The sequence below is a fragment of the Camellia sinensis genome, chromosome 9 (assembly GCF_055761805.1).
Source record: "Camellia sinensis isolate YWXY chromosome 9, ASM5576180v1, whole genome shotgun sequence".
Lineage (NCBI taxonomy): Eukaryota > Viridiplantae > Streptophyta > Magnoliopsida > Ericales > Theaceae > Camellia > Camellia sinensis.
Genome location: NC_138969.1, coordinates 184,403,041 through 184,475,129, shown reverse-complemented (window position 1 = coordinate 184,475,129; position 72,089 = coordinate 184,403,041). Strand labels below are relative to the sequence as shown.

Here is a 72,089-nt window from a genome sequence, read left to right as displayed (position 1 = left end):
TCACAATTTGTTTATTATTTTTTAATTTGTCACAAATTTAATCATGTAACTTTTAACCTGCATTTCTAGAATTACAAACTTAGGTGAGCTCAACTTAAACAACTTGAGTCAAGTTTAAAACTTTTAAAGATTGAACAACATAATTTTTAATTTAGTGAAGATCTATGCAAAAATTCAAAAATTTAAATTAAATTTGAGTGGACTTGGGCAGAAATACCAAGTAATTTGAGAAACTAAAACAAAATTATATATATATATATATATATATATATATATATATTATTTGCTAATTTATTTTTTAAAATAATAAATAAAATTAATTAAAAATTTAATATTAATGAACAAAAGAAAAAGCAATATACTTAAGATTTTCAATAAATAAATTTCTTGAAAATATTTAAAAAATACACCTTTTCGAAAAGTTGATATTAAAATAATTTACTTTTTATAATGACATAAATAATTTAAATATGATTTTTTAGAAATTCTTTTTAATTTAAAAATTACAATAAAATATTAAATAGAATAAAAACAAATTTCTTACAAAATAAAAGTATTTGAATAAAAAAAAGGTAAGGAGAAAATTTAATATGTCATTTTCATTTATTCTAAAAATAATTCTAGATGAACAATAAATTAATCACCTATAACCCTCTTTCTTTTAAATAAAAAAAGTTTAACGAACTATCGCTCTTAATAAAAATCTTAGAAGGATATAATTTTAAAAAAAAATTAAAAGAAAAAAAAAAGAAAAAATTAATAATGATTAATAATTTGAACACATGTATTTAAAACAAATTATATTTACTCCAATAATATTATGGTACATGTGAATATTGATCTCATTCTAATTGTAGTAATATAATTTGAAGAAGAATTTAAATTTGAAATTTTATTTTATAATTTAATAAAGGATGAAAAATTTAAGGAATAAATATTGATCTCATTCCAATTATAGTAACATAATTTAAGTAAGAATCCAAATTTGAAATTTTGTTTTAAGAATATAAAATTAATTTATAGACCAATCATATTGTAACACGTATTAACAAAAAATTAAACAAAGTAAAAAGAATGAGAAAAAAAATTTACAACTTTCAACCTTAATGAAATGACAATATTTTGCAATTATAATAGTATATAGATATATAGGTATATAGATAAATAATAGAATAGATCATTATTTAAAACTTATATATTATGAGATAAATCATTATAATTTTAAATTTAAATTAATGGTATGCTTTCCATATTTAGGCTTCGTTTGGGAAATGGGTTGGCTTTTTGACTTTTTGACTTTTTTATTTTAGCCTCGGCTAAAAAACTTGGTTTGGGAAGGGCTTTTTAATTTTTTGGCTTTTTTGGCTTTTTGTGAGAGAGAAGAGTGTAATGATTATGGATTGGATGTGATATTTTATTTTTTGTGACTAAAATAGCCTATTTTGTATTTTGTGACTAAAATAGTCAAAAAAGCCTCAAATCCATCTTCCCAAACGGAGTTAGTGCTCCTCAAATTTGAATTTTGAAATAGATTAATATACTTTGTATTTTTCATTTTATATATTTGATATGCTTTCCATTTGAAAGTCATAAATTTAGAAATATTATATATATATATATTTGCTTGAATGAAAGTTATAGAGGATTTTTTTAATTATTTAAAATCAAAAAATTAGAAATTTTAGTTTGAGATATTGAAATTTTCACAAGACTTGTAATTAGAAACTCTTTTTACTTATATAATATATAGATAGATAGATAGATAGATTTAATAAAAATTTATATTTGTTTTAGATTTTTTTTAATATACAAATTATTTTTTTTAGGTTTTCTATAAAATAATTTAACAATCACATTATTAACCATAGTGTATGGAAAAAGTTGAAAAAAGTGTAGCAGTAGGTATGAGAGAAGTCAAAAAGGTTTGTGAGTTGGAAGAAATCAGTAATGCTAAGCCTCCGTTTGGGAAGTGGGTTGGCTTTTTGGCTTTTTGGCTATTTTAGCCTGGTTTGGGAAGGGCTTTTTGGCTTTTTTGGCTTTTTTTGTGAGAGAGGATTGTAATGATTATGGGTTAGATTTGATGTTTTGTTTTTTGTGGCTAAAATAGCTTATTTTGTTTTTTGTGGCTATTTTAGCCCCAAACCAAGTTCCCAAACAAAGGCTAAGTTTTTTTTTTTAAATCAAAAAATTAAAAAATTAATATTGAGATATTTGAGCTCCTATAAAACTTGTAAGTTAGAAACTCTCTTTTCTTTATATAATATATAGATAATTTGTCATTTGTTGCGAGCTTTTTTGCGTTTGTCACTTAACAAATTTCATTCCTCACTCTTATGAATAAACTAGCTATATTTCAAATTCTAAAAGACGAAAAAAGATAATTATTCATTGTTAACTATAGAAATGAAATCATAATACTGCAAATTAACTGGACTATGGGCTTCTATTTAATGTCTCTGAATTTGGATGATACTCCTATTTTATTTGGATGATACTCCTATTGTAATGATCATAATTTGAAAAAAAATTTAATCTTTTGAGTATTAACCCATTAATCTGGTCCCATTTGAACTCTTTTTTTTGTATCACATCCCCATATGGGACGTAATAATCTCAAACGCGGAGGATATGTCCGAATGACTTAATCCAACAATTCACGATTATGGTGTTGTTTGGTATACCTGTTAAAATAGATTATAAATTATACCTTAACAGATTATAGATTATGACTTTAATCAGAAGCTGTTAATCTGTTTAGTATAGCTGTTGGATTATAGATTTAAGTTGTTGAGTAGTGTTTGTTAAATAAACTGTGAAGTAGCTTTTTCAATTAATTTTTATTTTTTATTATTCACTATTTGTCTACATTTTTCATAAATAATAATAATAATATTTAATAGTCCATTTGGGTCTTTTTCTATTTTTAAAAAAATAAAAAATAAAAAAATCTAAGAGTATAACCGTGAATTAACATGTCCACAGCGGAAGCTGATAATCAGAAGTACGGGGTGAGCAGCTTCTCAGAATCAGCTTTTTTGACATAAAATAAGTTGTTAGAATCAAAAGCTGTTTGAAATAAGTTTAACAAAACCGTCCAAAATAACTTTTTAAAAGTCAAAAGCTATAAGTTGACTTAAAAAAACTCCACCAAACACCCCGATATCTAAACTTAAAAATTTAAACTTTATCAAAATATATACCACAGCCACACAACCTAATCCTTAAACAAACACAACCTAAATATACACACTAAGGCCTCGTTTGAAAAGCAATCATTTTATGGTGCGTTTGTTTTGAAGGATTAGGGGTGGGATCGGACTATTAGTCCCACCAGACTAATAGTCCATTATTTGTTTCATTTTTTTTTGCTCCGGACTAATAGTCAAATATGGGACTATCCTAGCCCATGGGGGGATGGGATAGAAGCCATGTGATTGGTATTTCATTGGATTATTTTGTGAAATGTTCATTTTACCTCCATGCTATTACTTAACAAACAATTAGAAAATGATAAAATAGTATTTTGAACATTTATAAATTATTTTTTTAGTGTTGTCAATTTAAAATTATGTATTAAATAAAAAATTTAAATTATAAATTAAATTTAATTAAAAATAATAAATTATAAATTATGGCATTATAAATTAAATTTTTTTAGTGTTGTTAAAAAATTAAATTTACATATTAAATTAAATTTTTTTTTAGTGTTGTTAATTTAAAATTATATATTAAATAAAAAATATAAATTATAAATTAAATTTATTTAAAAATAATAAATAATAAATTATGGCCTTATAAATTAAATTTTTTTAGTGTTGCTGAAAATTTAATTTATATATTAAATAAAATTATTTTTTATTGTCGTTAATTTAAAATTATATATTAAATAAAAAATATAAATTATAAATTATAAATTTAATTTAATTGAAAATAATAAATTAAAATAATTAAAATATTGTGCAAAAAATAAAATAAAATAAATTTTTATTTAATCTAGCTAAAAATAATTAAAATATTAAAGCTATGTTTAATATTACTGTTACTTAGTAAATAATTGAAAATGATAAAATAGTTATTTGAGCATTTATCCTTTTCCATAATATCCCAAACAAACATTGGACAACTAAAAATAGTTCAATCCCGACATCTAATCACATGACTAAACAAACATAGGATACAAATTTATTCCAACCAAATAGTCCCGGGACAATGTATCTCAGGACTAATAATCCGATGGATTACAATCCCTCCTTATCCAGTCTTTCCAAACAAACGCACCCTTAGTGTAAAAGTTAAAAAGTTACTATAAGTTACCATATCACTCTCTTTATTTTTTTATACATCTTTTTATAAAAAATAAAAAAGTTACTAAAATAGTTTGTTCTTAAATGATAGTAAACATTTTGGGGCTAAAAAAATAAACAAGATAAAATAGTCTATATAAGTTAATAAGATAAAATGTCACATTTAAATTATAATCATTATATTTTTTTCTCATAAAAATTAAAAAAACCTAAAAATAAAAATCAAACGAGACTAAAAAAATCAAATTACAAAGGTCTCAATACAAAAATAAATAAATAAATAAATAAATAACTGTCATAACCAATGTCAAACCAAGCTTAATTATTAAGAGTTAGTTTGGGAAGTGGGTTGGCTTTTTACCTTTTTTTAACTATTTTAACCTAGGTTAAAAAGCTTGGTTTGATAAAGACTTTTTGACTTTTTAATTTTGTTAACTTTTTTTTGTGAGAGAAGAATGTAATAATTATAGATTAAATGTAATTTTTATTTTTTGTAATTAAAATAATTTATTTTATTTTTTGTGATTAAAATAGTCAAAAAAAATCCTAACCCAACTTGACAAACGGAGGCTAATATATGTATGTATTGGGTCTTGTAAACTACTCTGTCATTTTATCAAGCTTAATTATTAATATATGTATGTATGTATTGGGTCTTGTAAACTACTCTGACATTTCATCAATAAAATCTTTCTTTTTATTGATAAAAAAATAAATAAAATAAAAATGTTTTTGGTATATGTGATCTAGCAATGTCTTTTTTTTTATTAAGGATCTAGCAATGTCATGTAGGGCTCTATAAAATGTGGGGTGGAAGGTTCTATTAGGTAGGTCGGCCAACTCAACCAATCGGCCGATAACAAATAAAAAGGGCTGCACCTGTGCAGATATCTCACATGCATGCTTTCCATATTTAATACAGGACCCATATTCCAGCTAATATATTTATTAATGGGAATCGCTTCCCACCCGTCCAATTACGGATTGAAAAATATTATTAGATTTGTGTAGGTTTATTATGAATCTCATTTTGATAATGTGAATTATTAATGTATAAAATTTGACAATTAGTATATGTTTATAAATAATTACATTGATCAAATATCAATAAGTATATGATCAAATCAGTTTTATATAAAAAAATGATAACAAAAAAGAAATGGCTTACAAAAATTTAGTTTAATCACATAACTATCGATATCCGATCAAAATAATTTTTTACACGCATATAGTACTCGACAAGTTCTACACATTCACCAATTCAAATTATCGAAACAAAACCCGTGATGACTCTCACGGATTTAACAACACCCTCTAATCCATTCCCTTTATTAATCTTCACTCTCCCACCTACCAGAGTTCTTTTGTGTTTTTTTTTTTTTGAGTGTTCACGAGCATTCTAGGGCTTATTATTATTATTATTATTATAGATTTCTTACCCATAAATCCCATAACTAGAATTTACAATTCCATTTAGTCTTATAACTTTTTAAATGACCAAAAATCCCATTTTTAATGTATCTTCAAATTTGGCAATATAATCTCAATTCAATCATTAGCTTGATTGTATGAGAAAATTTTGTTAGAATATCTAATCTAATAACTTCTAGAATGTGATTTATTTTGTTATTATAGTGTGAATTTTGGAAGATTCTATATTTTCGGAAAAAAACACCATAGTTACATAATAATGTGAATTTCTTTAGTGTGATTTTTTTTAAAAAAAACGTGATAATTATAAATGTAATTATTCATACTTTCATTAAAAAAAATTATGAATTTTTAAAAAGTGTAAAAATTGGTGTCAATATTCACTTTAGAAAAAAAATATTCACATTTTTCTTTCATTCATATTATTTTTGTTCATAACAAGTGCGAATATTCACATAATTTATTCTATAAAATTACAAAAATCATTCAACAAAAAATATGGTATTATGAATTTTTTTTTTTTTTTTTTTTTTTACATTTCAAATACGTGAAATTTCACACTATATTAGAAATTGAAATTTAAAAAAAAATTAAATTCAAAAACTAAGTGAACTAGAAACATTTCAAAAAAAAAAAAAGTGTAAAATTTCAAAAGTGGGTTTTCCGATTTTCAAATCCAAAATAAAATTTGAAGTTTTATATATTTTTTCATTTTACATAATTTGATATTCAATTAAGATCATGTCTGAACATCTCACTAAATACTTTTAAAAATATAAATTTTATTAAAAATAAACGCATACAAATTATAGAATTTTAAAGTTTAATATATATATATATAATAATTCACTACTAAAAAAATCACTTTTTGTGACCGCTATAAACCGTCGCAAATAATAAAAAAACAGTCGCAAAAGACCTTTTGCGACGGCCTTTTGCGACGGCCCATGCGACGGCAAATGGGGGTCGCGAATGTGGGGGTGGCAAATACTTTTTGCGACGGCAAAGCAACGGTCGCAAATTATTCGCGACCGCCTAAACTACTTATGGCGACCACTATTTTTCCGTCGCAAAAAACAAAGAAAAACACTAACATGATTTTTGGCGACCATCTTGTTACCGTCGCAAAAAAAAAAAAAAAAAAAAAAAAAAGTTAAGCAGTCTAAGAGTAGTAATGACAAGAATTTAGACGGTATATCATTGTAGTTTAATCAAGCATTCCATTTGAATCTCAAAATTGGAGTCATATGTGAGTTATTACAACTAAAAACTTGGGAAAAGTTCTTTTATGAAAAAAATACAATCCATTGAAAAACAACTCTTTGTTGATGTTAGGGTGCGTCTTGAAGAGGACACCTGGATTGCCACCAGTCTCAACCTGAAAGTAAGGCAAGATGTTAAAGCATGCCATTAGATAAAAGCATCAGAATTTAAATCTACAAACTCAACTCATGGAGAAAAAAGTATGCACTTCTAAAGATACCACAAAAATTAGCTTTAAAAGGTCATTAGTCTTTTAACAGCAGAAATAAACTTAAGGCAACATTACAGTCTCTAAATATGGTGAAGAACTAAGCTCCTGTTTGAATTTCCAACTGAAATTGAATGGGGCCATTCCTTTCTCACAAAAGAATTTAACTTAAAACTCATCAACCTTGAACTGTTTATTTCCATAAAGCCTATAAATGACCATATATGAAAAAAATTATAAAATAGAACTCTACTTGAGATTACTCTGTAACACAGTTGACATATAAAAATACAGCAAGATTTAGATAAAATGGGCACGGAACAAGGTGGCGATGAAAGTGGAGAACCCCCATGCAAAAACCATCAGAAATTGCCATTATCTAAATCCTCATCAAGTGACCACATGTTGACAATTGCAGTTCCAAGTTCAAGCAAAGGGAACACAGTTCAGGAGGAAGAAGACATCACTACAAAAACTGAACAAGAAATGGCTAAAGAACAGTCCTTATTTTCCATTCCTGATGCTAAAGACGGGGGTCAAACAGAGGTAAATAATACAGGTAGTCCAAATGAAGTAGAGAAGCACACCAGGGAAGGCGATTTGATGGGAGGGTTTAAATCAGACCAGGCATTTAGACAGATACAAAAGATCTACATGTCTCACATCAACCAAATCAGCATAACTTTCACATATCAAGGCTACTCTTTAGACAGATACAAAAGGTGTTTGAATTTAACAGGACTGTTCACAATTTCATAACCATAACATCTAAGAGATCTCAATCCTAGAAAACTTCATGCAAGTCATTCAAAAATTTCCTCTAAGTGCACAGTATCATGTGAATAAAAGAAAATGACAGAAGAGAACCTGGCATTCCTCTGACAGAGTTGAGAATCCTTCTTTAAAACAAAGCTGAAAGTCAAAATTTTAACATAAAAGACATGTACGGGCAGAATTATAAGGTTCAGCTGAAAAACATAGTAAAATGAATTTGGAACCTGTACTCGTCACTAACACCATATGAAAAGACTATATCCTGAAACTCTTCAAGCACTGCCACTGCACATGAATTCATAAGGTTTAAAGCTTGGCCATCGTTTGGTTTCTCAAATTCATGACCTTCAGAAAATCACTGACACACACTCATCTGCAACGTTTTTCATTATGTAAGATGTTTCCAATGAAACTGAGGAAAGACAGATTTATAGATCCAGCATGCCTTCTTAGTTTTAGAATCAAACATCCTTTCCAACATCACCACATCATGTTAGGCCATGAAAATTAGATTGGGACTTTAAACAGTAATTCTATGGTCCCAGAACTTCTTTCCCAGAAATCTCCTAGAATCCAATTACCATGTGCAATATCAACTACAGCATAAAATTGGGTATGATCACTTGGTTGCAAGAAAAAGAAAACCAATAAATGAGCAGAATATATATATATATATATATATATGGGTATTACATGAGCAGAATTGTACAATCATGAACTAAAAATTATACACGCGAGGTCACATGTATCGGTAATAAGACTGGCCAATACTGCCCATAGGGTAGGTATGATCTTTATCTTTAGGAAAAGTCATAAAACTGAACTGTTGAGTTCTAACATAAGGCATGGCTAGAATGAGGACAAAGGAGAATATATGGTATATACTCCCATATAAATACACTCAAAACATGATTACAGTACTTATGTTTCTGCGCGTGCGCGTGTGTGTGTGTGTGTGTGTGAGAGAGAGAGAGAGAGAGAGACTTATGCAGGTTAATTCACTGAGCCAATCGCTGTTTCTCTACGGATACTTGTGTGCAAGAAAAGAAATATATGGTCTTAGAAAGCAACATACCTAACTCATCCTACTTTACAGCATCAAGAGAGAACAACAGACAATTTCCACAATTTGCAGCAAAATGAGAAAATACAACTTACTGTATGGTTCTACCATGATAATTGACATGTGCTCATCCAAGTATTCAATGACAGCAGCATGGCCACCCCCCATGTACATCAAGCACACTAAACTTTCCGGCCTCTTCAGTGCACTTTCCATCATCATCTACAGGGGAATGTATGAGCAGACCATACTTCAAGCCAATCACATAATCTTTCTGAACGTGACCAGAAGCTGTATGGACAAGCCCAGTTGCTGACTCTGTTGTAACTAGTCTCCCCCAATGACAAATGGACAGTGTCTGCTATCTATTGGATGAATATACCTGAAGCCACATTTAAAATCCACATGTTAGATAGCATCATGCCGACAATTCACAACACTGGAACTCTAAAGACCTGTAGCTTCTGATGTAAATTTGGACATGAAAAATCACATAAACAAAGGACAATGATGGATTCATACTAGAATGGCATAACTCTTAGAGGACATAAAACAGTTCGAAAGTTCTATTTCCAAACATAACCTGCAGTTTTCAAGATCTGAACCCATTAGTATTTTCTTCACAACAAGCTTTGTGCCCTATTTTGCTTCTAATGTTGACAAAAGGTCTAACGTTATGATAAGGAAGGGCTTGTTCTGCTCCTTCAGAACATTGCCAAGCCTCTTCCTTCCTTCTCCAGGAGATGTAGAAGCATCTCCCGAGAGTGCATGCACCTCAACAACGGCATATTGAAGCTTCAGATTCACCACAACAGCTGAGCATGAAAAAAGGAATATTTTATTACATATTATAATGTATACAAGGAAAAGAGTGTCATATAGTTGTGTATGCATGTCACATTGCAAGCAAAATGTGCAACATTACTGTATGAAGTAAATAGACACAGTTTAGAGGACTAACAGTCGATGTAGTTTCTGCTATAAGCAATATTTCTCCTACAATAGTAGTGCATGCTATAAAGAAAGAGAACTGCAAGTGATCACAGAAGAGTCTACACTCTACTACACTCTAGACCATACCTTATATGACATCTTCATTTCCCACTAAGGCAGGACTCAATTTTCTCAAAACCATGGCTTAATGACAATAGTTATATGGATAAAATATACATATAAGAGGCCATGGAAATTTTGGTTAGTTTTCTTGAGTTTCAACAACATTGATGTGAATACATAGCCCTCATATACAGAATGCACACTAGTACAATTTACTTGTTTAATCAAAACTAGTTAGAGGAGCTCAACCACTTTTCCATCTCAAATACTCTTCAAATGGTAAATGCTACTACTAAAGTGGGTAGGTATAAAAGATAATATCAACCTCTGCAATTCAACAAATTTTCAGGAAGATTGCATCAATGAGTAAATGAGCATTTTAAGACTGTTCCTAGCCCAAAAGAAGATGTAAATGCTCATGTTTTAAACAATGCCCATATACCATATACACAAGCGCTGAATATCAACAATATATAACCTCTTATTGTCATTGCATTACCTATTATCATTAACTAATAAAAAGTGAGGAATACCAACAGAGGATTTTCTAAGGTGGGGTAGGATTTAAAAAACAAGACAAAAACAAAAAAGAAAGAAAGAAAAAAGAGAAAATAACAGCATGGGTAATCCTCAAAGTTCAAGAAGAATTATGGGGCCCTACTCATCTATATCGAACATTTAATATCAATTGAAGCATACAAAAATTGGCAATAAAGGGAAATCACAAAGATATGATGAGTCATTTCAACAGTAAAAGAACAAGACCTTAAGTTACATATTTTTCTAGGCGTTCCATGGAAAAAATATTATAAGCTAAAACTATGAGACCCTCAGTATTATTGCGTAATCAGAAGTCCTCCACAGATCTTATAGACTATAGGAGCATACTGTAAAATATATTAAGAACAGAGCATGTTATACAAGTGAGACAGATAGATATGTAAGGAGAAAAATGTTCAAACAAGGTTGCAACAATTTTACTTGGAATAACGAACTTTGCTTGAAAAATACTGTAAAATATAGTTGAGAAAAGCGAGATATTCTTTGATGCAAGTGCTACACGCTAACCTGTTGATGAATTCGCTTCTTCAGCTGAATAATTTCTGGATTAATAGCATCATCCTCTCTGAGATATAACAAACCAAAGATAATGTGAATGCTCTCTGATATTCATTTGTTGATTCATTTCTCTCAAATTAATAGCAGATGAGGAAGGATTTATTCAAACCAAAGCTTGTTTCCAGAATAAGCCTACCTGGTGAAAAAATCAATACGAATGAATGATTCGAATTACAGTGAGTTCAGATGAAGAAGTTGAATACGAATTACAGTGAGTTCAGTGAGTTCAAGTGATCGAAGTAGAGAGATGAATAAGTTGAAATACGAATGAATGATTCGAAGAGACTCACTGAGACGAGAGAGAGAGATACTGTTGGAGATCTCTTCTTTAGACGACCATGGTGATCTACAGTGCGAAATCGAGAGAGGAATCTTGATCTAACAATGAACCTGGTTACTCAGACACGGTCGAGTGATTTGGGGAAAATGAGAGTCTAGGGCAGGATATAAATCAAAGATCTAGCGATTTGGGGAAAATGAGATCCTAGGGCAAGATAGAAATCAAAGATCGAGCAATTTGGAAAATATAAATTGGGCTGAGTCCCAATGGTGGGCTCGCAAGTTTTTGTTTGAAAATATAAGTCCCAATAGTTGCTTCGCCTGGTTTGCGGTTGTAAATAATATTTTTTGCGACGGTCAAATAATCAGTCGCAAAAAACAGACGCAAAAAGTTATTTTTCTAGTAGTGATTGTCATATAACTATGTTGACTACATTCTTAGATTTGTGGTTGCTCATAAATAAAGGTAAAAATGTCTAAAATTTTATTAGAATTTTTTTTTAAAAAAAAGATTTAGATTTGCAAACTTATATAATGGGACTTTATTGATCAATAAAAAAGCCATAGCACCTAGCATAATTATCAGTAAAAGACGCCTTAATTTGTGTTTGCCGAATTATAATTATTATCATTATTATTAAAGAAAATTTATCCTTAAATTTTATAAGAGAAAATGTTGATTCATTTAGTTTTAAGAATTTTTTTATGAACCAATTAGTTCCTTTTGTTTTGAAAAGTTGTATCTATTTGATTTGGCGTCATTTGAGTTTAAGTTAATGCTATTTTGTGATTTATTTTTCTAATTTTCTAATTTATTTTTGGGATGGGAATGAAAATGTGAGATGTGGAAGATTCTTTTTGAAGAGATTGATGACTAAAGTGTTGGTTGTCGAGCATAGAAATCTACACTTCTGTTAGGATAGTTTTCTGGTATTACATTGGAGTGTTATATTAAAGTATTACATTTGAAAAAAGTACGCTAAAGAGTTTTTGTATACTACATTGATTAGAGTGTTGTGTTTGAAAAAAAAATACACTAAGAAATTTTTTAGTGTGTTACATTAGAGTATTACGTTTGGAAAATATATATATACTATAGAGTTTTTGTGTGTTACATTGATTGGAGTGTTACGTTCGGAAAAAGTATGTTAATCATTTTTTTAGTGTATTACATTGGAGTGTTACGTTTGAGAAAAGTGAGTGTTACATTTGGAAAAAATACACTAAAGAGTTTTTTTTAATGTTGTTACGTTTGAGAAAAGTATAATAAGGAGTATTTTAGTGTGTTACATTAGAGTATTACGTTTTTACAATGTTATAGTGGAGGTTTACGTTTAGAAAAACTACATGAAGGAATTTTTTTGAAATATTATATTTAATAATTTCAATATTATAAAAAAACTCACATTTATTCCACAACATATATGTAATAACCCTCACCACTGTTTACCGATAAACTACTGATTACTACTAAACTGAGACTGATTATGATAAGTAATTGAACTGATTGAAATACTGAACTGACTGACTAAAATCTGGAACTGAGTTAACTGAGTATGTCCGTTTAATTGTACATTTATCTGTTCGACTATTTGATTATCTGTTTGTGTATTTATGTTTAAACTGCAAATTGAAGGCCTTATCGGCGGCCGAATCTGAAATCGATATACGTTTTACGATCATTGGAATTTATATGATTTTATGGCGTATTTATCTAAAATGTGATTTGGTATGATTAAATTAGATTAAAATAAGCTTAATGTCAAGAGTTAGCGTAATTACCATTTTGCCACATGAGTGGCCCACTACCTAGACTATATTTGAGCCTCACAACACTTTAACAAAACATTTCATCAGTCCATTTCTTGTTCTTGCCGACTTGAGAGAGTGAGAGGTAGAGAAAGCTTGAGTTCTTCACATTTTGGCTTAGAGCCTTGTAGAGATTGAAGGATTCTTGCATATTGAGCCTCTAGACTTGTAATTGAAGAACCTAGGTATGAATTTCATCCTCCTTATTGTGTATTTAAGTTCCTTCTAGCATGGATCATGGTAGTTTAAAGAGTTAAGTCAAGAATTGGTTCAATAGTGTTAAATTGGAGCTCATTCCATGCATGCATGTTTGAATTGTTGAGTTGTGAGTTGATTTCATAGTAAAATGTTACATGCATGTTCATATTGTGTTTAAGTCCATGATTTCATCTTGTCCTTGGAAGAATTGGCTCATTAGAGCATGAAATTGAAGCTTTGAAATGGTTTAAATTCATGCATGTTATGTTTGATTTATGTTCATAAAAATTGGTTTCAAATTGAGTTGAATTGATCTTCCTTTGGGGTTTTGATTTTACAATTGAGCTTTGAATCATGTTAAACTATGAGTTTTGATGCGTTTTCCAGCAAACTAGCCCAACAGGATCGAAATTTATGTTTTAAAAGTTAAATTTGAGCTTGAGGTTCAAATCTGGAAATTCCAGATTTTGAACTCACACTCGAGCGGGGTGACTGACGCTCGAGCGTGAAATTCGTGCTCCCAGTAATTTGCACTGTTTTGATGTCCACTCGAGCGGAATAATTGACGCTCGAGCGGGACATTGTGTCTCATGCTCGAGCGGGTGTCGAGCGCCCAATCGAGCGTGATTTCTACCTATCCAGCACTTTTGACTGTTTTGCATAACGCTCGAGCGGATACCTTTGTCTGCATTCATGCTCGAGCGGGGAAAACCTACACTCGAGCGGGACCTTTGTTCTCTGAAAATTTTGAAAAATGTTTTCTAAGTGCATCATTGCATCCTCATCCCACCCTAGGCATTCTTAGGCCTAGTTTATAGCATCTTAATGAGGATATAGATGTAGAACACACCGAGGAAAATTAGAGATTAAGTTATTATCTTTCCCAACTGTGTAGCTCAGTGTGTGTTCAATCTGTAATTGTGTAGGGTTGGCATCGGGAGACGCGCTCTAGCTTAACTGTAGCCCGGAACTCTGTGAGTAACAACTGTGTAAAGATATGTTTAAATATGATTATTTTCTGAACAATTGAACTGTTTCCGAACTGTTACTGTTAATTGAATGAATATATGTCCTATATTCTGAACTGTATTGTGGCATCTTTAGCAACTACTATTTACTGTTACTGTTACAGAGATCTCTGTCGGTTTCCTTGTTGGAACCACTGCTATTTACTGATTGATGGCCATAATTTACTGTTCGGTCTTTTAAGACCTACTGTTTACTGTACTGCTATGCTAATGGATGTACCACATATGACTGTTATGACTGAATAACTGATATACTGAATCAACTGACTATTTTCAATACTGAAAGGACATTCATTCTTAACCTCTTTACGCATTATGTTATTCACTGGATTTTAGCTCACTGTTTATATATATACGTAGGTGTTCAGGCACCAGACCGGAGCTAAGAGCGTGGGTTAGACTCCTCTTTTTGTCAAGCCAACCACTGTGCCTCACTGCGAGGTTCCGAGCCTGCCAAACTCTGGCTTAGGGGTGTTTTAATTTCCCCCGTCTGTCTCTGTATTCTGTTTTGTAATAACTGTATAGACTAACAGCCCTGTACTGTACTGTTTAATAGTGATTAGGTCCCTGAACTGAATGATTGTATATATGTACATACTGTTCTATACTGTTAATGTATATGTGTATGAAAAATCTTTTTGCATACAGACTCACAGCTCATTGGACATTATTTATTTACTGTATTGGCTTCTGCTAAGCCCCTGTACTCTGTTTTACTGTCCTACTGTTAAGCAGGCCTTCGGTAATTCTCGGATTACTGGCTGGTTACGGTGCGAAACCCATAGGGGCGGGTTTGGGTCGTGACAATATAATACAAACATGTATTTTTTTACTATGTTTTAAGCATCAAGTGTTTTTTTTTTAAATCTCGGTTAGCCTAATGATTGAACAAAGACTTGATATCTAAAATATGGAGAAATCTACCACATGTACCTTTTGCATGTCACACTTGAAGAAAATGTTTATATGTCTCAACCTCCTGGCTTTGAGAGTTCTGCATTTCCTACTTATGCTTGCAAATTAAACAAAGCTCTCTATGGGTTGAAACAAGCTCCCCGAGCTTGGTTTTCTACCTTCTCTAATTTCTTACTCAAGCTTGGTTTTGTCAATAGTCATTGTGATAACTCTTTGTTTGTTCAAGCCACTTCTTCCTCGCTTACTTATCTTTTGGTCTATGTCGATGATATTCTTGTGACTAGAAATTCTTCTTCTCATATTCGAAGTCTGATTTCTCATATGCATTCATTTTTTTCTCTTAAAGAGCTTGACAATCTTTCTTATTTTTTGGGTATCTCCGTTTCTTCCACCGCCTCTGGTTATTTCTTGTCTCAATCTCGCTATGCTTCCTCTTTGTTTCACAAAGCTGGAATGAGTGATTGCAAGCCTGCTTCTTCTCCTATGTCAGTTAAACACTTTTTCCCTTCTTATTCCTTTCAGGCTTTTGCTAATCCTTCTCTTTATCGCAGTTTGGTTAGAGGTCTTCAGTATTTGACCATTACTAGGCTAGATCTAGTCTTTGTTGTCAATCATGCATGTCAGCATATGCAGTGCCTTTCTCAAAATGATTTTGCTTTGGTTAAACGTTTGTTTCAGTTTGTCAAAGGCACCTTGAATCATGGTCTGTGTTTTTCATCCAGTACTTTTGGTGTTCATGCTTTTTCATATGCTAATTCGGCTAGTGATCCTTGTGATAAGAAGTTTACTTCTGATTTTTGCCTTTTTCTAGGTTTTAATTTGGTTTCTTGGATAGCCAAGAAGTAACCCACTGTGGCTTGATCCTCCACTGAAGTTGAGTACAAGTCCATGGCTCAGGCCAGTGCTGAGGTTGCTTGGCTTTAGATGCTTCTTTCTGACTTGCACATTTCCTCTTCCTCTATTCCCGTCTTATGGACTGATTACTTGTCTACTTTATCTCTGGCCTTAAGTCCTGTCTTTCATGCCAGAAGTAAGCATATTGAAATCGATTATCACTTTGTTCAGGAGAAAGTTTCGGCCAAACAATTGCTTCTTCCTTATGTTGTTTCTTTTAACCAACTGGTTAATATCTTCACCAAGTCTTTACCAGTTTCTCGGTTTCTTTTTCTTCAATCCAAGCTTATCGTTGGTCTCCCTTCTTTCAGCTTGCGGGGGGCTGATACAGGACATGCTGCTGCACCTACTGATAAAGGAACTGCTGTTACACCTACTGATAAGGCTACTGCTACACCTGCTATAGTTGATGCAAGTCAAGAAAGCAAAGATAGAACAGCTACACTTACAGCTATCAACAGAGTAGTTGGAGCCAAGTCTGCAAAGCTTGTAAGTATAAGAAATTGAAAGTAGAGCATTAGAGCTGAGGGTTCATCACAAGGTCGTATGACCACTGTATGCAATTAAGTCTCTTTGTAAGAAATTAACAAATTCAGTTTTGGTTAGTTAGTGTCACAGCCCAAACCCGGCCCTATGGGTTTAGCACCGTAACCGGCCAGTAATCCGAGATTACCGAAGGCCTGCTTAACAGTAATACAGTAAAACAGAGTACAGGGCCTGGCGGAAGCCAATACAGTAATTAAACAATGTCCAATGAGCTGTGACAGTCTGTATGCCAAAAAGATTTTTCATGCATTCATACATACACAAACAGTACAGTCTATACAGAATTTACAGTCACACAGTACAGGGACCTAATCCCTTGATAACAGTTAGACAGTAAGAAGACAGGCGGGGGAAAACAAACAAAACACCCCCAAGCCATAGCATGGCAACTCGGAACCTCGCAGTGAGGCACAAAGGCTGGCTTGACAAACTGGAGTCTAACCCACGCCCCTAGCTCCGATCTGGTGGCTGAGCACCTACATATATATATAAATAGTGAGCTAAAGCCCAGTGAATAACATAATGCGTAAAGAGGTTTAGAATGAATGTCCTTACGGTAATGAAAACAGTTCAATTCAATCAGTATTTCAGTTGTTCAGTACAGTAAACAGTCATATGTGGTACATCCATTAGCATAACAGTAACAGTAGGTCTTAAAAGACCGAACAGTAATGATGGCCATCAGTCAGTAAACAGTGGTGGCTCCACGAGGGAACCGACAGAGATCTCTGTAACAGTAACAGTAAACAGTAGGTACTAAGGATGCCACAGTACAGTTCAGAAATAAAGGACATACATTCATTCAGTAATACCAGTTCAGTAAACAGTTCAGTTCAGTATTCAAAAGATATCAGTTGAACATATCTTTACACAATTGTTACTCACAGAGTTCGGGCTACAGTATGCTAGAGCGTGTCTCCCCAGTTGCCAACCCTACACAGTTCACAGGTTGAACACACACTAAGCTACACAGTTGGGAAATATCATAACTTAATCCCTAATTTGCCTTGGTGTGTTCTACAACGATATCCTCATCTAAATGTCTTAAACTAGGCCTAAGAATGCCTAGGATGGGATGAGGATGCAAAAATACACTTAGAAAACATTTCGCAAAGTTTGCTGAAACTAGGAGCCTCGCTCGAGCGGGACTTTCTACGCTCGAGCGTAAGTCCAAAATCAAAGGCTTCGCTCGAGCGAGGAATCCTTCGCTCGAGCGGTCTGCAAAACAGTAAAAATACTGGATGCTGCGATTTTGCGCGCGATGGTCGCTCGATGGTCGCTCGAGCGGAGCCCTGGACAAAGGTGCTCGCTCGAGCGGGGAATCCTTCGCTCGAGCGAGGAAGCCAAATCTGGAATTTCCAGATCTGCCTCCCAAGCTCAAACCAAGCATTCAACCACTCCAAACTCGACCTCTTGGGCCCAAATTCTGGAAAACATAACTAAATTCAATGTATAACAAGTTTCAAAGCTCAATTTATGAATTCAAGCCCCAAAGGTGAGTCAATTAAAACCATATTCAAACCCATTTTCAAGAATATGAAGAACATGCAAACATGCATGGATTCAAACCAAATTCAACCTTCAAAGCTTGTTTAGCTGGACTCATTTTTTCAAGAACATGATGAATTCATGGACTCAAGCCTAATTATGAACATGCATGTACAATTTTACCATGAATTCAACTCAAAACTCATCAATTCAAACATGCATGCATGAATTATGTTCTATCCTTCATGTATGAACTAAAACAAGACTTAACTCTATAATTGAAACATGAATCATGCAAGAATTAATTCTAAGACAACAACAAGAAGATGGATGTCCTACCTTAGTCTTGTAGAATTAGGAGTGAGGGAGCTCAAATATGCAAATACACTTCAATTTCCAAGCAATTTACAAGGTAGAACTCAATTTCTCTCCCTCTCCCTCTCTTGGTCGGTTAAGCACAAGAAATGAGCTGATGCAATGTTTGATCTAGGTGTATATTGAGGCTCAAGTATATTGTATTGAGTGGACCACTCATGTGGCAAAATGGTAAATAAATCAAACTATGCAATTGATCAATATTAATCTAATTTAATCATACCTAATCAATTTTCAGATAATTATACCATAAAATCACATTAATTCTGAGGATCATGGAACATCAATCGGTTTCTAATTCGGCCGCCGATATGGCCTTCAATTAGCAGTTTAAACATATAAGCATGAACAGATAATCATACAGTCAAACAGATAGAATGCAATTTAACTAACATATACTCAATCAATTCGGTTTCCAATTTCAGTCAGTCAGTTCAGTACTTTAATCAGTTCGATTATCAGTCGTAATCAATTCAGTTTAACGGTAATCGATGGTTATCGGTAATCAATCAGTCATAAGTCGGTAAACAGTATGAGGGTTGTTACAGTTAGATTGTTAGACACTTCACTCTGCATATATTTGAACACATGTAAATGAATAGATAGATTTAAAGATTTAGTTTTTGCTTGCCAAACGGAGGCTAAGAACAATACATGATTGAAGTTAACATATAGGTCAATTTATGTTTAAAGCAAATTATAAACAAATAAACATTAAATTTGAGATGGGATTGAAGAAAAAGCAATATGCAAGAGGAGGTTGATTTCTTTTCATTGCACTACAAGAAAAAGAGGATATCACCACGTTTTTTTTTCTGACGTTTTTGAAAAACGTCGTGAAATCTCCTATACTTTTTCCATTTTGAACAAATTACTCATCTCGTTTTGTACGCCAATATTAAAAAAATTGTGAAATAACATTTACTTGTGATTGAAGAGGCAGGACTTCTCTGATCAAAAGAGAGGCGTGACTTTAGAGAACACAGCGTTACTTTTGAGAAAGAGAGAGAGAGGCAAAGAGAGAAATCAAGGCCTTGGATCTTCGATCTCCATTGATTCTTCGGTTGTATAATCTGGAAATGCTTGTTCTGCACTTGATTTGAGCATTTGTCTGTGATATCGTTTGAATCCCTCTTATGTAAGTCGATCTAGGGCTCAAGGTTAGAGTTTTTTGATATGGATTTGCTATATTCACATAAGGTCTGTAGACTTTCATGGCTTAAACTAACGATTTATAGATGATTTCTAATTTCTTTTCTTCTGTTTTTCATTTTCTCTTTTCAAATCGATTTTTCTAGGGTTTTGAGTGCCGTGTTAATGTCTCTGATCACGTACAGAATAGCAAGTAGCGTTGGATCTGGATCGTTACCAACAGTAAGTCGAAGCAAGCTCAACGACGTAGAGATGTAGATCTTATTCTCAGATCTGCTCTCTTTGTCTCTCTGATCTGCTATTATGGTAATATCAAATCTACTTTCTCAATCTCTCCGATCGAATTTCACATATTCTCTTCATTGCTCTATGAGATTTGGACCTCTGTCTCTCTGTTTTTGATTGAAGCTCATTATCTTTGTCACTCTATTACATTTTCCTTATAGAAAATGTCAAAACAATATAGAAATAGAACGATTGGTGAGTGAGTTTGAAACTTCTTTATCTATTTGAACACTATACTAGTTCATCACTTTTCAATTTTTACTTTAACTTGTTATGTTTTAATAATTTTCAATTAATTTTTAAAACGTAAGGAAATAGAACGATTACATTGAATTTATATTAAAATTTAAAATTTTAATTAGAAATTTGTAATTTACTCTGGAAAAAAAGAAATTGGACCAAAGTATAAAAAAAGAAGAAGAAGAGGTTTGCATTACATGTTTTTTTTTTTTTTTTTTATATTTTTTATGATTGTGTGATTCTGATTCATCACACTTAAAAGGACTTGCAATTTCATTGGTTTTTATGTAAAATACTTGGTCATGACCATGGGTTGTACATTCTTATTCATTTCGCTTTGCATGTGTTTGGGTTTTGGTCTAACTGAAGCAGTTCCTGCAAATATTAGAAGACAAAGTACTATTGAATAGTGATTACTATTGTGATTTGTATTTTAATACCTTGTACCTTGTTTTATTTCATTATTTTAACACATTTTCTATTTTTGGTACCACTTAACCTTGCAAGTGAGGTCTTCAAACTATGAAAATTCAGTTTGTGGCAGCTCACTCAACAAGGACACGTGACCTTGTAATTGCATGACATTTTTTAGAATTGTTTCTCTCTCTCTGTTTTTGACTTAGTGTTTATTTTCAAAAAGCAATGTTTTAACTTTTAGACCAATCCATACAAAGGAATTGTGGCAAGGGTTTGAGAAGTGTGCTTTTATATTGTTCAAGAAAAAAAAAAGGAAGAATAAGAAAGGAAAAAAAAAAAAGGTGTATTTTTGCCCATTCAATTGAACGATTTAGTCCCTGTTTGTTTGTATTGTTCTTAAGAAGGAAGGGGAAAGTGTATGGAGTGGCTGTAAATTGGAGAGAAGATTTCACAATTTTAGAAATTTTTTGCTTCTCCAACATTGGGAGGATAGGCATTGTTTGGTTGTGTTTTCATTTTTTGTATTCTATTTACCACTTGAGCATTTTTTGCTTCACCTCCCATTTTTGGCCACCACCTCTGACCACCCTCATCAGCAATCCCCCTTTGAACACTTCTGGCCGCCTGCCAGAAATCACGTCCAACGAGTCCTGAGAACCTCTAATGTTCCAAAGGGTTGGTAAACAAAAAATTCCCATCAGGCTGGACCTCTAGGTAGACTGCCTAATCAACCATCCATTGGTTTGATTAACTACTGTGGCTCACCTATTATTCAGGTGGACAGAGGAGGTACCCAATTCACTATTGTGGCTCACCTATTATTCAGATTTATAAAACTTGTAAAATTTACTTTTAAAAAATCTAATCCATCTATATATTTTGGAATTCTCAACTTATCTGTTGTTACAATAGCTGTACGTATTGTATTTGTACACAAATATTAGATTGTAAAATTGTTTTTCAAATGTGTGAGAAATTAAATTCTATTTAGAATACAAGGCTGATTGAGTTACCATTTTGTCCGCAATATGTTGTCATGATATACATGAAATGGGTTGTTTGGACATTTTTGAGTTCTTGTACTACTAACACATTTGATTTACATATTACATCAGCCAAGTAAAATTTGTTATGTGTATAAAATGTTTATTGTGCAACCTTACAGAACCATTCAACTCCGAGGCAGGAAAACGACACGGAGAACTGCCCATATTACATCTCAATCCTTATAGCTGGTCCAAGGTTGATAATTCTAAAATGTATGTTTATATTCTGAATGAATGTAAGAAACTTACTTTTAAAAACCGCTAATTAATTATGTTTATATTTAAAAATGTTTTGGTTTGGCACTTCCTGTCATGGTGATTATCTAGGTTATAAAAGATGATACTACTGATCTTCCTAGTGGATGAATTATCTTTTGAATGGAATTAATTGATAACAATGATGCCCCCTTGTGAACACATGGCGGAATGCTATGCCTATTACACAAGTTATCACTTGAAACTTTATGATTTGATGTCCTTTAATTGATTCTGCTGTTTGTCTTCTAAATTGATTTAATGCTTGACTAATGGGATGTGGTGTGGCACTTGTAGAAGTATCCCCACCAAGAATGCCATTGGTTGAAATACAGCTCCATAGGAAACTTCTGGAGGAGTTGTTGGGTAATATGAGTCATTCATCAGCCCAGGTAAGAAATACTTCTTTACATATTTTTGGTCAATTCTCAGATCATGTCACTATAGTTAATATACATTAATGGATCAAATTGATGGTTCTCATCACACACATACTCATTTAGTGTATGCTAATGCTTGAAATGCTGTGTGGCCTTGCTACATTCAAGGAGGTTTCTTCTGTAACAAATATATGATGCACATCGGCAAACATTGCATTATCAACATGAATGATCGAAACTGAATTTTTTTTCTTTCTTTATTTATTTAGACTAGAATTTCCTTGTTTTTATTATCAATTGACTTGAAGCTTCTTTGTTGACTCATTTATTTGGTATATTTTAATTTTTATTAGCAATGTCAAACATTATTTAGTTTTGTTATTTGAGTTAAAACCTTCTTAATCCTTTTCTTTTTTCCTTATATTTTTTTCCCTTCAGCTCATTTGATGCATGCTTATGGTTCTTTGAGTAACACAATTTTCTGCAAATTTCCAATCTTATGACATATTTCTAGATATTCTGTTACTAGTTCTCATTATGTACCTTTATTCTTGCAAAACTATCACTTTTTCTGATCTACTTTTTCTGATCTAACCTCGTAAGAAAACCAACAGAGCTAATTTTGAAAATAGAGAAACCTTTTAATGTTGCATACTTAATCACTACATCATATGAAGCTTGATTGTGGGGAATAACTTGCCAAAATATATTTAGTTTATGCTTTTGGTGTACGAACATGTTTCCCTTTAAGACCCACGCGTTATTCATTTTTCTATTCTAAGCAAAATAAAATCCAATTCAACCAATTAGTATATTGTCATTACTGTACAATATCCTAAGCAATGCAAAGCTAAAAACTGAATGCTTCGTCATTGCTGCTTCTATTTTGCAGGTTCTTATACAGAAGACCAGCTGACTTCAATGGAACCACAATGGTCGACAAGTTATCCATGCTGCCTTCTTCAAAGGCAGTCTTTACTATGCATTCGGCTGATGGATAATCGCAAGAAGGGAATAGCTTCAACATTTCATAACCTTTGGAATGCCTCACGGTTAGCTTTTCGTATATTCCCTCAGATGAAACCACTAAGTAGCTGTCGTTTCTGGTTAACTTTTAAGATGAGAGCTTATTGTAATGTGTTTCTGCTTGTTCAGACTTAAATTACGAATCTCTTCAAATTGTGTAATGTATAAAGCATCATAATAGATTATATAAGTTAGTACTTTCTTTAATACTACATAAGCAAGAGTTAAACAAACCTCTCTTCTGCAGCAGAAATGAGACCAGCTGTCAAAGCAACACCACCAAACTAAAACAAATAACAGTATCATTAATTCTATGCCAAAACTAGTATATGTAAAGTAGTACTCTGCGCAATTTACACAAACTTCGAAACTAACCAGTTGTATGCTACAAAATAATTTTCTTTGGAGGCCTATACGCCCTGTCAATAGAGAACCAAACAGATAACTCTTGATGTAAATCTTCCCCTATGAGAGCATATCACTTTTGAAAGCAATCTACCTGTTGAAAGAATGCTCTTTGTGATAGCTTCTGCAAGGCCAATGCAATCTTTTTTCTTTGGTTTAGATTGAAAAAATGAGTAGCTGTCCCACATTGGGAACCCACCATTAATGCTGGAATACAAACCATCTGACATATCACTTCTTCTTGGAAATTCCATATGCCATGTATCTTCCAGCATATCTTCATAGTCATTAAACCTAGTGAAGTAAAATCAGTATGTTAGAAGGTAGGAGAAAGAAAAAGGAAAAAAAGTAATTCAGCACAAGTAACTTAACAATGTAAAGCCATAAATCTTGAAAGTTACACACCAAAAACGGGGTGGAGGAGGATGCACATCTGGAACCAAAAGCATAGGGTAGAACAGACCCATAGGGGGAACCTATTTTAACAAACTATCAGAAAATAATTGCATTCTCAAAAAAACTGCATTATATTCTTCCTACTACAGAAAGACAGCCAAGCTGAACATTTATCAAGGAGACAAATGCAACAATATTAAGGTCCAAACAGACATACATTCAGAGCTGTTAATCTGGTCTTATGAGATCCAGCAGGCATGCCATCTTCATATGAATGAACTACAGCAACAGCTTTGATTGAATTGGGTTTTATATGTTTCTGGGTTTTATATGAATGAACTACAGCACTGCCTTCTTGCTCAAACTATATCTGTTGATTCTTGTGGAATTCTTTGTTTAATATATACTGCAGGAATTTAAGTTCGAAGAGTACAAACAGGTTAAGAAATGCTATCCTCATGGATTTCATGGAGTTGATAAGTATGGAAGACCACTATACATAGAAAGGGTTGGAATGGTAGATCTTAATGCCTTTTTGCAAATAACTACTATCGATAGATTTATGAAGTATCACGTGTCTGAACAAGAGAAAACATTGAATTGGAGATACCCTGCATGCTCGGTATCAGCAAAGAAGCATATAGCTTCCAACACAAGCATCTTAGATGTGAAGGGTGTGGTGAGCAACTCAACTTGTTTCTATTTTTCAGTCTTATTTATGCAAACACATTAATTTGATAGTGTCTTTAGTTCTGTTTGGATGCTGAATATAGTTCTGATTGTCTTCAATAATTGGTTTGTCAAACAATTGTAGGTTTCATTATGTAAAAACATATGTTTAATCTTGAAAAACATCCTTGGAAACTAGGAATTATAATTATTTTCCATTGGCAGCGGTTACAGGTTAGATTATTATCATCATATTGTAGTTATGTACTATTCGCTTAAATAGAATTTTTAGAAAGAATGAATATAGAAGTTAAGACTTCGCGTTCAGATTTGATATGGAATGTTAGGAAAATGATCTACACTGCGAATTATAAGCTGAACAAGAGTCACATGTTCAGCAGTCACTGGTTTGTGTGATGTGGGGCCGACACCTTTACAAACGACTGCCAAACACGTGAGTCCTGCTCGGATTGTAAAACACTACCTGTCTGTATGTGTATTTATCAGGGTATTATTGCTACACATGGATTGGTGTCATTGAAAGTTGTTATAATTCCCAAACACAGATTATAAACATATACACTTGCAAACTTGTGAAGAATTGATTTCATTTTATTTTAAGAGCTGTTCTCGTGACAGATTCTCAAAAGCTCTCAAAAAATAATTTATTGTCATCATCCATAATCTTGATGCGCTTTTAGCTACCTTTAAATAAAACCAGTTTATCTTCTTTGCATAGGGTCTCTCTAATTTCTCAAAGCTTGCAAGGAATATCTTCACAAAAGTTCAAAAGATTGACAGCAATTATTATCCTGAGGTATGTAGAAAATGCCTTGAAAACTGCTATTCAACAGCAGTGGATAGGGTTCTATCATATGTAAACTAGAACAGCAGCGGATAGGGGGCATGACGATTACATGTATTGGTATGTGCCTCAGTTCACCCCTTTAGAAAATATTCAAGTATTTAGTCAAATTTTGATCTTTAATGCTATAAAAACAGGTTGTTAATGTAATTTGGATTTTCATTTTTCAGGTGGCTAAGGAAAATGGAACGACTTTGCCTCCAACTGCATTGTTCATCATCCGATACCACTCTTTTTATCGTAAGCATTTATGCCAAAATATTTTTTTCAAATTCCAAAAATTAGTTTTATTTTAATGAATAACATGAATATCTGGGTCATTCATCTTGCAGCATTACACAAGTCAGGAGCATACACACATTTGATGAATGCGGATGATGTTGAGAATTTGAAGTGGCTGAAAATTTTCAAGTAACCCCTTTTTTTTAGCATTTTGTTTTTAATTTCATGTGTTATGCTAATATAACTAACAAAGTTTACTGTTTTGCATAAACTTTCTCGAATTTATGCAGCAAATATGAACTCTATAGTAAGAGCAAAGTGCGCATTGATGTCGAGAAGGTCAAGCCATACTATCTTTCTCTTATTGAGAAGGTGAGCACTACATTAGTCAGGAAACTAGGTGTGTAGAAACCATTTACAGAACAGTTCACTCACAAGGAGCATCTTATGAGTTCCGTGACTGGTTTCTATGCACATCTATTTTTCGAATTTTTTCTTTTTTTATCTTGATTTTTCGCATTCTTAATTAGTGAACTTTTTTTTGCAGTATTTCCCAGCCAAGCTGAGATGGTGAACATTCCAAATTGAAGACATTGATTTGAGAAATCACAGATTTTATTTTATTTTTCTTTTTGTGATTGATTCATGCACTTGTATAAAACACAACAGAGATTTGTGGGTTCTTTGTAAATCCTCTGATGTGTTCTAAAAATGTTCTATCAATAAACAATTTAAATGCATTTGGTGGGATATAATTTCATTCCTTTGGCATTTGTTTCTTTTAATTTCTATTGATTTCTATTGGACTGTTGATGATGAGCTTTTCTGTAGATATTATACTCTCTCTATTTAATGTTTTTGCCCAAGATAAAACATACACAGGTAGAATGATGTTGGGATTGAACTTATTAGATTTTTTTCTTGAAGGATGTTGTATTGGGTACAAAGTTTTATTCATTATTGCTATTTTACAGGTATATTTTTAAAGTTAAATCTTACGAAATTAGTAGTTTTACAAAAAAAAAAAAAAAAATCTATTGCGGCGTTTCTCAAAACGCCACTATAGTTATATTTTTAAAATAACAAAAAAGCTATTACGACGTTTTTGAAGTGTCGCTGAATGCCTGTGACGTCATGTTACCGTTGGCTGCCATATTTTAGCGGCGTTTTATACTAATTTTACGACGTTTTTAAAACGTCATAAACTTATAGCGACGGCCGCGTCCTCGACGTTTGGTGGTAAGCGTCACTAAAGGAATTAACGGCGTTTTTCATATATATAGCGGCATTTTTGAAACGCCGCTAAAAGTCATTTTTCCAGCAGTATATATGATTGTATATATGTACATACTGTTCTATACTGTTCCTGTATATGTGTATGAAAAATCTTTTTGCATACAGACTCACAGCTCGTTGGACATTGTTTATTTACTGTATTGGCTTCTGCCAAGCCCCTGTACTCTGTTTTACTGTCCTACTGTTAAGCAGGCCTTCGGTAATTCTCGGATTACTGGCTGGTTACGGTGCGAAACCCATAGGGGCGGGTTTGGGTCGTGACAATATAATACAAGCATGTATTTTTTTACTATGTTTTAAGCATCAAGTGTTTTTTTTTTAAATCTCGGTTAGCCTAATGATTGAACAAAGACTTGATATCTAAAATATGGAGAAATCTACCACATGAACCTTTTGCATGTCACACTTGAAGAAAATGTTTATATGTCTCAACCTCCTGGCTTTGAGAGTTCTGCATTTCCTACTTATGCTTGCAAATTAAACAAAGCTCTCTATGGGTTGAAACAAGCTCCCCGAGCTTGGTTTTCTACCTTCTCTAATTTCTTACTCAAGCTTGGTTTTGTCAATAGTCATTGTGATAACTCTTTGTTTGTTCAAGCCACTTCTTCCTCGCTTACTTATCTTTTGGTCTATGTCGATGATATTCTTGTGACTAGAAATTCTTCTTCTCATATTCGAAGTCTGATTTCTCATATGCATTCATTTTTTTCTCTTAAAGAGCTTGACAATCTTTCTTATTTTTTGGGTATCTCCGTTTCTTCCACCGCCTCTGGTTATTTCTTGTCTCAATCTCGCTATGCTTCCTCTTTGTTTCACAAAGCTGGAATGAGTGATTGCAAGCCTGCTTCTTCTCCTATGTCAGTTAAACACTTTTTCCCTTCTTATTCCTTTCAGGCTTTTGCTAATCCTTCTCTTTATCGCAGTTTGGTTAGAGGTCTTCAGTATTTGACCATTACTAGGCTAGATCTAGTCTTTGTTGTCAATCATGCATGTCAGCATATGCAGTGCCTTTCTCAAAATGATTTTGCTTTGGTTAAATGTTTGTTTCAGTTTGTCAAAGGCACCTTGAATCATGGTCTGTGTTTTTCATCCAGTACTTTTGGTGTTCATGCTTTTTCATATGCTAATTCGGCTAGTGATCCTTGTGATAAGAAGTTTACTTCTGATTTTTGCCTTTTTCTAGGTTTTAATTTGGTTTCTTGGATAGCCAAGAAGTAACCCACTGTGGCTTGATCCTCCACTGAAGTTGAGTACAAGTCCATGGCTCAGGCCAGTGCTGAGGTTGCTTGGCTTTAGATGCTTCTTTCTGACTTGCACATTTCCTCTTCCTCTATTCCCGTCTTATGGACTGATTACTTGTCTACTTTATCTCTGGCCTTAAGTCCTGTCTTTCATGCCAGAAGTAAGCATATTGAAATCGATTATCACTTTGTTCAGGAGAAAGTTTCGGCCAAACAATTGCTTCTTCCTTATGTTGTTTCTTTTAACCAACTGGCTAATATCTTCACCAAGTCTTTACCAGTTTCTCGGTTTCTTTTTCTTCAATCCAAGCTTATCGTTGGTCTCCCTTCTTTCAGCTTGCGGGGGGCTGATACAGGACATGCTGCTGCACCTACTGATAAAGGAACTGCTGTTACACCTACTGATAAGGCTACTGCTACACCTGCTATAGTTGATGCAAGTCAAGAAAGCAAAGATAGAACAGCTACACTTACAGCTATCAACAGAGTAGTTGGAGCCAAGTCTGCAAAGCTTACAAGTATAAGAAATTGAAAGTAGAGCATTAGAGCTGAGGGTTCATCACAAGGTCGTATGACCACTGTATGCAATTAAGTCTCTTTGTAAGAAATTAACAAATTCAGTTTTGGTTAGTTAGTGTCACAGCCCAAACCCGGCCCTATGGGTTTAGCACCGTAACCGGCCAGTAATCCGAGATTACCGAAGGCCTGCTTAACAGTAATACAGTAAAACAGAGTACAGGGCCTGGCGGAAGCCAATACAGTAATTAAACAATGTCCAATGAGCTGTGACAGTCTGTATGCCAAAAAGATTTTTCATGCATTCATACATACACAAACAGTACAGTCTATACAGAATTTACAGTCACACAGTACAGGGACCTAATCCCTTGATAACAGTACGGTAAACATTCAGTCTATACAGAACAGTTAGACAGTAAGAAGACAGGCGGGGGAAAACAAACAAAACACCCCCAAGCCATAGCATGGCAACTCGGAACCTCGCAGTGAGGCACAAAGGCTGGCTTGACAAACTGGAGTCTAACCCACGCCCCTAGCTCCGATCTGGTGGCTGAGCACCTACATATATATATAAACAGTGAGCTAAAGCCCAGTGAATAACATAATGCGTAAAGAGGTTTAGAATGAATGTCCTTACGGTAATGAAAACAGTTCAATTCAATCAGTATTTCAGTTGTTCAGTACAGTAAACAGTCATATGTGGTACATCCATTAGCATAACAGTAACAGTAGGTCTTAAAAGACCGAACAGTAATGATGGCCATCAGTCAGTAAACAGTGGTGGCTCCACGAGGGAACCGACAGAGATCTCTGTAACAGTAACAGTAAACAGTAGGTACTAAGGATGCCACAGTACAGTTCAGAAATAAAGGACATACATTCATTCAGTAATACCAGTTCAGTAAACAGTTCAGTTCAGTATTCAAAAGATATCAGTTGAACATATCTTTACACAATTGTTACTCACAGAGTTCGGGCTACAGTATGCTAGAGTGTGTCTCCCCAGTTGCCAACCCTACACAGTTCACAGGTTGAACACACACTAAGCTACACAGTTGGGAAATATCATAACTTAATCCCTAATTTGCCTTGGTGTGTTCTACAACGATATCCTTATCTAAATGTCTTAAACTAGGCCTAAGAATGCCTAGGATGGGATGAGGATGCAAAAATACACTTAGAAAACATTTCGCAAAGTTTGCTGAAACTAGGAGCCTCGCTCGAGCGGGACTTTCTACGCTCGAGCGTAAGTCCAAAATCAAAGGCTTCGCTCGAGCGAGGAATCCTTCGCTCGAGCGGTCTGCAAAACAGTAAAAATACTAGATGCTGCGATTTTGCGCGCGATGGTCGCTCGATGGTCGCTCGAGCGGAGCCCTGGACAAAGGTGCTCGCTCGAGCGGGGAATCCTTCGCTCGAGCGAGGAAGCCAAATCTGGAATTTCCAGATCTGCCTCCCAAGCTCAAACCAAGCATTCAACCACTCCAAACTCGACCCCTTGGGCCCAAATTCTGGAAAACATAACTAAATTCAATGTATAACAAGTTTCAAAGCTCAATTTATGAATTCAAGCCCCAAAGGTGAGTCAATTAAAACCATATTCAAACCCATTTTCAAGAATATGAAGAACATGCAAACATGCATGGATTCAAACCAAATTCAACCTTCAAAGCTTGTTTAGCTGGACTCATTTTTTCAAGAACATGATGAATTCGTGAACTCAAGCCTAATTATGAACATGCATGTACAATTTTACCATGAATTCAACTCAAAACTCATCAATTCAAACATGCATGCATGAATTATGTTCTATCCTTCATGTATGAACTAAAACAAGACTTAACTCTATAATTGAAACATGAATCATGCAAGAATTAATTCTAAGACAACAACAAGAAGATGGATGTCCTACCTTAGTCTTGTAGAATTAGGAGTGAGGGAGCTCAAATATGCAAATACACTTCAATTTCCAAGCAATTTACAAGGTAGAACTCAATTTCTCTCCCTCTCCCTCTCTTGGTCGGTTAAGCACAAGAAATGAGCTGATGCAATGTTTGATCTAGGTGTATATTGAGGCTCAAGTATATTGTATTGAGTGGACCACTCATGTGGCAAAATGGTAAATAAATCAAACTATGCAATTGATCAATATTAATCTAATTTAATCATACCTAATCAATTTTCAGATAATTATACCATAAAATCACATTAATTCTGAGGATCATGGAACATCAATCGGTTTCTAATTCGGCCGCCGATATGGCCTTCAATTAGCAGTTTAAACATATAAGCATGAACAGATAATCATACAGTCAAACAGATAGAATGCAATTTAACTAACATATACTCAATCAATTCGGTTTCCAATTTCAGTCAGTCAGTTCAGTACTTTAATCAGTTCGATTATCAGTCGTAATCAATTCAGTTTAACGGTAATCGATGGTTATCGGTAATCAATCAGTCATAAGTCGGTAAACAGTATGAGGGTTGTTACAGTTAGATTGTTAGACACTTCACTCTGCATATATTTGAACACATGTAAATGAATAGATAGATTTAAAGATTTAGTTTTTACTTTTGAATAATATCAATAGATATTTTCTCTCTAAAGTTCATGAAAATATATATATATATATATATATATATATATATATAGGGCAAATTATACTTTGCCTCTCTAAAGTTTCACTCATTTCCCACTTTGACCCTTTAAGTTTAATTCTTCTCACTTTGGTCCTTCATGTTTGCAATATTTCTCACTTTGACCTATTTTCTCACTTTGGTTCTTCATTTTTTTTTACTGAAAAATTTACTATCGTTTTTTTTTGGACCTATTTTCTTTTTTTAATTAAATTTATTTTTATTTTTTTTAGCTGAATCTAATCTAAATGCATCTATAATGTAATAACGTCTACGAATAAATTTGAAAAAAAAAAAATTCAACAAAGACTAAAACAAAATTTTAATTTTTTTGTTTTTTATTTTTTATTTTTGCATCTTTAATGAATTTTTTTACATCGCATATGGAGTTGATGTGTTAGTGATGTGACAAATTCTATTATTTTTTTGGATGGAAGTTAGTCTAGGAGTAAAGTGGGAAAGATTACAAACATGAAGGGATAAAGTGGGAAGAATTACAAAGATGCCAAAGTGAAAAAAATCAAACTTAAAGGCCAAAGTGGGAAGGATTGTAAACATAAAGTGCCAAAGTGAGAAAAATTAAACTTAAAGGGTCAAAATTAAAAATGGGCGAAACTTTAGGAGGACAAAGTGTAATTTACTCACATATATGTATGTATATAATTAATAAAATAATAGTAATAATAATTTACTTTGGGTAAATTATGCAAATGATCCCTGTAATTTATTCATTTTATCATTTTGGTCTCTGTTATTTCAATTTGATCAATTTCGCTCATGAATTTTACGGATTGTATCATATTAGTTCAATAAATAATGACGTTTAAGTTTGATGAATGAAAAATCAAATGATGTGTCAATTTAATCTTTGTAGTTTATAGGAAAATCAAATTAACAATGACCAAATTGATACATCATTTAATTTTTTGTCCAACAAACTCAACTACCGTTATTTATTAAACTAATATAATACAATCCGTAAAATTTAAGAATAAAATTAATCAACTTAAAAAAATAAGAACCAAAATGATAAAACGGCCCAATTACAAATTTATCTTTATAATTTGTCCATTTACTTTTCTCTCACCCCTCTTTTTCCTTTTCTATTCTCTTCTCAATTTTTTTATTTTTTTAATGAAAATCGGCTGGGTAGCAGCCAATGCTCCCGACCCCATTTCACTCTCTCCTCCTTTCCTGTCATGTCATGGCTGGCCAAAAGTATGGTTCAATGGTTTCGAAACATCTGAGAAGGTTAACAAAGTAGTTAAAGGGGAATTACAGTTTAGTGGTTCAGAATTTTTTATTTTTTATTTTTTACAAAAAAAAAAAAAATATGAAATTTATTATATTCTATTACAGAATCATTTATATCTTTACATGTTTGTATGCAAAAATTCTATGTCCCACTGTAATGTGTAATTAATTCCCTCAAGAAATTAACACTTTTATTGCATGTCAATTTTGACTCTCTCCACTAACTTAGCATCTGACATTAACAGGTCATTTTGTGTGTCCGTTGCTGATGCTCAAGCCCATGTTGACGTGGAATTCAGACTAGGCATGTGGCCCCCTGGATTCTCTGAGGCACTGCCACGTATGTACCTCATACGTGCCGACACGGACTCAATTTACTGCGACTGATTATTCCATCATTTCATGTCACTATACAATTAGTCAAAAAGTAGTTGTCAAATGTCATTTTTTTTTATTGTTATTTTATAAATAACTAAAAAAATTATTAAAAAATTAAATTTTAAAGCCAGTCATTACTAATTTAATTAGTTATTTAATTTTTTTAATTATTTTAATCTAATTAAAAAAATTATGTTTAAGATGATAATTGATTTATTTTTTAATTAATTTGATGATTATAAAAAAAATTATAAATTAAATATGATATTTTTTTTATTAATTATTTTAATTTATTTTATTTTTATAAACAATTTTAACCAAATAACTTCTAACGAAGTCGGACCAATATTAAGGTGGAGAAATTAAACTGGTCAGGCAGACGGTAGGGTCATTGCAAAGACCCCCTCGATATTAGAATAGAAAATGCACAAAAGATACAAAATTTTAAGATTAAATTACATTAATCTTCATTAAAGTTTGGAGTAAAGAATAAATCTTACAATTTTGAATAAGTATATTAATATCATTTTTAGCATTATTAGAGCATCTCAAACCGTTCACTAAATCCATTATCAAATTTAAATTTGGTAAAAAATAAGTACTTTTTATGCTCCAACGATTTCATCAAAACGGTATCAAATTAAGAACGCCCTCAAAAATTTCACTAAACTGAAGATGTCTTGTATCTTTCAGCAATTTACTATGTATAGCTGTTGAGTGTAGACCCACCGGACGATCGGCCAGATGTTCGGCCGAATATCCTCCCAGATGACCACCTTAAGCAAAATTTTATGAAAATTTTATACTGAGAGGTCGACCTCCCCCCCCCCAATCAACCCCCGATCAACCACCCCAAGCAAAAAAGTATGATAGCTTTAGTCTCTTTCTTTTTGATCCATTAAGTTTCTTTCTCTCTCTCTCTGATCATCACTCAATTTCATAGCTATACAATTCAGTCCATGTTCTTCCTCTTCATCTACTTTCTCCACCTCTTCATTCAAGCACAAGACACATCTCCGCACAAAATTCATCATTGTCCCATGAAAAACTTATTCCTCCAAATGGGTATTCCAGATTCGCTCAAGAATCCTTTGAAGAAAGCATTTTGAGCTCAAATCCTCAAATGGGTATCCTCTGAATGTTGTTTCTTTGCATGACGGTTAGTTTTCAATTTCTCAATCTTTCCATTTTTTGTTCTTGTTAACGGCATATGTATATACACGTATTCTTGATTAACAGTTGTTCAATCTTTTTCAAAAGAGTTCATTTTCTGGCTTTTGGTTCTCAATTACTCTGATTTGTTTTTATGTTTGCTTAATTGTATTCATATTTGTTATTGCACAAATTTTAAATTGTCTATTACGTATTTATGCTTTGTCACCAGTGAGAATTCTCATAGTGAATATCCTAGAGAATTCTTGTTTGAATTGAGGAAACAGAAATGAAGGCAAAAAGAAAATAAAAAATTAATTTTGCTCTTGCCGGTTGACCGGTCGATCGACCCCCTGGACGTTCTATGGTTTAATGAAAGTTACAGTAGTCACCGTTAGAGTGTTTGATATCAAACAGAGGAATTTGTCATATTTTTACTCAGATTTGATGAAATATTTGGTGAACCATTGAAAATGCTCTTAAATTGACCAAAACTAATATAGATGATTTGAAAATACAAAAATAAACATAAAATATATATTTTCATATAAAAAATATGACAACATAATTTTTTTTATCTATATAACTAATAAATTATTGACGAAAATGGAGCTAAATATTATATAAATTAAACTTCAAGAGAGCCCAATGTAAATATATAAAAAATTGTGAGGTGTTGTATACTTTTTTCAAATCTCACAAAAGATGGTATAATTTACCCAAAGCTATTCTCCTATTTTCTCTGTTTAATTTTATTCTATTAACTTAAGTATAAAATGATTTTTGGCTGGTGCCACATTACTAACTACTTAAGGTTTTGTTTGGCATATAGGGTTTGTGTTAAAATAGTCATAAAAAGATAAAATAGACTTTTTAACTTAATAAGACAAAACATCACATTTAAATCATAATGTTTTTATTTTTTTCCTCACAGAAGTTAAAAAAGCCAAAAAGTCTATCTTAAACAAAACTTTTTAACCCAGACTATCTCGTTTGGGAACAAGTTTTTTTAGTAACTTTTTAGCTTTTTAGCTAAAATGTGATGTAAAAAAAACTAGTATGTTTGGGATGACTTTTTAAATTTTTACGAAAAGATGTGTAAAAAATAAAGAGAAAATGAAATCTTTGACTTTTTGGTATGGATTGTTGGCTTTTTGGTTTTTTTTAGTAACTTTTTGACTAAAATAATCACTTGTCAAACGAGGCCTAATATCCAAAAAGTTGAAAAGTCAATCTACATTCCAAACGAAGGCTAAGACTCATATTTTCTTACAGGTAATCTGATCGGACCATACAAAACCGACATCATCGTAACCAATAATACTTTTTAGTTTTTTCACATGTATATACATATATATTTGGATGAATTACAATTAATTACACCTCTTGATATTTGCTTAAAATACAAATTACTTATTGTGATTTAAAAAATTACAGATACTTTTTATTAAAAAAAATTATTTAACAGAATTAATTAAAAAATAAAATTTATAACTGTTCTCCTATATAAAAATTACCAAAATTATTAGTTGAAATAAATTTTTAATATCGTTAAAATCTGTTAATTGACTTAATAATTTATTAATAAAATGGACCATTTATTATAAAATTAGAAACTTCAATTGATGAAATGTAATTTTTAAAATTATAAAAAACAAATCATATTTTAAGTAAAACTCAAAAATATATTTATAATTTACCTTATATTTCTTAGGGCATGTAAATATATAACCTCTTATTATTGACGTTTCAAGAAGACTAGATAATCCTGATAAAAAAATAAAAAGAAGACTAGATAATCACTATGCGCGAAGATGTTAGAAATATTGTGTATACCTTGACAATTGTCAGAAAAAAGTATAATAAATAAAAAAATAAATAAATAAATCTCTTTTGAAAATGATAATTATTTACATAAATTTTATGATAAAATTAGTAAAAAAATAACCAATAAATCTATATCAGTAATTTTTTAAATACTTATCTCAATTATTTATACAACTTTTAGGATATTCTATTAGAATTATATTGTATAATTTATCAAATTATAATGTAGAGATATTTTATTAGTTAATATCATTTATACAAATTAAAAAAATTGTTTATGACTTTTATAATAAAAAAGTGACAAACAATATTTACATATAATCAATAAAATGAAGAGCACTCTACGTTTGGCAAGAGCTTTTTTAGCTATTTTAGTCACAAGAAACAAAGCCTCCGTTTGGGAAGTGGGTTGGCTTTTTGGCTTTTTGGTTTTTTTGGCTATTTTAGCCTGGGCTTAAAAGCTTGGTTTGGGAAGGGCTTTTTGGCTTTTTGGCTTTTTTGAGTTTTTTTGTGAGAGAAGAATGTAATGATTATGGGTTGGATGTGATGTTTTGTTTGTTATGGCTAAAATAGCCTATTTTGTCTTTTGTGGCTAAAATAGCCAAAAAAGCCCAAGAACCAACTTGCCAAAAAAGCCCAAAACATCACATCCAATCTATAATCATTACACTCTTATCTCACAAAAAAAGTCAAAAAAGTAAAAAAATCCTTCTCAAACCAAGTGTTTTAGCCCATGCTAAAATAATTAAAAAAGTCAAAAAGTCAACCCACTTCCCAAACGGAGCTTTATGAATTTTTTAGCCAATAAGTCTAAGCAAAAGGATATCATGTGCCCAAAAAGATATCTATTTATACAAAATTTATCTATTTATTTATTTGTTTAAATGTCATTTATTTGTATAAAATATGACCTATCTATATACGTGTACCTTAATTGTCTAACTATATGTTCAAATGTCTATACACGTGCAACCTATCTGTTCAACTGTTTAGTCAATATCACCTATATGTTCACTTTACCGTCAATGAACACCGACCGTCGACAACTTTTTTAGTGGAGACAATTTTTTTCATGACTTTTTAATGTGTGCCTTATCACCAAAAAAAAAAAAAAAGAAAGAAAAAAAAAAGAAAGAAAATTAAATCTTGAATCAAATAAAATATGACTCCATAAAAATAAAATCTTCACCAATTAACTTTAAAATTAATACTATTACGTATTATGTAAAATAATTAGAGGTCATATATAATATAGAAATATTGTCAATTAAAAGAGTAATAATAGGATGTGCCCTAATTTCGTCTCAGACTACAAATGTCCTATGTGCCGACATGGACTCAGATGCCAGGAGTAAGAACTCAAATTATAGAATCTGCTATCCAAATTCTTCAAATTATATAATTTGTTGATTAGATTATTAATACAAAAAATATTCTGCTTATAATATAATTATTTTAAGAAAAAATTATATGCCAATAAAATAAAATAAAAATTACAGAGACTAGGGATGAGCAATGGATATACCGATCCGCCTAAACTGACAGAACTAAATGGATATGCTGCATTTTGGATGGATGTATGATGATGAGTAAATGGTTGCAGATTGATTTTTTTCAATCCGCTTAGTTTTGGATGGATGGCAAATTTGAAATTCATTTGGCTGCAACCGAACCGCCAAACCGCAAGCACCCCTAGTAATTTATAAAACATTATGTTTTCAATTTGTTTAGATATTTTATTGTGTTTTCAATTTAAAAAGAGTTTAAATATTATGTTAAAAAAAAGTTTTCAACTTGAATATATTTTTTGAATTGAAAAAAATAAATGTGTTATTTATCTATATTTTTTATTTTTAAATCTAACTCTAAAAATAATAAATAAAAAAGATGATATATGGCGGTTGATTTTTGTTTTAAAAAACAGATATAGATGTAACAATATAGAGACATACAATCTCTACTATTACTCTATTCATAATTTTAGTAGTTTGAATTGTTTTTATATTTTAAGAACTACATATTGTAGGCATGATGTGATTGTAATATATGAATGAGGCATGCAATAATTGTAATATTTTTTTAAGTCACTCACTGTAATACTTTTTTATTTTTTGAGGAAGTGCATAAGTTGAATTATGTTGAAAATTTATAAAATTTTAAACTGCCAAACTGATTCGCATCCATCCGCCAATCCGCTCAATCCACATCCACCTGATTGGCGAACGGATACGGATTTATTTTCTCCAATCCGCCAATCTAACGAATGGATGGCAGATTGAAAGTTCTGTGGCCGCAATAAACCTGTGCCCACCCCTAACAGAGACATGAAATTGCATCCCACCTTACAAGAAATTACACTCCTATATTTTACAAAAAAAAAAAAAAAATTGGGGTTATTTAGGATGATCTATATAAATATATTTTTTAATTTTTTACAGAAAGATATACAGAAAAGTAAAGGGATGATATGACCCAAATAAATATACATATCTGCATAAGTATATTTATATCCATCATATCAAACAACCAATGTACCTTGCATTGTTATTTCCCTTTATTTTAAAACCGTTCCATATATATATATATATATATATATATATATATATATATATATTATTCAATAATGATAGTGACCTCCAATTTTGAAGACTAGTACTTTCAAAATAATTCATACTATTTATAAGGTAGGTTCCATACATACGTAAGGGTGTGATCACTTTAAAAGTGGAGGAGGACCCAAAATTGGGGGTCCAAGCATTTTTCTATATTGTTTTCCACAATGTTTTGTCATGTGATGCGCCATGTTTTGAAATTTGAGAGAGGGAGAGATGGGAGTTGTTGTAGAGCTCTAATTAGAGTTTCTGCCGTACAGTTCTAATGAGCTGCTGTTCAGGAATAATAAAAAAAAAACAGTGAAGTAAAAGACAAAAAAAAAGAGAGAAAAAGATAAATTAAAACTCCATTAGAGATGTTTTTTTAAAAGTCTAAATCATTTGTCAGGGAGAGATATTTGAGAGAGACACTTGGAAGAATCAGAACCAAAAGAAATAGGTGTGAAAGATATTATGGTATACCTACCTGGATGAATACACACCAGGTGAATGAATGAAACCCTAAAATGTATATTCTCCCTCTTTCTTCGTTTGGTACAAATATGGAAAAATAAATAAATAAATAAAATCAAACACCTCACTCCAAATTATATGTATATTTATCAATATCAAACAACAGTGTAGCTCGTCGTTCAAAAAAACAACAGTGTGTGTAGCTTTATAGATTTTCAATAATGATTTAGGCTCCGTTTGGTAGAGCTTTGTAACTATGATTTGAGAATATGAGTTGTATTTTGAGTTTGTGTGTTTTAGAATTATGATTTGAGTGTAGAAAATTTGTTTGGTTATGGTTTTTGAATAAAGTGTTGAATTGAGTGTGGAATTGAGTGTAGAATTGAGTTTTGAAAGTTTGATTTGACATGTGAAGTAAGAAAATTTGTTTGGTTATGAGTTTTGAAAAGAGTTTTCAAAACTTAATTCAAATTGTTATAACTCATAACAAAACACATTACTTTCACATTATTGAAAATTTTGATCAACACTCATAACCAAACTCTTTTTAAAATTCAATTAAAAAAATTTTATTATTAACAAAAGATAACATTAATCAATTTTTTAATTGAAAATACTACAAAGGAAATAATTTTTTTTCAAAATAAATATTCAAAAAATTTAAATCATAAATATTTAAATAATTTAAATAATCTAAAAAATTTAATAAGTAAAAAATTAAAATAAATATTCAAAAATTTTAAATCGTAAAAATTTAAATAATTTAAATATTTAAAAAATTAAAATAATTTAAAATTTTAATATTTTAAATTTAAAAACAACTCTACACTCAAATCGTAACCAAACACATAAAACAAAACTCAATTAAAAAATTATTTTTAAAACTCATAACCAAACACATAACTCGAAACTCCATACTACTTTCACAACTCTACACTCAAATCGTAACCAAATACATAACAAAAAAATTAAAATATTTAAAAATATTTTTATAAAATAGAGTTTGAATTTATTTTTATAAAATATTTTAAAATTTAAAAAATTAAAATCGTAATATTTAAAAATATTCAAAAAATTAAAAAATTAAAAAAATCGTAACATATTTAAATATTAAAATATTTAAAATCTTAACAAAATTAAAATATTTTTAAAATATTAATTTGAATGGAGTTTTGAAAAGAGTTTTGAATTATGTGTTTGGTTATGAGTTTTGAAAAGTAATGATTATGTTTTGAATTGAGTTTTGAGAAATGAGTGTAAAATTATGATTTGAAAATCCTAAACAAACACCACACTCAAAAGTGAGTGTGGAACTAGATTTTGAAAACTCCACCAAACGGAGCCTTAAAGTTTTAAATAATGAGTTCTAAATCCACTACTAGTGAAGTAGAAATAAATTAAAAAAAAATAAGGCAGAGCATACACTGTGGCAGTGGGTAGGACCCATATCATTAGTGGCAACACTAGTTAATGGTCTCAAACATTATTGATAGATTTTTGCCTTCATTGGAAAGTTAATTATTTTAATTAGATATTTAATTTTTTTTGATTATTTTAGTCTGAAAATTATATTTAAAAAATTTATTGATTTTTTTATAATTAATTTGATGGTTATAAGAGAAAAAATAAAATAATTATAAATTAAACATAATATTTTATTTTATTTTATTAATTATTTTAATTTATTTTATTTTTAATGAACTATTTTAACACAGTATTCTTCCCAAACAAGACCTGTTTGGTTTGCTTTTGAGAGAGTGATTTTTTTAAAAAAAAAATTGTGAGAGTTTAGAAATTTTTTTAGTTTGCTTGGTTGTATATTTTGAAAGTAGTTTTGGAATTTGAGAGTTTGAGATAATTTAATATTTTGTTATAATTGAATAGATGTGTATGAGAGAAAAAATGATTGGGAAAGAGAGAAAAGAGAAAAAAGGTGATTAATAATGTGTAAGGAAAAAAAAAATTTGAAATCTTTTTCAAAAAAAACCACAAATCAAACAAAATTTAAAAAAAAATTTTCAAAAACAACTCTTAAAAACAAACCAAACAAGCCCGACATTTTTCTCTGATAGCATAATGAGACGCGTGTTCTTCTCTTTAAACATATACTCCATCAATCCTCACTGTCTTCTCATTAACCCCCAATAACGAGAATGATTATTGACTCTCTCACTACCCCTATAAAAATATCTCTCCTCCAATCTTTATGGACTACTTTCTCTCTCTCACACACTCGTACAAAAGGAAAAAAAAAAGCTAGCCAAGTTCTTCTCTTTCTATGTAAGTTCTAAATAGGGCATTGCCTCTTTAATTGTGTGGATGTGTATACCTTGTATTTTCCATATGATTTTTTTTTTTAAATATTAGTTATACATATTTGATTTTTATTTTTTCAATACAGATAGGTCTATTGTCAATTTGCAAGACAAATCACAATCAATACATTTGACATATATAAATTTTTGAAACTGAATTCTTGATATATGTATAATTTAATAGTCTCAAGATCGATATGTGGGGTTTGATGATATTAATATAATTTTTTATAGCGTTATTTAAAACTTTTTTTTGTGTGTGTGTGTAAATAAGCTTATATTTTTGAAACCATTTGTTTATTTTCTACCATTGCTTTCAAAAATGATTGTAATGTGCTTCAACGAAAATACTTTCTGAAAATATGGTATGGTTATTTTCTTTCCAACCGGATTCGGAAATACAAGTAGACGTCTATGTAGACATCTAGGGCATGAATGAGTATATGCATATAAAAATCGATCACATAATTAAATAAGTAATATATATAAATGCATAAAAAAAAAAGTTTAAATAGACCTCACTAACAAATTTTATAATTTTTTTTTTATTTATATGTATTCTGTATTTAATTATGTGATTAATTTTTACATTGGTTGTAGAACTACTCATTGCTTTGCCATGCAAGTAATTTATTTTAATTCCTTGGATAAATTACACTCACCTCCTCTAAGGTTTAAAAATATATATATAGTTAGCTTCACATTTTTACATAATTACACTAATTTCGCTTGAGATTTTAATTCACGTAACAAGTAGGTCATTTCTCATCCTTATGCCGTTAGTTGTATGAATGAAAAAAATTATGTTGTCATATATTTTTTACTAAAATTATATATATCTTTATTTTAGATTCTACCCACTATCTCCATTAATTTTAGTCACTTTATCATAACAAAAAATATGGTCAATATAATTATATAAAAAATGTGAGAATAACTATATATATTTTTTAATCTCAGAAAGGTGAGTGTAATTTACCTTGATTCTCTCAATAATGTTTAAGACATATTGCTTATTAAAAGTGATTTTGAGATGACCTTGTTGACATTAAATAGTTGCCATGCAAGACTATTTTATTTTTGTTTATTTATTTAATTAGTTTCCAAGATTTGATACTTACTTTTCTTGTTATTTTCACTAGAATGCAGGACCAATGTGTACTAAAGCTAGAACACTGGTGCTCATTTGAGAAGGCAGTGATGGAGTCTGATAAATTTTCTGCACATAGAAATCAGGTAATAATATTAATAAATAAGTAAAAATGGAAAGAATTCTGTTAACTCCACTGTTTGATTGGAAGGCACTATTGTGACTATGGGGCTTATCACAGGTTTCCCTCTGGCAATCGTAATAATTCATTTCATAGGATTTTGTGTAAAGACCCTTCATTGAAAAAAAATTACAGTAGATTTTTATAATGAATGGATAATTTTTTAAATTATACTAAAAATAAATATAATGAAATCACGTAATTATATGAGTATTGAATTAATTTAATATTTTTTTCATACATAATCTACATAAAAAACTTTATAATATCAACCGATTCAAATTATTAAAATAAAACTCATAATCCCACAAACTCTAACAACACCTTATCTAACAATGGACTTAGAAAAGTATTGTGAATAATAATGTGTACAAAGTGAAATAAAAGTTCATGCACCAGACACCTGAGATATGCCCATGTATGGAGCATTAGAGACATGGCCTCAAATAATCTAGTCCACTAGATCTGGTGGTTTTTATTTATTATTTATATAGGATTTATAAACGGAAAAATAACATAATATCAGTGTAGTTTATAAAAAAAAATTATAAATCAATGATAAAGTTCTTTAACTTTAATAATTAAGATGTTAAATTTTTTCATAATTTTATAATTTTTTTAAGTAAAGTTTCCACTGAATTTTAATTACCGTTTGACCGATATGATTCCTATGTTAGCGTCTCTAACTAGGGTTGTAAACGAAACGAGCCAAGTCGAGTTTTGCTGAGCTCGAACTCGGCTCGTTTACTTATCGAACTCGTTTATTGAGTTCGAGCTTGGCTCGATAATATTAATGAAACTCGAGCCTGGCTCAATAATTTTTTTTTAATATTATTTATATTATTTAATATATAAATAATTTATTTATACTATTATTTACATATATTTATATGTTATTTAATATATAAATAATATATTTATTATATAATTTAAATAAACATAAACAAGCCGAGTTTATACGGGTGTGTTTGGTAACGTTTATGTTTTCAGTTTATATTTACAAAAATTTTATAAACTGGTTTTTGTTTATTTTTAGAAAAACATAAACTATAAACGCGTTTGGTAATTGACAAAATGTTTAAAAAAATTTAAAAATATAAAAAAGAGTAAGAAATGGCAAGTGATGACAAGTGGCGGCGGAAGACAGTGGTGGAAAGTGGTGATGGTGGGTGGTGGGTAGCTAGTGGCGGGTGGGTGGTGGTGGTGGTGGATGGGTGGGTGGGTGACGGTGGTGGGTGGTAGCGAGCGAGTGGTGGTGGCGGGTGGTGGTGACGGGTAGGTGGCGGTGGGTGGTGGGTAGCTGGTGGCGGGTGGGTGGGTGGGTGACGGTGGCGGGTGGTAGCGAGTGAGTGGTGGTGACGAGTGGTGGGTGGTGGGTGGTGGTGGCAGGCGGATGGTGGTGGCGGGTGGTGGTGATGGGTGGGTGGGTAACGGTGGCGGGTGGTGGGTGGTGGTGGCGATTGGTGGGTGGTGGTTGTAGTAGGTGGGTGGCGGATGGCGGGTGGTGGTGGGTGGCGGCGGGTGGATGGTGCGTGGTGATGGTAGGTGGGTGGGTGACGGTGGTGGGTGGTAGCGAGTAGGTGGTGGTGGTGGTGGTGGTGACAGGTGGGTGGTGGGTGGTGGTAGTGGTCGGTGGGTGGGTAACGGTGGCGGGTGGTCGGTGGTAGCGAGTGGGTGGTGGGTGGTGGTGGCAGGTGGGTGGCGGGTGGATGGTAGGTGATGGTGGTAGTAGTGGTGGTGGGTGGTGGGTGGTGGTGGAGGGTGGGTGGCAAGTGGCTGGTGGTGGCAGGTGGTGGATGGTGGTGGCAGGTGGGTGGTGAGTGGTGGTGGCAAGTAGGCGGCGGGTGGTGAATGGTAGTGGCGGGTGGTGAGTGGTGGCGGGTAGATGACAGGTGGGTGGTGGGTGGTGGTGGTGGCGGCGGCGGCGGTGGCGAGGGGTGGGTGGTGGTGGCGAATGGGTAGTACCTGGTGGTGGCTGGTGGGTGGTGGTGGCGGCGAGGAGTGGGTGTTGGTGGCGAGTGGGTAGTAGCTGGTGGTGGGTGGGTGGTGGGTGGTGGTGGCGGGTGGTGGCTGGTGGGTGGTGAGTAGTGGTGGCAGGTGGTGGTAGGGGGTGGGTGGTGGGTGGTGGTGGCAGAAGACGGTGGTGGAAAATGGTAGCGGGTGGTGGCTAGTGTTGGGTGGTAAAAAAAAAAAAAACTGAAAACTCAAAATGGAAACACGTTTTTTGTGTTTTCATTTTTTAGCCAAATTTATAAACTGAGGCCACTGATTTATAAATCAAAAATTTTACCAAATAAATTTTTATTTGAGTTTTTAAAATTTTTATAAATGTAAACAGAAAACTGAAAACGTAAGTGTTACCAAACGACACCTACGTATTTAAATTCGATTTATTTACTAAATAAATTTAATATTTAAGTTTAAACTTGACTCATTTATTTAACCAACTGAGTTGAGTCAAGCCTTTAATAAACTAAGCTGAATTTATTTATAAATAATTCCATTCATTTATAGCTTTGTCTTTACCTATCCAGTTACGCGGTCTGGTCATACATCAAGCCTAGTTCTAAACCTCTTTTCATGGGCAACACGGCTCATATCCCGGCTTGACCCAAAAGATGACAAATCACGACATACCATTCAGCCTGGCTAGGGTCCTCTAGTAGCTTGGGTCACTCCAGTTTGAGTGGTCCAGTAGTCCTGCACAGTCTAGCCCATTTCATTTATTAGTTGGTGATTTATCTTGAAAGTATAAGGGCTTTAAAACAGTACAATTGAGTCTTCGTTTGGAAAGTGAATTGATTTTTTTATTTTTTTGGCTATTTTAATCTGGACTAAAAAATCTGATTTGGGAAGAACTTTTTGACTTTTTTAATTTTTTGGTGAGGTGTCCATATGTAATATTACTAAACTGCCGCTGGTATTAAATTTTGTTTTTATTTGGGCGGCTGTCTTGACAGTGACGTCACCCACCCAAGCTAAGTTTTTTTTTTTTTTTTACAAATAGTTTTTCATGTGGTTTTTATTTTTATTCTATTTTAATTTCAATTTGTTTTCATTTTATGTAAAATAATAAAAAGTGAGATTTTATTTTATTGTCCTGTGTATTTTAAGAAATTATTTTTAAAATTCATAACCAAACTCATAATTCGAAACTCCATACTACTTTCACAACTCTACACTCAAATCATAACCAAATACATAACAAAAAAAATTAAAATATTTAAAAAATATTTGTATAAAATAGAGTTTGAATTTTTTTATAAAAAATTTTAAAATTAAAAAAATTTAAATCGTAATATTTTAAATTTAAATCGTAATATTTTAAAATTTAAATCATAATATTTTAAAAAAATCGTAATATTTGAAATTTAAATCGTAATATTTAATTTTTGCCTTATTTATTTATTTTTTTGCCATATTTATTTTTATTTATTGTTTTATACATTAATTATTTATTTTTTGCCTTATTTATTTTTATATTTATTGCCTTATTTAATTACGTGGCGAATGGTAATTTATGTTTTCATGTTTTCTTTTTTTAAAAAAAAATTTCAATGAGCCGTATCAAACACATATCAAAATAAAAAAAAATTTATTTTAACAACAAAATTTAAATAATTTAAATATTCAAAAAATTTAAATAATTTAAAATGTTAATGTTTTAAATTTAAAAACAATTCTATACTCAAGTCGTAACCAAACATATAAAATGAAACTCAATTAATAAATTATTGAGTTAACTCATAACCAAACACATAACTCGAAATTCCATACTACTTTCACAACTCTACACTCAAATCATAATATGTTAAATCCTAATATTTTATTTTAAATATTTAAATAATGTAAATAATCTACAAAATTGAATAAGTAAAAAATTAAAATAAATATTCACAAAATTGAAATCGAAAAAATTTAAATAATTTAAAATGTTAATATTTTAAATTTAAAAATAACTCTACACTCAAATCATAACCAAACACATAAAATAAAACTTAAGTAATAAATTATTTTTAAAACTCATAACTAAACACATAACTTGAAACTCCACAGTACTTTCACAACTCTACACGCAAATCATAACCAAATACATAATAAAAAAATTGAAATATTTAAAACTATTTTTATAAAATACAGTTTGAATTTATTTTTATAAAATATTTTAACAAAAAACAAAAAAAATGTTTTTAATTTTTTTTTTCAACTTTGTTTGTTCTGGGAAAATGTGTTTTTTGGAAATTTTTTTTATTTTTTGTTTGTGCTGCCGCATGCCCCTCTTCATGAGGGGTAGTTTCGTAAATTCCCCTGACCGTTTATTGTTGCCAACCAACTGTGGCTCTTTTGTCCTTTGCTGGCTAAATTAGCCTCTTTTGGCATTTAGTGGCTAATTTAGCCCGGAAGCCTTTCCCAAACGACCCCTGAGTCACCCAACTGTCTCCAATAGGGGTGGGCAACGGTTTATCCGATCCGTAAAACCATCCAACCCGTCCAATCCGCATACAAATGGGCGGTTTCGCAAATACAATGTGGGCAGATGCGGTTTGAAATATGGCATCTTTGCGGGTTGCGGGCGGGTTGCGGGTTTAACCCGCACCCGCAAGAAACCGCCTGCACTTTATTTATTTATTTATTATTATTATTATTATTTTATCTTAACTATTGATTTCATTTATATATCTCACCTAGATATTTTTGTCCAAAACAAAATACCCTTTATTTTTTGAACTTCTCTAGCATTACATTTGGTAATAGTATTATATTAACTGAAACTGAATAAATACTAATCATATTATTATTGTTACATAACTGAACTTGTCCCGAATGAAGTGTGATTTGGAATTTTAAATTCCTTAATGAATATGGAGTTATAGTTTAGGATTTTGAAATATATGCTTGGGTTAGTTTATGATTTGATTTAAGATTTTAAATGATTTGTTTGTGTTACGAATTGGATTTGCTGTTTTTTTTTTAATTTTATAAGTTTTAATTCATTAATTAGTAATGTTGGAGCATTTTAGAAAACGGGGAGAAAAGGGCCCAAAATAAATATTTACAAAATGAGAAAAAAATAAGGCTCAAAAATAATTTTTTGAAAAAAAAAGGTCCAATCCACAAACCACCCGCAACCACCGGCACATCCGCACAAACTGCAACCGCCCGGGTTGTCTTTTCCCCAAACCACATAGATGCGGGCGGGTCCAAACCGATCCGCAAACCGTCCAAATTCGAACCGCGAATACCCCTAGTCTCCAATATGGCTATGAGTTTCTTTATTCTAATCTATTGTCTTATGCTAAAATTTTGAGACCTAGTGTTGCACTTGTAAAAAAAAAAAGAAATAATAAATAATAATAAAATCCAAGAAAATCAAATTTTGTATATGAGTGAGTAGATAGTGAGAAAACAGATAAATTAAAAGTTATCCTTTATACAAGCTTATATGTGCAAAGCCAATTAAAATACGTATAGAACAGTTAAGATGGTATGATTAACCTTTTGAGTATAAATGATGTTGGTACACATATTGGGAGGAAGGTCTAGATCAATGAGTTGTTCTCCTCAAAATCCATTTTTGTACTTTGTAGAACATTAACATGTGGTTTTGATTTAACTGCTCTATATAATGCTCTGTTCAAAACATTATCAGGATCTTGTGGCCTTTGTTTGACTCATCCATCCCCTTCCTCCTTTTTCTAACAAAAACATGACAAAAATGAAGTTCACCCCCTTTTCCCTTTTCAAGTTTTAAGCCCTAATAAAATTCACAAAATAGTGTTAACAAGATAGTACAATGTTGGTCAAATAAGAATGAATGCAGTGAGTTAACACAACATTATGAATTTATTGGAACATTTTTTGGGTCTATACTGTTTACCTTAAATTAATGTATCCTCCTGCATATTAAATTGAGAAATAACTTTCTTTCTTTCTTTTTTTTTTTTTCCCAATTTGTTTTGTTTTAAATTTTTAATTGATTAGTAACATAAGTAGTAATTATTGAACTGTTGACCAATTCATCTAAAAGTTTAAGTTGTGTCAAAGAGAAAAAACTTTCATTTGTGGCTAGTTTTTCCCCCGTAAGTAGTGGGACCAGGACCAACACGATTTTAATACAAGATCTATTGTTGACTGACGCCATATTAAATTGTTGACCATCAACTCCAAAAAATAATAACTAATATGTTTAAACATAAAATAATTGAAAAATTAAACATAATACTGATGTAACACTTATCTCATAATTTAAGTGAGTAATATTTTAGAATCTATTTTTTTTTTAATTGCCGGACAAATCATTTCATTATGTATAATATATATATGAAAATTGTAATATATATATATATATATATGAAAATTTTAATATAAATTAACAAATTATATATATATATATATATATATTCTTATGTAACATTTTTTTATATAATAAAAATTAGATTTTTGATTGTGGGTCTTAATAAGCCAAAAAATTTGCTTAGTTTGGCCCACTCTCTATCCCTCTCTCTCTGAAGGGGTCCATTGAGTACTACTGTGGGCCTGCGGCCCAAGAATAAAGCTACGGAATCAAAATTAATTAATGGAGGACACTAATTCACTATTTGGACTGTTGGGATCATTACTCATTTTTGGTCCACATTGGTTCCGTACCAAAAAAAAAATAAAAAATACATAAATCAAATATCAATAATTATATGTTTAAATTATATTTATTTTAAAAATAATGAGTACTCTGTTTTTTAAATCATATTTGTTGACCATTATTTAAGAGAAATGCAATTTAAATATATAATTATCGATATCTAATAAATTATTATTATTATTATTATTATTTTTACTCAGGAGATACTAAATAATATATAATTTGAATCATTAAAATGGATTTAAAATGTACCCACAATATCCAAATAGTGGTTTAGAGGGAAATCTTCTTCTCCATTAATTTATTTAAATAAATAATGTGTGGTTCAAATTCAATTATTATGTAATAAAATATGCAGATTAATTATTCATAGGGTAAATTATACTAGGTTTAAAGAAAATACAGTAGTCTTATAATTTTAACGTAATTACATGGAGCTTCCATCATGTTTTAATTCACATAATACTTAATTCTATTTTCATCAATAATTTTTAGTTATATGAATAAAAAATAATATTATTATCTCTTTTACATGAAAATATATATTTTACGTTATTTATCTTTGTATTTTCACACTATCTACATTAGTTTTAACTTTACTAAAAATGAAGTCAGTATTATTATGTCAAAAGAGAACTGTATAATTTACCCTAAATTATATATTCTTTTACATATTTTTTTGTGTACAAATTTTGAATCGATAGTCAATTTAGAAAATGATATGCAAGCTTATTTTTTAGATCGATTTTCTAGATCTAATGATATTTAAGTGAGATGGCTGGTTAATAATAGAGAAGATATGAGAGAGAAATGACACATGAGTAGGAATGCAAGTTAGGCGGGACTCAACTCGAGCAACCTAAATCCAACCTGAATTTTTTTTAGGCTTTGGCAAAATATTTTAAAATTCGGTACGGATTTGGGCAAAAATTTAGAAACTCAAATTAAATTTGGACGGTTTTAGGCAAAGATATCAAACAACCTGAGCAACTCGAAACCCGAATTATATATTTAAATATATAAAAATATTGAATATACATATAAATTATTAGTCATTAGATGATATTAAAGTAATTTAGATTATTAGATCATATTGAATATATATTATATACACAAGCATCATAATACAAAATTTTATTTATTTGTTTTTTTCTCACTCATAAATTGTAAAGGCCATTAAAACGGCATTTCTCTTATATTACATAAATTATTTGTTTTGATATTATTAATAATTTTATAAAAAAAAACTATAAATAGTCTAATTTTAACAAATTAATTAAGTTATTTGCACTAAAAAAGAAAACAAAAATTAAAATTTATGTACAATTCGTACAATTTAGGCAATACAAGTTTAACTCAAGTTAGTCTTGAATAAACAATTTTAAGTTACAATTCAAACTTAAGTGGGCTGGAGTAACTCTCAGTACGACTTGATTTAAATTTAAACAATCTCTTAACCTGCCCGAATTACACTCTTACACATAAGAATGATTGATTGATTAATGGATCATTGAGTTTGAACCGTAAATCTAATTTTCAAATTTAAATAGTGATTCTTATAGCACAATATTTCTCTCTCCTCCCCCACATAAAAAGACATGCAACCACCTTTGTCTTCAAAGTCCAAATAATAACGTTTTCATCGACGACGAAACAACAGCAAGAAACATGTACCAAAACATGGCTTTCCATTCTCTATTGTGTTTGTAATTAACTACCCAAAACATGCCCACCACAACCTTATCTTATTTTGTCTTTGTCTCTTCATAGCCCTTTTGTCTAATCTTACTGTCCCAATTAAGGGTTGTTCTTATCAAAAACCTCGACCACGTCTTCCTAAAAATGAAAAAAATAAAAAAATCTTTTATTTAATCTCTAAATCTTCTCAATTTCAGCCTTTGGACATGGGATCATCAGAGCCACCATTTCAAGACACTTACAAGGCTCTCTTCGACGACTACGTCGATGCAGAGTCAAAGTATGAGAAAAATGATGTTGTCATCGTTGCAGAATGTGAGCTACCGATGGTTGATCTTAGTCGGTTAAATCTCGGGGAAGAGGAGAGAGAAGATTGCAAGAGAGAGATAGCCAAAGCTTCACAAGATTGGGGGTTCTTCCAAGTGGTGAACCATGGAATTTGTCGCGAGATTTTGGAGAAAATGAGGAGAGAGCAGATGAAGGTGTTCAAGAGGCCGTTTTGTGAGAAGATCAACGACGAGTTTATGAACTTCTCCGAAGGTAGTTACCGGTGGGGAACACCGTCGGCGACTTGCCTGAAACAGTTGTCTTGGTCTGAAGCATTTCATGTTCCTTTGGCTCATATTTCTGGTTTGGGTGGTCTCACCAATCTCAGGTACGTATCTACGCGCACAGAATTTAATTACAGAATAGGAGACTCTGATTGAAATCTATGTACTTAAATTTTTCGGGTTACAAAAGCTTTATGTGATCTTTGTTTCTCTCTTTCCATGACTTTTCTCAAGTGCAATGCAACATTTCATTTAAAGAGGATATAGATCTTCTTAATTTTTCTTTTATAATTTTTTTCTAAAAGTTAGGGGCTAATCAAAATCATGTATTCATGGCACTGAAACAAAAAGTTCATAAGTAGTAAGTGCAATGCAATATGTTATTTGTTCTTTTCAGAGGACATAGATCTTTTGAATTTTTTTATAATATTTCTAACCCTAATTATAATACAGTATATAACAATTTTTTGGGGTGGTATAATTGAAATACAAAAGAAGCCGCCACGGGAATATGCTATTGTAATAATTTTTTAAATTTTCGACTAAAATTTGAGGTAAAAAAATTAATATATTTGCAATGATTTTTTTAATTTTTTAAGAAAAATGTACAAAAAGTAAAGAGAAAAGAAAATTTTTGATTTTTTTTTTGTGTGTGTATAGTTTGTTAACTTTTTAACTTTTTAAATCATTTTTTGATATTTAAACTAAAATTATGTATTCTCAAACAAGGCCCAACACAATTTAGTTTCTTTATATATATATATATTTTTTTTGGGGGGGGGGGGGGGGGGGGGGGTACAAGAGACGTTAAATCAAACTTCACAATTTAGGATTGTTTTAGCAATTGGTTAAAGTATCCAAAAAAAAGTAAAAATAAAAAAAATTTCTATAAAAAAAGTCAATTATTATTTTTTATTTTTATGCATATCTTTTTGTAAAAAATTTTAAAAACTAACTAAAATAGTTAATTCATAAAACAATCCTTAATTTATATTTTTTTCTTTATTTATTTTTATGGAGAAATATCAAAAAAAATGAAAAGTCAGAAAAATAATTACAAATTTATAAAAATACAAATGATTTATACATTGGATTGTGCAAATGGGTGTTTTGCAATTATTTTTTCTACTTTCATTTTTTATTTTATTTTATTTTATTTTTTGATATTTTCCCTTTTTTTTAAACTAGGCGTGTGGGATAACTTACTTTTATCACATAAGAGTAATTTTGGGTACAACAATGCCATATTATATGATTAGCTTTGGTGGCAGACAAGAAGTGTCAATTAATTTAATTTTTTATTTTTTATTATCGGATGACACACTTAAGTTGTGTTATTATTTACTCAATATTTACTTCAACAAATAATTCTATTTATGATAAATAAGTATTTATAGTTATTTAAAGATGGGTAATAATAATCAAATAGTTTTAATTGGGGGGATAAAAAGTAAGAAAAATGCTATACGTCCCAAATTTTATGTCAAATAAATGACCATTTATCACCAAATAAATTTCTAATATTTAAAAAAGTTTTTGAGTTACTAATTTAAAAAACTTATAATCATAAAAATTAACTTATAACAGATACCAAATGGGCTCATCGTTACACGCATATATATTAAGGCTCAAGTAGGAGTGTAAAAATGGCTCGCAACCTGCCTGCGGTCCGGGGTGGGCTCGGCCCATTTGGGCCCGGGCTCGAGCCATTATTTTGAAGTCCTGCCTGGCTTGTGGGCTCGACCTGCGGCCCAGCCCATTAGCCTGCTTAAGGCCCACTCAAGGCCCTGCTCGAAACCTGGCCCGCCCGAGGCCCAGTGCCTTTTTTAGTAAAAAATAATAAAATTTTGATAGAAAAAATTTAAAAAAAAAAAAAAAAAATGGTAAGGCCCACCCAAAGCCCAAATACCCCTGGGCTTGGCCCTGGGCCTATTTTTTTGGCCCATGACTTGGCCCGGCCTGAATTTTGGTAGAAACCCGAGAAAGCTGACATAGGGTGGGTCAAATTTAAACACCTAGGTTCAAGTAGAAAGTTTAGTATCATATTTTCATGTAAAATCAACTACTATTATTTTACCTCAATTTCCTAACATTATAAAAGTAGAAAAAAGGTTTATTAAATACCAACTTGGTGATTTGATGTTTTCAGCATTTTGGAAAAGTACGAGGTATCAAGGATTGCCAATCGATTAGATTCGAACATGTTATTGAATCAAAAAGATTACAGATCCATATATATATATATATTAACAATTCAAATTGATTTGAACTGACTACTAGCAAATTGAAATGGTTGATTCTTTGACAACACAACCTCAAGAATGACAATAAATGATATACTAAGGTTCCGTTTAGTAAGAGCTAAACAGGATTTTTTTGGCTATTTTAGCCACAAAAGACAAAATAGGTTATTTTAGCCACAAAAAACAAAATATCACATCTAACCCATAATCATTACATTCTTCTCTCACAAAAAAAGCTAAAAAAGTCAAAAAGCCAAAAAGCCCTTCTCAAATCAAACTTTTTAACTCAGGCTAAAATAGTTAAAAAGCCAAAAAACCAACCTGCTTGCCAAATGGAGGCTAAGAACAATACATGATTGAAGTTAACATATAGGTCAATTTATGTTTAAAGCAAATTATAAACAAATAAACATTAAATTTGAGATGGGATTGAAGAAAAAGCAATATGCAAGAGGAGGTTGATTTCTTTTCATTGTTTTAATTTCTCTTTATAGCAATAGACTTTTTCCACTAACAAAAAAAAGAAGAAAAAATCAAAATTTTGTTATGGCCTAGAAATTTGTGCTCTGTATCATTTTAGTTTACAATATTTCAATTATGTAAATTTGATTCTCAACTTATAGTCATTTTAGTTTTAGATATTTCAATTATGTCATTTTGATTTTCAATTTATATTTAAAATGTTGTTGCTTCTAAATTTTATAATTGAAACATGGGTATTTTTTGTTTTAATGCATGCAAATTTTACATGCAGATTTGTGCGAAAAGGTATTAGGCACCAATTAAACATAAATCGAATAAATTCAACAACCAAATTAACATAATTAAATATCAAGAAACAAAATGAAACATAGTTTATACTTTGGGAATTGGGATCCTATTAACGGCAGTCTTAAGGATTGTTATTAAAAAGTATAAAATATAAAATATTTATAATTTAATTCACTTTTTACTTGTCTCAAAATCTTTTATACATTTTATGTATATTTCAATACACTTGTTACGTGTCCATCACTTGCGCTTGACTTGAGACTAACTGAATGGCACTATAAAAAATTAAGGTTTTAAAGATCGAAATTTAAGGACAAAATTATTTTTTAGGGACCAAATAATTTTATTACGAAAAGTGTTATTATATTTTTAGCAACAAAAATTGGACATTAGTGATGAATTATTTTCCTTTTGAGACCAAATTTTTTATCTTAAAAAATAAACTATTTTGAGACCAAATTATTTATCCCTAAAACTGTATATATTAGTGACATTTTCAAAATTTTATCGCTAAAAGTCTTATTTTTGACTTTTCGAAACGACCTTTTAGTGATTATTCTCATGATGATAAAAATTGGTTTCTAAATGTCTTTTGCAACAAAATTTTCACTTTTGAAGACCAAAACATTAGGTTTCTAAAACTCTTATATGTTATATTTAGATCAATTTGGCTTTGCTTCTATTTTTATTTTATTTTTTGGCTAGAGCAAAATCCATATGAATTAGTCTTAAGAAATTATTTACATTTAGGAGATTTGGAACTTAAGACCTTGAAAAAAAAAAGTACATTCCCAAGTCTCAAATCTTGACTACAAGGCCAACCATTGGAATTAGTCAGTCACACCCCTTGAGCACACCCGTATGCTTTACAAATCACATGCTAATGTTGGGGAACACAGCTAGCTAGCTACGAAGTGATAAGCATCTTATGAAAATGGTACTTTCATGTTTTTCAATTGTTATATGTATATGTCGATCATTGAAAGTTTCGTTCACTTAAATTATTGATATAAAACGAAAATGAGAATATTTTATCATATATCAGTGATTTTAGTGATTGAAAAATGTGATATATTCTTGTTCTTATAATAGTGAGACAATGCCAAAGGAACATGTATACACTTGTATGTGCCAATTACTGAGACATGACACTTGTACTTGCATTTGAAATTGCATGCTCTCTCTCTCTCTCTCTCTCTCTCTCTCTCTCTCAACTATCAAAACCTCACGTGAAGGTCTCATAGGTACTTTGTTTTTTTAATAGTATACACAAAGGTGGTGCCTACTTTAATAACAACTACACATAAGACCCATTAATTGCTTTGTGTACAGTGGTTAGAAATTCGTTTTTTTAACCACACTATAATTAAACAAAAATATTACATACTTAAAAAATATTCAAGAAAGTATTAAAAAGTTGAATACATGGTATAAATTTAAATTTAGTGTGGTGCGAATTAAGATGAATCTGATTCATATAGTTTAAATTTCAAATACTTTTCTAAATTTTTTTGTGAGTACACGTTGTACTTCACAATTTTCAATATATATTTTGCTTATTGAAATTATCATTATTATTTTTTTGTTGCTATTTCTCCTAACTTAAAATCTTCCTTGATTGTATTCAGCTTGACCATGGAACAGTTTGCCACAACAGTTTCAGACCTAGCACAAAAGCTTGCAGAAATATTGGCTGAGAAAATGGGTCACAAATCCACATTTTTCAAAGAAAATTGTTTGCCAAATACTTGCTATCTCCGAATGAATAGATACCCACCATGTCCAATATCTTCAGAGGTCTTTGGATTGATGTCACACACTGATAGTGATTTCCTCACAATATTGCATCAAGATCAAATTGGTGGATTGCAATTAGTCAAAGATGGGAATTGGATTGCTGTTAAACCAAATCAAGATGCCCTAATTATTAACATCGGCGACTTATTTCAGGTACATTTCTTGATTATATACCGTTTCATTTAATTTGTTTGATACATTTGTTATGTGTAGGATTGCAACTCAGACAGGTTCAGTTGGACAAAGAGAGTCAGTTGTATTGCATTTTTTGAAAATATACAAATGAAGACTTAAGTTTGTCTTAGTGGATGAAGTGTTGGTAGGAGAATATTTACAAATATCAACATAATAATTATATTAAATTTGGTTGAGATGTTTTTTTACTAGATAAAACATATGGGTTTGAGTTTTACCTGTTGTGGGATATAATTTTTCTTTCTTCTATTTCCCTCATAATGATTGTAAAGAAGATTTTTTTTTAAACTCTAAACATGGAACATAATAAGAAAATTAGTTTAAGTTATGCATATCAAACAATCTCTCTCTCTCTCTCACACACACACACATTAAATTTAGAATATTGCATACTTTGTGATGCAGGCATGGAGCAATGGAGTTTATAAGAGTGTTCAACACCGGGTTGTCGCCAACAAGCTAGAGGAAAGATTCTCCACCGCATATTTCTTCTGTCCATCCTATGATACCGAGATTCAAAGTTGTGTTGAGCCCTCTGTCTATAGAAGGTTTAGTTTTAGAGAATTCAGACAAGAAGTCCAAGAAGATGTCAAAAAATTTGGTTACAAAATAGGACTTCCTAGCTTTCTTGTTCAAAATTAAGCAGATGGATTTGATTTTTGCAACCAAATTAGGGTTTTTAGAAGGTATATAGTCATCATATAGTAACTTTATAGTAAATGAAATGGGTGGTTTTGTTTTTGTTTTTAGTGATTTAGGAATGATGATTTACGTAGAGCATAGCATATTTCTTCACCATTGATATCAGCAACTATGACTCATTGTAAAGATGTTTAGTTTGGGAAGGTGATGTATGTTTTTGTCCAATCTTATTCTTGTGCATTGAAATGTGAAGCTAATAGATGCAATTTAATATCACGAAGGATTTTTGTTAACATTTCTCATGATCATTTTTATGAATTTTTTTTTTATAATCCCTAACATTTCTCTTTTGTTAACAAGTGCCTTTAGGTACTTATTTATTTATTTATTTTTTTGATCAACAACAAAGATCCCTTTATTGATGATGGAAACCTTACAAGAAGGAAGAAACATCAACATAAGAGAGGAAAAAAGCAAGCCATCACATGGCATCACCAAACCAAAACCCTGTTGGTGAGGAACCAACGGAGGTAACCACTCACAGAACCATACACACAGCAGAAATCACAGCATCAGATTAGCCTCCAGGGAGTGACAGATTAGCACACCCCTCTGTTACAGAGATAGCCACTACAGAAGCATACACACAGCAGAATTTCCAGCAGCAGATTAGCCCACAACAGATTAGCCCACTTACAGCATCACACACACAGCAGGTTCACAGCAGCAGTCATCAGATTAACACACAGCAGTATACCTACAGCAGCAGGTTCACAGCAGCCTTTAGGTACTTATTAACAATGCATTTAATGATATAAACAATTTTCATTATTATAAAAAAATTGTGAAGGCAATAAATATACTCTATTAAAGATTTTTTTTTTTTTTTTTTGAGGGGACTAAAATACTCCTTTTTTTTATTTCTTTAATAGAAAACATTTTTAACAAATTAATAAATCTAAAAAATTATTTTTTTATCTACTTTTCTAACTCATTCATCATACACCCTATGTTTTATTAACGACCACATATATATACATATATATATATATATATATATATATATATATGTATGTATCACTATTTTATAAACTAGTAGTTAACTCGTGCGGCACACAAGTTAATTGTTTTCCTTTTTAAATAATATTTTATAAAATAAAATAAAATTATTTATATATGCCTATATATAAATTATTTTTAGAAATATGTTACAATGTATGGATTACAAAAAAAAATATGTATATCTATGTATACATATACATAGAACTATTTAAAAATATATTACGAAATATGCAGTGCAATTTTCATTCTGTTAAACTATGAAAATGTAGTTTAAATATATATATATATATATATAATAATAATTTTCTACTTAATTTTAATATAATAAAATAAATATTCATTTTAATATTGAAAATAATGATTAAATTCGAGAAAAAAAATCATTTAAAATTAAAGAATGATTTTGATTATTTATTTTGATAACCTTAACATTATCATTCTATAAAAGTGTTATTTAAACAAATATATATATATACAATAATTTTATTTCAATTATTTATGTGTATTTTAATAATCTTAGCCCTATCGTGCTATAAATGTGTAACTAAAATAAATATATAATAATTTTATATGATATTAAATTATAACATAGTAAAATAAATACTCAATTTCACATTAATAATAATAGTTAAATTGAAAAAAAAAATATAGTAACATACAATTAAAAGTGATTTTGTTTATTTATTTATTTTATTCAGTTGGAAATAAAAAAATTAAAAAAAAAGTAGGAATGGAAGTTATAAAAATATTTATTTTAAAAAATTAAATATAAGTGGTTAGATTAAGAAAAAATAGATAAATTAATTATGTTGAGTTTTGATTTTTCTTTAATATCTATTTTTAAACTACTTATTAGTAAAGTGCAATTTAAATTATATACATGTAAAATTAGTATTTCTTAAATAGAGTCCATATAAAATTGATTATTATAATTGAAATTGAGTTTGTGTAGAACTTTCACTACAACAAAACGCACATTTGGCGACCAAAATTGACTACTAAAAAAAATTTAGTCACCAAAAGTTGTGGAATTGGCAACCAAAAATTTTTTTAGTCGGCAAAAGTATAATATTTAGATACTAATTTCTTTTAGTCAAGGTATATTCATTATTGACGACTAAAAAAAAATTTAGTAGCTAAAAATAAAAGAATTGGCGACAAAAAACTATTTTGGTCGCGTATGTTGAGTTTTGGCTACTAGAACAATTTTGTCGCCAAATGTAAAATAAAAAATTATTTTTTATCTTTGGCGACCAAAAGTTTGGTAGCCAAAAACATATTTTTAGCTACAAAAAAATATTTTAGTTGCCGTATATTGAATTTTGGCTACTAAAACTATTTAGTCGCTGAATGGAAAATAAAAAATTATTTTTTATCTTTTTTGGTTGCCAAAAACTTACTTTTAGTGACAAAAAATATTTTAGTCGCCAAAAAATTAAAATTTTTGGAGGGAGACAAATCAAATGTTGGAGGGATTTATAAAATAAATTGGTGACTAAAAATATTTAGTCGCTAATGGTGTAATATATATATATATATATATATTTGGTTTCCAAACCCAAACCAGCGCCTCTGTCTCTCTCTTTTCAGCGTCTCTCTCTCTCTTTCTCTCTCTCTTTCTCTCTCCCATCGCCTCTCTCTCTCTCCACTGCTCATTTTTCCTTTCTTGCGATCATCGACAACTGGAGCACCGATTCACCTCATTGTTGGTCACCGTTGTCTGAGATCCATCACCCATGGAAGCTCGATCGGCGGCTCCTCCCTCACAGCTCCTCACATTGCAAGGTTTTTATTTTCTTCTCTCTAATCAACTGATATATATATATATATATATATATATGATAATGATCTTTTCACCAAATGTGAGATCAATTATTGTTGCTTGAACATATCAGTCTGATCCATTGTTGGTTTTAATTTCTCTCAGAATCGTTTAAGAGAGGGAAAAAAAAAAATAGAGTCGACAAATAGGGAAATGGTGACACCCTGGTCGCTCACTACAACAGTGAACAAGCCCCTACTCCTACTTTCGATGATGGCCAATAGTACGCTCTCTGTTAATCTCTCTCTCTCTCTCGCTCTCTCTCTCTCTCTCTCTCTAAATCTTACAAATGGGTTCGTGTTTTTTGCAAAATTGGGAAAATGGTGGTGATTCATTAGCTTGTTGATTGTTGTGGTTGAATTATTTGCTCAAATTTTGTCTTTTAATGATCATAGTACTGTAGTGGGTTCTATAATTATAGTCAGCTTCTTGCTTTCCAATAATAGAACTCAGATTCTTACTTGACGTTGAAACATGAATATAGTGCCAACTGAATTCTTGCCTATTGTCTATAATTATAGTCAAGTGTGGTTATTGTTAGATTCTTGTGGATTGCCTTTTCTACTTTCCAAAGCCATCCAAGATATTTATTCAGATTGCCTATGTCACGATCCAAACCAAAAACTCTCCAGGCGGTAATCACTGAGCCTGGCCACATGCCCGGTCACCTACATACATAAATAATAGAGTGAGCGGAAACCCAGTGAACAATAACAAGGTAAAGAGTTTAATGAATGATGTCCATCTCAGAGTTAGAAAACATAGTTTATATCAGAAACAAATTCTTATGCATATTCAAATCTCAAATCATAAACAGATTCGGATTCACATACTTATCCAGAAATCATAACAATTATAGGTGGTACATCCATTAGCTATCATATCAACTTAGTCTTGAGACCCACATGTATAGTCGGTACCGACGACCATAAAGGTCCATTACGCGCAAGTAACCATGGTATTGTTACCCCCAGGCGAGGGCCACGTGAATATAGGCCTCGGTATTGTTACCCCCGGGCAAGGGCCACATAAATATAAGTCACGGTATTGTTACCCCCGGGCGAGGGCCACGTGCATATTGGCCACGATATTATTACCCCTGGGCGAGGGTCACGTGAACTAAGGATGCCACAAATACATTTAAGAAAAATGGGCATTCATTCATAATTCATAAAATAGCATTTCAAAGAACATATCATATCATATCAGTTAGAAAATACTTATAAGTAAACATAGCTTTACAAAGTTATTACTCACAATTAACAAATGGCTTCAAGGGAAACAGATAGAATGGGCAAATCAGACATCTTGGGGCGCGTGACCTACATAGTTACAAAACGAACACATACTAAATTACACACCCGAAAACATTACTTAATTCTTTCTTATCTTGGTGTGTTTCTACTTCGTATTCTTATTATGGTGTTTTAATTTTGGCCTAGGAATGCTTAAGATGCAATGAGGATGCCAAAATGCACTTGAAAACATTTGGTCAAAATGCTAGAAATAGGGGTCGCAACTTCCTTTGCTTGAGCGGACATGAAAACATATAAGGGGCCGCTCGAGTACAACTTCCTTCGCTTGAGCGATCTGTAAACTTTGGAAAAGTATTGGTTGTGTGATTTTCACGCTCGACAGATGCTCGACGGTTGCTCGAGCGTGAGACTCATGCCTTCGCTAGAGCGCAACTCTTGCCGCTCGAGCGGTTTACAAAAACATGGAACTTCTGGGAGCTTGCATTTCACGCTCGAGCGAACTTTTTGTCGCTTGAGCAGAGATGTAAAAACAAAGGTGGCCGCTCGAGCGCAGGATCTGACGCTTGAGTGGAGAGGTCGAATTCTGGAATTTTCAGATTTACCTCCAAGCTCCCAATTTCAACTTTAAAGTTACAAAATTCATCCATTTGGGCCAAACACTTGAGAAATTGCATTTAAACTTGGAAATTATCAAAAATTAAGGATCATTTTGCAAAATCAAGGCCTTAAGCGTAAGTAAATTGGCCAAAATTCAACTTGAAACTTCAAGAACATGGCTTGCATGTAATAATATGAGCTTCAACTTTTCAAAACATGGTTAATAGAGATATTGCTACAAAAACAAGTTGAATTCTTAAACTAAAACCAAAATATGAACATGCATGGAACACATTCTTAGACATCATGCTCTAATTGCAATGCAATGTACATGCATGTATGTATACTCTTTTTACCTACTCCAATAAGCTTAATTCTTGCCTCAATTCACTTAATTCTTTTGAATATATGTGTTAAGTGCCTCAATGACACAATTAAAGGCTTGATTTCTTACCTTAAACTTTGAATTCACAAGAGTAGAGGATTAAGTTTCACAATTCTCTTCAATTCCCAACAATCCTAGCAATTCTCCTCTTTCCCTTGTTGATCTCACTTATTCTCTTAGTCTCTCTCTTTCTCTCGCACATTTGGAGTTCAAGGAGGATGAAATAAGGGTGTAACAATTGGCTTCAAGAAGTCATATTAGCCTTAAATAGGCTTATTTAGTGGCTTAATTAAATTATTGATTAAGCTAATCAATTGGACATTAATTATTCTAATTTAATCGTTTCAAATCGAATTTCAATTAAACCTACCATAAAATTATAAAAATTCTAATTAACACATGTGTGGGGAAAAGATATTCGTTGTTATCCGTACTCCTTTCGTCCAAGCTCCGAATCTACCTGATCGACCTGAGAACACAACGGCGGTGAGCTACCCGGCGGTCTGTTGCCGGAAAACCCCTCCGACGGTCAAGTTAGCACACACTCAGAGATAGAGAGAGAAGAAGAGAGTTGAGTGTTTAGGCTTCTCTCACCAAATGATGTTCCATCCCAGCATGGGGGGCGCAGTCATGCTTATATACTTACTGTGCTCAACTCTGCACCCATTGGTCTCTTAACACGTGGAGCTGCTCTCCCATCTGTCAGCACAAATCCAACGAACACCACCTAACCAAACCGCCAGACAACATTACCGGGAACTCGACAGCCCATTGGCATCACCTCGGCTTCACAGGACTGGGCTGCATAACGAGTCCCAGTGTCCACTCGCCGAGCTCCATAACAACTGAGCTCTGTAGTATTCTGGTAGAGCAGAGTTCCAGACAGGTCGAGCTGGCAAACAGAAAGCCTTTCCGCTGAGCTAAACGTGCGAACCATGGAACCGGGGTTGGCAGGTGACCAACTCGACCGAGTAAGCTCGGCCCATACACGAGGCTTGACCCTCGGCCGATCAAGACCGATTCTAGACGCAGATAAGTCCAAGTAGCTCGGCTCCAATTCGGTCCTGGACCTCGACCGAGCAAAACCACCTCTAAATAGGCCCAAGTTAGCTCAGCCCAAACGTGCTCAGCCATCTTCTGTTCGGCTTCTACCACGGCCCAAAGCCAGACTATAAATCTCCCTCTCAATTGCCCCTTAATTCCGTCCGTGCAAGCATGGCTGGGATTACACGATCTGACCGGGGTAGATCCTTCCTTGGTCCTTAGTTCGCAAGGCGTCAGCCGCGCTAATCCCCACCTTCGGTTTCTAGACTTACTCGGCCGACGCCTCAACTTGCCATCCTGTCCCTTCAGTATTGACGCCGCCGCCATTATGGACACGTGTTAATCATTGATTGGCCTTGAGCAGCCAACCTAGCCGTCCCTTCATATTCAAATTTTGGTGGTTCTTCTCCTTTAAATACACCACCTGTCCCTTGACATTTTCTTTTTACTGTCTCTCTTTCATTCCAAATGACCCAAAGCTGTAGAGCTCTCCCCACTATCAAGCACCCTTCTTGCTCTTCGAAGATTCAACCTTTGCCTCATTTTGGTAAGTTTTACGAGTCTTTTTATTGCTTTTGATTTCGTATTTCATATTCTAGTGCACAAAAACCATTGGTTTTAGGATATAACCCCCCAAAAACCTCTTCTCCCCCTGCTCTCTCTGCTGTTCTTCAACTCCAGTGATGAACACACGAAGATCTGGAGCGGACCGGGCTCCAGGTCTTCTTTTGATCCCAGAAAACACCTAAACCGAGCAAATTGCGAGTTTGCAAAAACTCCTGTAGGAACCGAGGTAGGCAGTGGACTTGACCGCTCGACCGGGCTAACATCTGGTCTGCTTGAGTGGCCGAGCTTCTTGATTTGCCTCCATGACTGAGGTGATCTGGCACTCCATCTGACTGCACTAAAGTCAAGCTTGTTTTGCGCGACCGCGCTCCCACTTACAGTTACTCTCATTTTCCTGCAGAGTCTAAGGGGACCACGCACCAATACTGAGGCTCTCAAAGACCGAGCAGCCATCAAACGAGAGTTTTTGACAAACCAACACAGCCGTGCTAAAGACAGCTAGCTACCATGGGACGCTACCGCTTCCTGGTTGATACGCCGGTCGCATTAGCCGCGTTCTGGGAAGAATATGGCGTCCTTGCTGACGTACACCTCGAGCTCGGTGATGAGGACACAACCCCTTGAGGCAGACTTGATCAGTGCCCTTTCACCGTTCTTTTCGTTATTGAAGGCGACTTTCGTTTCCCGGTTAATCCCCTCATGTGCGAGTTCTTGAGGTGCACCGGGCTAGCACCGACGCAAGTCTCAACCAACACCTATAGAATAATTAACGGGATAGCCAAGCTGAATAAACCGATTAGGAACCAACCTAGGATTAGCCGAGATACTCCGCCAGTATACCCTCAGGTATACAGGCGACGGCCTTGCCTATTATTTAAAGATCAGACCGGGCAAAGAGAAGATAGTGACCGGCGCCCCGGACAACGACATGCATGACGACAACTTTTTCTGGGTGTCCGGTAATTATGAAACAGCCGACGTGCCGAGTTGGTATATCAGCAAGACCTTCGGTTCAAAATGTAAGCCGTGCTAACTACTCGGTCAAATTATTTTTCTCCGCTATTCTGTACTTAATGTCTTTTCTTCTTTTCCCATTTGCAGCCATCGAAGCTTTGCAAGCCAACTACTATAACCCCAACGAAGCAACCATCAGAACCGTGCTCCGGTACCCAAACCGAGATTGTCATGAACTTTTTGGCTACGTACCAACCTACAGATACTCTGCTCCCCGCCGAAGTAAAGTAACCGACTTTCTTCGCCCGCCGTCTCCACCACCCGACCCAACACTACTGGACGCGCCCCTAATCCGGTTGATCGAAGAAGAGGAGATGGCAAAACGAAGCCGCATCAAAAATCTCATCACCGCCACATCCACCGAGCTACCGAGCATCCCACCTCGCACTTCAAGAGCCGGACAAACATCTGAGGCCGTCATTGCCTTGGCATCAACCTCTCCAGAACAAGTTAGTAAGGACACCCACCGAGCTGGGAATAGGCCTCGAACCGCCGATCCCTCAACCGAGCTCGTCGCGGAGCTGAACACCGAGTAACCCGTGGTTAGAACTGAGCTAACACTGCCCTGGAAGCCCCAGTTGAAGCACTGGGATAAGGAGATCTCGGTAACCGCTTCGGTCAAAGGCGACAAGGAACACCTCCTAGCCTTCGACCTGACAAAAGCCCTCCTATTGCCGAGCGACGTGGTCGGCAGCGACCACGTGCCCGACACCCGGTTGGTGAAGTCCTCGGTCAAGTCTATGACCCGGGTAAGAGTTTTGCATGCTTTATTCAAATTTTTCCAAGTGTTTGCTCGGTTCCCTCTCTCTAATCAAACTCTCTTCTTGCAGGCCATCCAAAAACAACACCTTGTACTGGAGTAGATTCACAGACTCTGGCAAAAGGCGACCGACTCTGCCAGCTAGGTCGAGCATCTGCAGAGGGAGCTGGGACGGTCAAAGGCCTCTTTGGAGATTGCCAACACAGACAACTCCAAATTGCTCTGCCAACTGGGAGCCGCCGAGAAAGAAAGGGACGCTCCCCGGGCCAAGCTGGAAGCGTTGAAGCAATCGAAGAAGGACGAACTGGACAAGGCAAACAAAGAAGGTTTCAATGAGGCCGAGGAAAACTACCCCAAGCAAGTGGAGGCCACCAAGGACATTTTCTTCAAGTCCGGATGGAAAGCTGCTTGCGAATAGCTCGACCAAGGATCTAGGACCGACGTGTTTGCCTCTTCCCCCGTTGCCTTTCTGCCGACATACATGGTGCCATATGCCAACGATGTCTTCAACGCATTGCAAGCTGAGGCCAAGGAAGAAGAAGATGTGGAGAAGGCCAAGGAAACTGCCGAGGGAGATAACCGCCCAAAGTAGGCCGGCCAAGTTGAAACTGGCGTCAAAGAAACCACAATCACGGTTGACCTGGAGATAACTGCAACCGGGGATGACTTCGCCGACCTATCCCCCTTAGTTTAGTTTTCTTTTCTTTTTTTTCTTTTTTTTTTCAACAATGTAACCGGGCTGCCTGCCCCACCTTATGTAATTCGGTTTTACATCAATGAAAAGTTTTGATTTCGTTAACTGTTGTACTGCATGTTGCACTGTGTTTCATCATCTCGGCAAAAACCTTTAACAAAATATCAATTATTTTAGCCGGGGTAAAGCATCTTGGCTAAACCTTTTGAGTTGTGGAAATTAGAAACACCATTAGCTGGGACAAAACATCTCAGCAAAAGCCCTGAGGTAATCATCAACTCATCTAGCCGAGGTAAACCATCTCGGTTGAGACCATAGTTGAGTAAACCAGCAACTCATTCAAATGGGGTAAAGCTTCTCGGTTGAAACCACCGAGTTGAGTAAATCATCAACTCATTCAACCGGAATAAAACATCTCGGTTGAGACTATAGAGTTGAGCAAATCATTAACTCATTTAACCGGAATAAAACATCTCGGTTGAAATCACAGAGTTGAGTAAATCATCAACTTATTCAACCGGAGTAAAACTTATCGGTTGAAAGCTCAGAGTTGAGTAAATCATCAACTCATTCAACCGGAGTAAAACATCTCGGTTGTAATCACAGAGTTGAGTAAATCATCAACTCATTCAACCGGAGTAAAACTTCTCAGTTGAAATCTCAGAGTTGAGAAAATCATCAACTCATTCAACTAGAGTAAAACATTTTGGTTGTAATCACAGAGTTGAGCAAATCATCAACTCATTTAACCAGAGTAAAACATCTCGGTTTAAATCTCAAAGTTGAGTAAATCATCAACTCATTCAACCGGAGTAAAACATCCCGGTTGTAATCACAGAGTTAAGTAAATCATCAACTCATTCAACCGAAGTAAAACTTCTCGGTTGAAATCTCAGAGTTGAGTAAATCATCAACTCATTCAACCGGAGTAAAACATCTCGGTTTAAATCTCAAAGTTGAGTAAATCATCAACTCATTTAACTGGAATAAAATATCTCGGTTGAAATCACATAGTTGAGTAAATCATCAACTCATTCAACCGGAGTAAAACTTCTCGGTTGAAATCTCAGAGTTGAGTAAATCATCAGCTCATTCAATCGGAGTAAGACATCTCGGTTGTAATCACAGAGTTGAGCAAATCATCAACTCATTTAACCAGAGTAAAACATCTCGGTTTAAATCTCAAAGTAAGCATCGAAAACAACAGAATGCTTAAGCAAAGATAAGTCACTTGTATTATGCTTGACAAAAAGCGTGTTACATTCAGAAGTATAGAGAGAGCAAGTCCTTCCACAAAAAATTACATAAGAATGTAAAATGCTAAAAATAGTACAGTTTGAGGTTGGCCGCATTCTATGGCCGGGGTATGCCTTTTCCTTCCAAATCTTCCAAGTGGTATGCCCCCTTACCCGCCAGACCGGTTATCTTGTAAGGCCCTTCCCAGTTTGCCCCTAGCTTGCCTTCCCCTGGCACCAGTGTGTTGCCCATCACCTTTCTTAAAACCCAATCCCTAACTTTGAACGGTCTGGGGTGTACCGTTTTGTTATATTTTCTGGAAAGCTCTTGTTGGTATGCGGCCACATGGATTAGAGCCTTGTCTCAGTGCTCTTCCACTAGGTCCAATTCCAGGGCGATGGCTTCAGAGTTTAGCTCGAGCTCAAAACTTTCACTGCGGAGAGTGGGCATGCCAACTTCCAATGGGATGATCACCTCCATGCCATACGCCAAGGCAAAAGGAGTTTCCCCGGTAGATCGCCTCGGGGTCGTCCGGTATGCCCAAAGGACACTTGGGAGTTCCTCGGCCCATTTTCCTTTGGCTTTCTCAAGTCTTTTCTTCAATCCATCAAGAATGGTCTTGTTTGATGCTTCGGCTTGGCCGTTGGACTGCGCGTAAGCCGAGGTGGAGTTGTAGGATTCGATCTTCAATTCTTCACAAAATCCTCTAAATAAGTGCCCGTCAAATTGGGTGCCATTGTCAGAAATCAAAATCTTGGGGACGCCAAACCGCGTTACCACATTCTGCCAGACAAACCGTTTGACGTCTTTCTCTTTGATCGTTGCTAAGGGCTCAGTTTCAACCCATTTGGTGAAGTAGTCCGTAGCGGCAATGAAGAATTTTCAGTTGCCTGGTGGCGTTGGGAGTGGTCCCACTATGTCTAGCCCCTACATCGCGAAAGGCCAAGGGCTTGTGAGGAGAAGAAGTTCTTTGGCCGGCTGGTGAATTTGGTGGGAGAACTTCTGGCGCTTCTCACATTTGCAAACATATTTCTGAGCGTCCACTTGCATGCACGGCCACCAATGCCCTTGCGAGATAGCTCAGTAGGCCAAAGATCTGCCCCCAATGTGACTGTCGCATATGCCTTCGTGAATTTCGTACAGGAAAGCTTCCACGCTATTTGGGTGTACACACTTGAGATAAGGACCGGTGAAAGACTTCTTGTATAAAGTGCCAGATAGAGAGAGCCAAAACCGCTTTGACTTCACCCGGACTTTATGCGCTTCTTTTTTATCGGCTGGAAGGGTCCGCTCTTTTAGGAAGAGGATAATAGGGTCCATCCAAGAAGGGCCAAGCTCGGTGCAGAGTACTTCTGCCTGCTCGGGTTCCTCTATGCTAGGCCTTGGAAGGAACTCAATCAGGAGAGGACTGGGAGATGTTCGGTTGACCATGGAAGCCAGACCGGCTAACTCATCCGAGCGACCGTTTTCTTCTCGTCCAATTTGTTGGACCCTTATCGCCTGGAATCGCTTGATGTGGTCTTTTACCAGAGCTTGGTACTTTACCATTCTGTTATCTTTAGCTTCGTAAACCCTAGACACTTGGTTGACAACAAGTTGGGAATCACTGTAAACCATCAGCTCGGATGCGCGCATCTGGAGCGCGCTCTTAAGTCCGGCCAGTAGCGCCTCGTATTCAACCTCATTGTTTAATGCGGGGAATCTGAGGGTGATAGAGTGTTCAATGGTCAGACCATCTGAGGAGATCAAAACTATGCCCAGCCCGGCACCGTGATGGTTTGAGGCTCCATCTACAAAAAGTTTCCACATTTCGCCGATGAAGAGTTCCAACACTCTGAAGAATCTTGGGAAGCTTGAAAGTTGCTGGGATCATGGTCGTTCGGCCGTTCAGTTTCAGGTTCAATGCTGATCGGTTCCACTTCCTCCCTCCTCGGTGACGCGATACCGCACCCAACAGGTTGGTCTATTATAACTAAGTCCGTCATCGTACCGCCGGACTGATGTATCATGCCGGATGGAGGTTCTATGGCGGGGCGCGCAAGTTCCGTGTTGCCAACATCGCCCTGCTATGCAATTGCGGTTGAATCTTCGTTTGCTTCCTTGGCTACCGTGGTGAGATCCACCGAACATACTTGGTGAATCCCATGCGAGAACTCAGCAACAAAATCTGCCAATGCTTGAGCTTTTATGGCTGTTCGGGGTTGAAACTTAACGTCGAATTGTCGCAACTCGACTGCCCACTTTAGAATTCGACCGGAGAAATCTGCCCGCTCGAACAAGGCTTTTAGGGGAAATTCGATCAACACAATAATTGTGTGAGCATGAAAGTAGTGCGCCAATTTCCTGGAGGCCATCATCAATGCCAAAGCGAGTTTTTCTAGTCGCAAGTACCTCGACTCTGCCGGTAGCAAGGTTTTGCTCACATAAAAGATAGGAAAATGCTTTATACCTTCTAACCGGACAAGTACCGCGCTAACGGCGTGCTGAGAAACTGCCAGATAAAGGTAGAGTTCTTCGTCGGGCTTGGGTGTCACTAACAAAGGAGTAGAAGACAAATACGCCTTGAGCTCGGCCAAAGCCCTGTTGTATTCCTCGTCCCATGAAAACTTGGATTTCAAGGCTTGAAAGAAAGGGCGGCAGCGATCTGATGACCGGTTTATGAATCTGTTAAGCGCGGCTGCCATACCAGCAAGATGCTGCACGTCCTTTTCTGAGTTGGGCTGCTTCAATTCTTGTACGGCTCTGATTTGTGTGGGGTCTGCCTTGATGCCTCGGTTTGTGACTAGGAAGCCTAGGAATTTCCCTGATCCCACGCCAAAGGCACACTTTGATGCATTCAGGCGTAGCTTGTGCTGTTTAAGAATAGTGAATATCTCGGCTAGGTCGGATAAGTGGTCAGCCTGTCGCTTGCTCTTGACCACCATATCATCGATGTAGGCCTCTATCGTCCGGCCAAGCAGAGGAGCAAACATCTTGGTCACCATCCTTTGGAAAGTCGCCCCAGCGTTCTTCAAACTAAAAGACATGACTCGATAGTAGAATAGTCCCCTTGGGGTAGTGAAAGAGGTTATCTCGCGGTCAGGGCCATGCATGGAAATCTAATGATAACCGTGGTAGGCATCCAAGAAACTGAGCCTGTTATGTCCGGCCATTAGGTCCACCAGTTGGTCTATTCTGGGCAGAGGAAAGTTGTCTTTAGGGCAAGCTCGGTTGACGGTCTTATAGTCAACACAAACCCGCCACTTCCCATTCTTCTTGGGTACTACGACCGTGTTTGAAATCCACCGAGGGTAGTGCACTTCCTGAATAGCCTACGCTTCAAGCAAGTTCCTTACCTCCTTCGCGACTACCTCGGCGTGATGAAGAGCCGATCTCCTTGTTCTCTGAATGACTGGCCGTGCATCAGGGAAAACATTGAGTTGGTGGAAAATAAAACTTGGATCGATGCCAGGCATGTCTTAGGGCGACCATGCGAAGACTTCGATATTTTTCATCATGAACTCTACCATCTTGGTCCTTTCTTGAGCAGTCAGGCTTGATCTGAGCAAAAAGAACTTGTTTGGACTTTCCGTGTCGATCCGTACTTCTACCAATTCTTCAACAGCTTTGTCCTCGACCTTGGTGCCCACGTCATCAAGGATACTCTGGTCTTCCAGGCCTTCAATCATTTGCACGAAGCCTTTGGCAGCTCGGCTTTTGTTCACTGCCACGAAGTATTGCTTCGACATGACTTGATCGCCCCAAATTTTCTCAATTTCCTCCATAGCCGAGGGGAATCTCATAACCTGGTGGTAGGTCGACGCTATAACCTGCATAGCTTGAAGCCAGCCCCTACTGAGGATCAGATTATAGGTAGACGGCACTTGCAATACCCAAAACTCCACCTACTTGACCACGGATCCGGCTTTGATCGGTAAAATTATTTTTCCCAAAGGCCACTCCGGTTACGAGTTGAAACCTACCAGTGGCGAAGTTGCCGGAGCTAAGTCTATATCTCGGAGTTTGAGTTGTTTGAGCGCGTCGTAATACATAATTTCAACCGAGCTTCCCTG

The 72,089-nt window shown here is 33.5% G+C and overlaps 1 protein-coding gene across 2 annotated transcripts; it reads left to right on the top strand.

The window, feature by feature from the left end:
* The first annotated feature begins 41,629 nt into the window (after window positions 1–41,629).
* Window positions 41,630–57,825, top strand: LOC114310071 (gibberellin 2-beta-dioxygenase 8). Of its 2 annotated transcripts, none has more exons than XM_028255978.2 (5): window positions 41,630–41,757; window positions 42,935–43,028; window positions 51,599–52,056; window positions 56,595–56,916; window positions 57,364–57,825. In XM_028255978.2, exons 2-5 carry the CDS (start codon window positions 42,936–42,938, stop codon window positions 57,598–57,600), a joined length of 1,110 nt encoding a protein of 369 aa, XP_028111779.2. In that variant the 5' UTR covers window positions 41,630–41,757; window position 42,935; the 3' UTR covers window positions 57,601–57,825. The 2 variants fall into 2 exon arrangements, with proteins under 2 accessions (XP_028111779.2, XP_082744296.1); XM_082888170.1 differs by lacking the exon at window positions 41,630–41,757 and adding an exon at window positions 42,136–42,157.
* The last annotated feature ends 14,264 nt before the right edge of the window (window positions 57,826–72,089 follow it).

What these genes read in the sequence shown, in the direction of transcription:
- LOC114310071 (XM_028255978.2), top strand. Translation starts at nt 42,936, where the DNA reads ATGCAGGACCAATGTGTACTAAAGCTAGAACACTGGTGCTCATTTGAG. An exon ending in GGTGGTCTCACCAATCTCAG is followed by an intron (nt 52,057 to 56,594) that starts GTACGTATCTAC and finishes GATTGTATTCAG; the next exon opens with CTTGACCATGGAACAGTTTG. An exon ending in ACATCGGCGACTTATTTCAG is followed by an intron (nt 56,917 to 57,363) that starts GTACATTTCTTG and finishes TTTGTGATGCAG; the next exon opens with GCATGGAGCAATGGAGTTTA.